The sequence below is a fragment of the Silene latifolia genome, chromosome 8 (genome assembly GCF_048544455.1).
Source record: "Silene latifolia isolate original U9 population chromosome 8, ASM4854445v1, whole genome shotgun sequence".
Taxonomy (NCBI): domain Eukaryota; kingdom Viridiplantae; phylum Streptophyta; class Magnoliopsida; order Caryophyllales; family Caryophyllaceae; genus Silene; species Silene latifolia.
This window is the reverse complement of record NC_133533.1, coordinates 82,639,960-82,712,048: the sequence shown is the minus strand read 5'-3', so window position 1 is coordinate 82,712,048 and position 72,089 is coordinate 82,639,960. Positions and strand designations below refer to the sequence as shown.

Here is a 72,089-nt window from a genome sequence, read left to right as displayed (position 1 = left end):
TCAGGCATATTTAAATTTACAGGCTTGTGGGAATTGTGGGGATTTCGGGACTGGGACGTTGATACATTCCCTTGTGATTCGAGGTCGGATGAGGTCGTCTAGGCGGATTGATAATGCTTTATTGGCTGTGTATGCAAAGTGTGGTGAATTGAGTTTAGCTGAGAAGTTGTTTGAGGAGATAAATGAAAGGGATATTGTGAGCTGGAATGTTTTGATATCTGGATATTGTCAGAGAGGTGAGAATGGCAAAGCACATATGTTGTTTAATTTGATGAGAGACGAGGGAATTGAGCCGTGCTTGATAACTTGGAACATTCTGATTGCTGGTTATAGTCAGTCTGGTGATTGTGATGTTGCCATGGAATTTATGCGAAAGATGGGTGATTCGGAATGTCTCTTGATGTATTCACCTGGACTTCATTAGTATCTGACCTTGCACAAAAGAATAGGATAGATGAAACGTTACAGTTCTTTAGGGAGATGCTTTTCGTCAATGTTCAACCGAATGGGGTTACCATGGCTAGCGCAATCTCGACATGTGCATCAACTAAATCTCTAGAAAAGGGAAAAAAGCTTCATTCAATTTTGTTACCTACCAAGGCAAATTTTCAGCTATTTAGATAAAGGACCAACAAGAAAAGATTTCAGTTTGACACTTTGACCGAATGAGCACAAGTTATGTTACAGATGTTAGCTATCTTCACTTTTCAGCTATTTAGATAAAGGCCTTAAGGGTAAGTGTTATCCAGCCCTAACTCTGCTTAATTTGTTATTCTGGATTTTGGTTTTAGGAAATTTTCAATGGCGATTAGTTTGCATGTTTGGAGACCTGAATGCAATGAAAACTAGCAGACATCATTTTGGAGACCTGAATGCAATGAAAACCAAAAGAGGTTCACAGTAGAAGACAGATGAGGTAATCAGTTCTTTTCGTCTTACCGAAATAAGTAGAAGACAGCATTGTGGAGACCTGAATGCAAACAGATGAAGACTTTTTGTCTAACAGAAACTAGCAGACAGCATTTTGGAGACCTGAATGCAATGAAAACCAAAAGATACAAGACTTTCCGTCTAACCGAAACAAATAATAGAACTGGAAAAGAGAAGGCAGGCGGGTACTTATGCTGCAAAATGGTAGAAATAGAACTGTATTTAAGTTCGTTCCTGATGCCCGTTCTACAATCACGGAGTCATATGGTAATGAATCTAGGGCAGTTCATCACATTGACAGTCAATCGCAGGTTAGGCTTTTCATTGTTGCATATCTAAAGGCTATTAGCTTAAGGTTCCTCTTATTTAATCTTTGTTATGTACTCGTATATCTTAACGGCTATTAGCTCAAATGGGAGAGCAATGTGCAAATCTTGCACAAAGGTATGAGTTCGAATCTCATATAGCCTAGTTAATTTAAGAATCTAGTGTATTAAACTTAAGTACAATAACATTGAGGATGAGTTAGCCAAATCCGTACTCAGATGTGCAAAATTGAGGATGAGTAGAAGAAGCTCAAACTTAGTTGTGCACAAACGGCGTGCATAAGCCAAAACGTCGTGCAGAGCCACTAAAGGAGCAAAGGATTACAATTTTGAGTCCTTTGTAAAGTCAATGTTAGAAATTATCTAAATTGGGTGCAATTGGGCATGACAGAAAAGGCCAAAACCCAAAAGACCACTAGAGAAATACCAATTAGGCTTTGAAGTAACCGTAGCAGTCAATAACCAACATGGGAGTCGAACCCACACCTTGTGCATTGCACAACGCTCTGCCATTTGAGCTAATTGGTTTTAAAATAATTAAATCATTCCACTAGTTTTCATCATGTGAGTTGTTCCCTTATCTTTTTCCACCTTCATGTTGAGGAACAAAATTAATTGCGGTTTTTTTGAATATGTGCTACTTTAGTTCATTCCATCTTGAAAGAATGTGAAAGAAAATCATACCACCATTTATTTTAAACACTTATGATGACCAAGTTTCACAAAATAAGGTTTGAGATTCACCAAATAAGGAAAAGAGCAAAAAACGTTATTTTAACCACTTATGATGACCAAGTTTCACAAAACAAGATCTAAGATTCACTGAATAAGGTCTGAGATTCACAAAACAAAGTATGAGATTCACTGAATAAAGAAAAGAGCAAATTAGGTGATTTTACCACTTATGATGATCAAGTTTCACAAAATAAGCCCTAAGATTCACTGAATAAAGTATGAGATTCACAAAATAAGGTCTGAGATTCACCAAATAAGGAAAAGAGCAAAAAAGGTGATTTTAAGACCAAGTTTCACAAAACAAGCTCTAAGATTCACTGAACAAGATCTGAGATTCACAAAACAAAGTCTGAGATTCACCGAATAAAGAAAAAAGCAAAAAAGGTGATTTTAACCACTTATGATGACCAAGTTTCACAAAACAAGCCCTAAGATTCACTAAATAAAGTATGAGATTCACAAAATAAGGTATGAGATTCACCAAATAAGGAAAAAAGCAAAAAAACGTGATTTTAACCACTTATGATGACCAAGTTTCACAAAACAAGCTCTAAGATTCACTGAACAAGCTCTGAGATTCACAAAACAAAGTCTGAGATTCACCTAATAAAGAAAAGAGCAAAATAAGTTATTTTAACCACTTATGATGATCAAGTTTCACAAAACAAGCCTTAAGATTCACTGAATAAGGTATGAGATTCACAAAATAAGGCTTTAGATTCACCAAATAAGGAAAAGAGCAAGAAACGTGATTTTAACCACTTATGATGACCAAGTTTCACAAAACAAGCTCTAAGATTCACTTAACAAGGTCTGAGATTCACAAAACAAAGTCTGAGATTCACCTAATAAAGAAAAGAGCAAAATAGGTGATTTTAACCACTTATAATGATCAAGTTTCACAAAACAAGCCTTAAGATTCACTGAATAAGGTATGAGATTCACAAAATAAGGTCTGAGATTCACCAAATAAGGAAAAGAGCAAAAAACGTGATTTTAACCACTTATGATGACCATGTTTCACAAAATAAGCTCTAAGATTCACCGAACAAGGTATGAGATTCACAAAACAAAGTCTGAGATTCACCTAATAAAGAAAAGGGCAAAATAGGTGATTTTTAACCACTTATGATGATCAAGTTTCACAAAACAAGTCTTGAGATTCACTGACTAAGGTATGAGATTCACAAAATAAGGAAAAGAGGAAAAAACGTGATTTTAACCACTTATGATGACCAAGTTTCACAAAACAAGTTCTAAGATTCACTGAACAAGGTCTGAGATTCACAAAACAAAGTCTGAGATTCACCTAATAAAGAAAAGAGCGAAATAGGTGATTTTAACCAATTATGATGATCAAGTTTCACAAAACAAGCCTTAAAGATTCACTGAATAAGGTATGAGATTCACAAAATAGGTATGAGATTCAAAAAAAAAAAAAAAAAAAAAAAAAAAAAACAACTTTTTCGGAAAAAAAAAATTTCGAAAAAAAAATTTGAAAAAAAAAATTCGAAAAAAAAAATTGAAAAAAAAATTCGAAAAAAAAAATTTGAAAAAAAAAATTTCGAAAAAAAAAATTCGTGATATTGTATTGTATAGTGCGTGATATTGTTTTATTGACTCATGGACTCAAATATATAGGTGGACTCTAGGATCTTGCCTCGCCATAATGAGGAATTTGGTGAGAGGCCGCCTCTCACCATAATGAGGTGCCTCACGGATCCGGCCTCTCTCTCTCTCTCTCTCTATATATATATATATATATATATATATATATATATATATATATATATATATATATATATATATATATAGAGAGAGAGAGAGAGAGGCCTGGATCCGTGAGGCACCTCATTATGGCGAGGCCGGATCCGGTGAGGCACCTCATTATGGTGAGGCGGTCGGTCTCACCAAATTCCTTCATTAGACTTAGAGCGGACTGTTAGCGCGGAGTCCTTCAAATTGGGCTGAAATTTTGGCCCAAATATTTTATAAATCTGTCCAGGATCCGTAGGCGTGATTCATTCATAGAAAAAGCTCGAGGCGATATTGACAATGGCGGAACATCACGAAGAACACAAAGCAGATTCATTCATAGAAAAGATCGCCGAGAAAGTTCACGCTCACGATTCTTCTTCTTCTTGATTCGATGACGATAAACCTTTCGCTTCTTCCCTCAAATCCAAGGTTTTCCGTCTTTTTGGCCGTGAGAAACCTGTTCATAAAGTCCTTGGTGGTGGTAAACGACGTTTTTTCCGTCTTTCGAAATGTTTCTTTACCTCATTTCTTCTATTTGTTCACAAAATGGCGAGTTTTTGAGCTTTGTCCGTTAATATGATGCTTAAATTTGGTCGAGATTTACTAAACTCGTCCCGATTTTTAGACGATCGTATGTTTTCACTCTTTCAAACGTTTCTTTTACATCAATTTTGCCTTTTTAGTTAGTGATTATCTTTTTCGTGATTTTATGGTGTATTTTCACAATTTTGTGCTTTTTGCGTTGATATGGTGCTTAATTTTGGTTCAGATTTGATAAGTTCGTTTGATTTTGAGTCGATCAAAAGTTCTTAGTTCGTTTTTTTGGGTGTATTTTCGCAAATTTGTGCTCTTCGCGTTGATGTGATGCTTAATTTTGGCTCCGATTTGATGAATTCGTCTGATTTTGAGATGATCGCACTTTTATCCTCTTATTTTGTGAATCTCAGACCTTATTCAGTGAATCTGAGAGCTTGTTTTGTGAAACTTGGTCATCATAAGTGGTTAAAATCACCTTTTTTTGCTCTTTTCCTTATTTGGTGAATCTCAGACCTTATTTTGTGAATCTCATACCTTATTCAGTGAATCTTAAGGCTTGTTTTGTGAAACTTGATCATCATTAGTGGTTAAAATCATATTTTTTGCTCTTTTCCTTATTTGGTGAATCTCAGACCTTATTTTGTGAATCTCAGACCTTGTTCAGTGAATTTTAGAGCTTGTTTTGTGAAACTTGGTCATCATAAGTGGTTAAAATCACATTTTTTGCTCTTTTCCTTATTTTGTGAATCTCAAACCTTATTTTGTGAATCTCATACCTTATTAAGTGAATCTTAAGGATTGTTTTGTGAAACTTGATCATTATAAGTGGTTAAAATCACATATTTTGCTCTTTTCTTTATTAGGTGAATCTCAGACTTTGTTTTGTGAATCTCCGACCTTGTTCAGTGAATCTTAGAGCTTGTTTTGTGAAACTTGGTCATCATAAGTGGTTAAAATCACGTTTTTCTTTGTTTTTCTTATTTGGTGAATCTCAAACCTTATTTTGTGAATCTCATACCTTATTTAGTGAATCTTAAGGCTTGTTTTGTGAAACTTGATCATCATAAGTTTTTAAAATCACCTATTTTACTCTTTTCTTTATTAGGTGAATCTCAGACTTTATTTTGTGAATCTCAAACCTTGTTCAGTGAATCTTAGAGCTTGTTTTGTGAAACTTGGTCATAAATTGGTTGAAATCACCTATTTTGCTCTTGTTCTTATTTTGTGAATCGTAGAGCCTGTTTTGTGAATCTTAGACCTTGTTTTGTGAAATTAGAAGGTAATATTGTGAAACTTGGTCATAAATTGGTTGAAATCACCTATTTTGCTCTTTTTCTTATTTTGTGAATTCTAGAGCCTGTTTTGTGAATCTTAGACCTTGTTTTGTGAATCTTAAAGCTTATATTGTGAAACTAAAAGGTAAAATTGTGAAACGTGGTCATAAATGATTGAAATTATTTATTTTGCTCTTCTTCTTCTTTTGTGAAGCCTAGACCTTGTTTTGTGAATCTTAGAGCTTATATTGTGAAACTAAAAGACAATATTGTGAAACGTGGTCATAAATGGTTGAAATTATCTATTTTGCTCTTGTTCTTATTTTGTGAAGCCTAAACCTTGTTTTGTGAATCCTACGGCTTGTTTTGTGAAATTAGAAGATAATATTGTGAAACTTGGTCATAATTGGTTGAAATCACCTATTTTGCTCTTGTTCTTATTTTGTGAATCCTAAAGCCTGTTTTGTGAATCTTAGAGCTTATATTGTGAAACTAAAAGGTAATATTGTGAAACATGGTCAATAAATCACCTAATTTATTTTGCTCTTTTCTTTATTCGGTGAATTTCAGACTTTGTTTTGTTCCTCAACATGAAGGTGGGAAAAGATCAGAAGCTATATACACAACTATACTAGTACAAAGCAAAATAACAAAGTGACAACTATTTCTTTTCTGCGTAGCAGCTAACCAAAAAACGGAAAGTTCCAAGGTAAGGACTGGAGCACACCTCGAGAATCAATTTCTTTAGTCGTTCCTCTAATGGCAGGGGGGGCAGAGATAAGGGAACAACTCACATGATGAAAACTAGTGGAATGATTTAATTATTTTAAAACCAATTAGCTCAAATGGCAGAGCGTTGTGCAATGCACAAGGTGTGGGTTCGACTCCCATGTTGGTTATTGATCATCTTGTTACTTCAAAGCCTAATTGGTATTTCTCTAGTGGACTTTTGGGATAGTGGTTAAAGAGTATGCTGTGTCGGAGGAGATGGCTATTCTAAATCTGATATGGCCTTTTCTGTCATGTCCAATTGCACCCAATTTAGATAATTTCTAACATTGACTAACTAAAGAATGCAATGACTGAGACGTGAACTCAAGGACAATCCTCTTTTCTTATTTTGTGAATCTGATACATTGTTTTGTGAATCTTAGAGCTTGTTTTGTAAAACTAGAACGTAATATTGTGAAACGTGGTCATAAATTGGTTGAAATCACCTATTTTGCTCTTGTTCTTATTTTGTGAATCCTATATTTATATTTGTTCATCTATATGAGACTCGAACTCATATCTTGCGCTATAGCACAATGCTCTACCTTTTGAGCTAATAGATGATATTAGTCAAAAAATTATTTAGATGATATTTATATTTGTTTAACCTGCAGAGAAAATCACCATGAGTTAATCAGGGTGGCATAGCACCAAGACAAACAAACAACCAAAGCATGCATCCAGAACCGAGGTAAGAACTCCGATTTTCACAAGACGGTATACGGAAAAAATAAACTAAAATTACCGGACTCGAAAAAATGCAGGACTCGAACAAATGCAGTTTATAGCAATGCAGTTTATAGCAATGCACAAGTTATACTCACTCGTCCTATCTCTTTTCTTTGTTGCTATCACCATTCATGGAGTTACAGGAGGAACAATGCTAACTCGTTAGTGAGACTGTTCTAAGGCTTAGTGCAATTGCAGACAGTCCAAGTAGAATTACCGATTAATATAAGCAGAGCCTTCAAGGCTATTCAGGATTTCAGGTGATATGGTCGAGTGCGGCTGAACAGGGCCCGGAAATTAAATTAACAGTAGAATTACTAACAGTCAAAATAGCAAAATAACTTATTTACACAAGTTACAACTAACAACAGAAGATGCTATCTCATCATCTTCAACTCCATTTCAAGTTTCAACTCTACCTAAAACCCACGGTTACACAGAAATCCATTCCTTATACCAGTTACCGCAACATTGTCGTGATACACAGACTACCAGTACCTAATTCTAATGATACACAAGCTGAACAAACTGGAAAGCAGCCAAGTCACATCTCAATCAGTCAATCATAAAAGATAGCAAAAGTTGCAGAGAAGAGGTAACGATAGCATACAGTTTAGAAACAAGAGAATGAGATAGACTGAAAACGATAAGTCATCCAAGGATACTATGCAAAAGGAACTAGAGAAAACAAGCTCGAATCGAAAACACACAAAGTCAAATAAATCAGTGAGCAAAATAGAAATAAAATCATAAAAATAAAATCAACAACTTAAATGCAACAAATTTAAACAATGTTCGATCCGTAATAAAGCAACAAAGGCATGCAAAGTTAAAATAAGTTGACACCGAAAATCAAATCAAAATCAGTAAAAATGACGAGATTTGCGAAATTAAAGCGAAGGAAGAAGAGAATCACCTGCGAATCTGAGCGAAAACAGCGGAAAATTAACAAGAAATCGAAAAATAATGCGCTATAACAACACGATTGTTAGAGAGATAATCGATCTTCCATGGAATTTTCTCGGCTTCGAGAAATCGAGTTCAATTGATTATAGGACACAACTAGTGAAAAATACGTTTGGCATCTCACAAACGGCGAATTGGTTAATGCGGGGAATTTAGGATAGATAGCTCGGAGCATTGCCATTGAATGGGGAGCTTCTGAATTTGGTCCCCAGAAAAGAAATGGTAGCCAGAGGAGCATAGTGTTACAAAATACAACCTCTTTGGGTTGAGTCGTCATCATTGAAGCCATATAAAAGAACAACAAACAAGCAAGGGAGACTATTGATTAGGCTACATAGGAATAGAAGCAGCAAAAAAGAAGGGTCAATAAGCTAAACAAACTTAAAGAGAGTCTTAAGACTCTTTATCATTGTTGTTTCCAATCTAAGAAGTAAGAACCCTATCCTTTAACCCATCAATAAAGTTTCTAACTTGTCGCCACTCTGGAACCGCATTGAGCTCATCCTTAAGCGTATCAAATAACTAGGAGCACATGTAGCGCATCATAATCCTCCCCAAAAAAACTTGGTACAGAGCGAAATTCATTCGATTCCGATTGAATAACAACCATTATAAGACTATCAAAATCTGAATTAAGATTAGCACATTCCGCCTCGATAAATCAAAATCACTCTCCGTAATCAGAAACTCACACTTACTAATAGACGCAAAATTCGAATCAACACCAAAATACGACATTTCCTAATTAAAATCAACACAAATTACTACATTCTTCGAGTACTACTTAACATCATAGATCCTCTACACATTAAGCTGAAATTAACAACACAATCGTAATCGCATCTACTACAACACAAAATATCAAACAAAATTCACAAATTATAGAAAATAAAACCCTAGATTTAGCACAAAATCCAAAAATTATGAAAAAAACAGCAAAAATGGAAACAAAATTAAACCTGAACAGCACTATGAAAGATTCCACCAAAACCAATACCATCTTTGAAGAGCTTATTAATGTTGGAAATAGTGTTGTTCATCTTTTCGGATCCACTGTTCGTCACATCATAGATATGTAGTACAACATCCGTCATCTCTTTTCCCCAAATTCTAGGGTTTATATTTTGCGGAATATCACAAAAAGCCTAAATCATGAATTTTTTTGTTTGTTTTCCGACACTTATTCTCTCTCTATGAATGTCGATTTCGGAGAAGAGAGGAGAAAAGTGACGGAGGAGAAGACGAGATGAAGAGAGAGAAAGTGAAGAGTGTGGAGTCAGTGGAGTAACTGAAGAAGTATGACGTGAATGGTGTTTGTTAGATTTGGTTTTGTACGAGACACGTGGAATTATCTAGTGTGTTATTAGTTTTTAGATCCAATGGTTTAGAAGGTGTCCAGCCGCCTCACCCTAAGATGGGTGCCTCACATGATTCAATCTCTCTCTCTCTCTCTCTCTCTCTCTCTCTCTCTCTCTCTCTCTCTCTCTCTCTATATATATATATATATATATATATATATATATATATATATATAGAGCAAAGTTTTTCTAAGTCCCTTTTTTTTTGAGTCCATAAGTCCCTCTCACAACCCTTGGATCATGCATGGTGGAAGGTTGAGATTGAAAGCAAAAAATACACTTAACACTAATTAATTCACTTCTCTATCTAGTTATAATAATACATTCACTAATTCATTATCATACACAATTAACACCATATTTTGTCTTATACTTCAAAGTTTATGAAAATTTTGTTAACATTTTTCCTGTTTCGATTTTTTTCGTTTTTTTTTTCGTGACAAGTTTTCGACATTTTAGGATTTTACGAGTGTAATTCTAACAGCAAAAAATGTAATTTTAAGGAATATTTTCGAGAATTTAGCGTTTTACAAGTTTAACTTCAATCTTTTCCGAGTGATTTTAACGAATAAAATTTTGAATTTTTGTCATTTTATCACAAGTTATTGTAATTTAGCATTTTACAAGTGTTATTTTAATGACAAAAAGTGTTATTTTAGTCCAGGTAAGTGTAATTCCAGTCCAATGAGATTGTTATTTTTAGTCAAGGAGAATGTAATTTTAGTCCATAAAAGTGTAATTTTAGTCCAGAAAAGTATAATTTCAGTCCACTGAGAATGTAATTTTAGTCCATTGAGAGTAACATTAGTCCAATGAGAATATGAGAATATGACCAAGTCCATGGAGAATGTAACATTAGTCCAATAGTAGTAAGTGTAATTCTAGCAGAAAAAGTGTAATTTTAGTAGAAAATGTTATTCTAGCGAGAAAAAAGTATAATTTTAACAAAAACAAAAAGTGTAATTTTAGCAGAAAAAGTTTTATTCTAGCATAAAAAAGTATAATTTTAACAGAAAAAAGTGTAATTTTAATGAAGAAAAGTGTAATTTTAACAGAAAAAAGTGTAATTTCGACAGAAAAAAGTGTAATTCTAACAACAAAAAGTGTAATTTTAGCTGAAAAAAGTGTTATTCTAGCAAAAAAAATTATAATTTTTACAGAAAAAGTGTAATTTTAATGAAGAAAACTGTAATTTTAACAGAAAAAAGTGTAATTCTAACAGAAAAAAGTGTAATTCTAACAACAAAAAGTGTAATTTTAGCCGAAAAAAGTGTTATTCTAGCAGAAAAAAGTATAATTTTAACAGGAAAAAAGTGTAATTCTAACAACAAAAATTGTAATTTTAGCCGAAAAAAGTGTTACTCTAGCAGAAAAAAGTATAATTTTAACAGAAAAAAGTGTAATTCTAACAAGAAAAAGTGTAATTTTAGCCTAAAATAGTGTTATTCTAGCAGAAAAAAGTGTAATTCTAACAACAAAAAGTGTAATTTTAATGGAGAAAATTGTAATTTTAACAGAAAATTGTAATTTTAACACCAATATACTCAGATTTTAGTATTTATCTTCATTTGTTGAAGATATACCAAAGAAATGATATAATTCCTCCTCCCTCATCTCGTCTTTAAAAAATTGATATTAGGAACATATTTTACAACAATAACCACCACCATCCTATTTTACAAAAATAGATAAGAAATTTCAAAAAAAAAAAAAAAAAAAAAAGAGAAGAAAAAAAAGTAGATCTGAAAAAGAAAAAAGCAAAGAAAAAGTCACAAGAAAAAAAAAACAAATGGGGCGTGAGATTAAAGAAAGAAGAAAAAAAAAACAAACAAGAACCCACCCACATCTACAACTAAAAAACAAAACAAAAATAAAACAAACTGCAAACCCACATTCACATTCACGTGAGATTGAAGAAAGAAGAAAAAAGAACAAAAAAAAAAAAAAAAAAAAAAAGCAAAACGGCGGCAGATCTGGAATAAAGAGAATGGGAGGGCGGTGGAAGGTGTGATGTTGGGGTCGTGAGTCGTCGGTGGTGGTGGTGAGGCAGGGGAGGAGAGGTGCGTGGTGATGTTGTTGTCGCGGTGGGGTGTGGTTGTGTTTGTTGTTGTTAGTTGGAGGAGGCGGTGGTTGTGGTGGTAGTTGGAGGATGGTGCATGGTGGTGAATAGGGAGGAGACAGCTTGTGGTGTTTGATGTTGGTGTTCGGTGGTGGTGGCGGCATTGGGGGAGGCTGGTGGGAGGCGCGGATCTGGGTTTGTGGCGGAGAGAAAGGAGGGTGGTTGGGGGCGCTGGATCGACTATGGCGGTGGTTATGGGGGAAGGTGAGTGGTGCGGTTGTGAGTGTCGTGGTCATTGGTGTATGTGGTGGTGGCCGGTGGGGTTGGTGGAAGGAGGGGGTTGGGGGCGCGGGATTTTTTTTGGATTTTGATTTTTTTTTATTTTGAAGTGGATTTTTTGGGTATTTGATTTAATTGGGATTTTAGAGAGATGAATGGATGAAATTGTGAGGGATGAGTGAGAAGTTATTGTGAGAAAAAATGTTATATAGTGGATTAATAATTAATTAATGTTGATTAGTAAAGTAGAGAGGGAGAGTGTTTTGTTAGACATTAATCCCCTTATTTTTGCTTTTAATCTCAGCCCTCCAATTTCTTCATCTAAAGGCTCACAATGAGACTTATGGACTCAAATGTAAGACATGGACTCACTTGATCTTTACACTATATATATATATATATATATATATATATATATATATATATATATATATATATATATATATATATATATATACACACATACATATATATAGGCAAGATCCGGTGAGTTTGCCACTTTTCGTGAGTTACCCCCGCATTTATATACCATTGGATCTAACAAGATCAAGGGCTGAGATTAGACCAAAAAAAAAATACACACACTCATTTTTTTCTCTCTCTTCCCCTCATGCTACGTTTTCCCTGCTTCTTCATTCTTCCCCTCTTTTTTTTTTATTTTCTTCATATTCTTTTTTCTTTATCCTATTTTCTTTATTCTTTCTCTCTTTTTCCTAATTCCTTCAATTTAATAACATTATTCAATCAAATCATCACAGAAACTGGAGTAATTCAAGTCGAAAACACAAATTAATTCATTATTTTCGTTCTATTTGATTTATACATGCATCAATTGTCAATTTTTGCTCGAAATTTGCAGAAACCCTAGCTCGAATCGACAAAACGAAGGTAAGAGTAGATTATATAAGTCAATATATGTTATTTTGCGAGTTATTTCAATTGCTACTCCGTTAGTATGCTTGTTTATCATACCGTTGACATTTGATTGATTTATTATCATAATGGGTTATCACCGTAAAAAGAGGGTAAATGGGTTGGGTTAAAAGGTTTGGATTAGATTCGACCCAATTCGATCCTTGGCTCAAAGTTCGGTTTCAATTAAACTCGACTCAGAAATCGTTTACGATATAAACTCGATAACTTACGACTCGAATTAAAATAAACATTACACGTAACCGCTAATAAAATACGGGGTATTACATTGGCTCTGCTCGCCTGGGTTGTGGATGTGCCCGGTCGGGTTGGCCTGGTATATGCTTCTTCCTTCAAATGCTACCCCCACAACCCGTGGGAGATGTCCCTATGTCATCGGGGATGACTTCATTTGCCTCAAAAACTTGCTATGAGTCTTCGGTTTCTGTCTCCACTTCACGCTTGGTCATTAGTACCGTCAATTACTTAATTGCACTATTTATGCGTGATTTCCGCTCATTTTGCTTCCTTTCATACAAATGGGCTAACATGTAATACTTCGTATTTTTAAGTCAAAGTCAAACTTGGCAAAGTCAAAGTCAATGTTGGTCAATGTGAGTTAGAAAATGAGAAATATGTATAGGTAATATAGTTATTTATAAAACGGTTTTAAATAAATAAATAAAAATAAAAAGTAAGAGAAGGGGGAGTATTTGGTAACTGCCTTATTATTATATTATTATTCTAGTTTCCTATTGTTTTTCCTAATTTCCTAAAAGTTTCCATTGTCATTATATATACCGAACTCAATCTTTCCACCATCATTTTTACTATTCAACATAAACTCAACAAAACACAAAACTTAGAGAGAAAAGAGGGAAAAGGGAATTGGGCAATCAATTTGGGGATTTTACACCTATTTCTGTTAGATTCAATCTTTTATTTTGTAAGTCGTCTTTAATCTTTATAAGATTCAATTGTTCATATTAAAGACTTTAATTATAGTAGGATTATGGTATTAGTCATGCTTAATTACATAAAAATAAACATGATTAGATTAAAGAAAAAAAGTTACAGCAATTTGGCAGATTCGTAGGTTGTCTTGTTTAATTTATTTCGTGGTCTTAAAATGTTTTTTTTCGAAAAGTTAATTAAGATACTAGGGTTTATTTCAAGTCTAGGTTACACATATAAAATTTCGTAGTAATATTTCATACGGTTCGTCTTGGATGATTTATTTATGAACCTGTCGCCGAAAAGTCCGCGAATCTGCTAGTGTTGTAAAGAATGATTCGAAATCCTAACTTATATGTTAAAAATATTTTGTATCTTTTTAATACATTAAATTTGAAGAGTTTAAATGATGCTAGGAATTAGAATTTCTCAAAATCATATGTTAAACTTGTTTTATGAATTGATACTTTTTATGCGACGGGATTCGTCGGTATTTATAAATCTTGTAATAAAACCTTGATAAATTTGGAATTTGAGGAAAGTCTATTTCACAATAACTTTATACATGAGTCTTATGGTTCCAACCCCATTGGTCTTTTGTCGTTTGGATTTTTATTGAATTAATTATGAATTTTTTAGTGAGACTGATTTGTGTTGTAAAACGGTAGAATTAGAGATTTAGCTTTAAAGTTGTCAAAAGGATTAGGACGTGATGGGCATAGGATAAGTCCATGATTAGTTGGTTGGTTATGTATTAATTGTATATAATTATGTTATGTAGGTTATGGATTTGTAAAAGATCAATTTTGATTGCTTGTGTGACTCGAAGATTTGCGAAAAGGTAGGATAACTACTCAAACTTGTCTTACTATTTAATTGATAAGAGTAATTATGGAATTGTGTGGTTAATTTTCATTGGATGAATATTGGATGTGGATTATATATCATTGGATTATGCGTTGTGGATTTATTCATATCATTCGCATTTGATACCTCAGACTCGTTCTGGGATGATTATTATTATTGGCATGGCATTTGCATTGGATGCCTCGGTTTTATACTGGGATGATGAATACCTCGGTTTATACTGAGATGGTGGATACCTCAGTTTTATAATGGGACTATGGATACCTCAACTTTGTGTTGGGATGATCGATACCTCAAACTTTGGTTGGGATGATGGATACCCCGGGCCAGGGATTGGCAGGATGAACTGGTGTTTCGGGTGACGAGCTCAGTTGTATTTGCATATCATATCATATTATATCATGCATTTGCATTTTTATCACCTTTTATTATTGTTGGTTATTCCTACTCAACCATTAGGTTGACAATGTATTCGTTAAACACCTGTGATGAACCAATTATTGGGGAGCAGACTGACTAACGGGTACTTGAGTTAGCTGACTTGGGAGCTCATGGGGATGCGTGAGGATTTCGGTCAATCTTGTAGGGTAATATCCGTATAAGACCCTTTAAATTTATGACTATAACGTAAATTTAACATGTGAAATATGGTCATAAACGAAATACAAAACAGAAACGACAAAGATAAAGAATCAACCTCGGGTCCTTTGTAGTGCGGCGTAAAAACGAGTAAATCAACAGAGATTTCCTCCTAATCGTTGCACCCAAGACCGTCTGAGACTATGCCCTTGTGCTAGAAATGCTTTCTAATTGACTTGCAATATTGAGAAACATCTTGTGAGGTTTTACGATGTGAGATCTGGGAATTTCAGAGAAAGTTGCACTGAAACCCTAATTGTTTTTTCACTAATGATGATTAGGTTAAGCAAGAGGAGAAGCTCTCCTTTTGTTCTCCTAATCTCGGCCAAACCGAGAGGGGCCTTGGGAAGTGGGCTTCCACTTCCTTTTTGAATTAGCTCATGGTCCGGTTCGTAAATCGCTAAAATGTATATGACGCGGTTTTGTTATAAATCGTCATCGGTTATCGGTTATTAAAGCATCAACTAATAATACGGATTAGTTGAAACATTAATACATGTCCGACAAAGACGATATTGTATAATTATATTCAATATACATTTAATTAAATATAAAACGCTTATATTCAATTTACGAATTAACTGCTTAATTCGCCTTAGCCATTATTATTTAATCCGTATTAAATAACATATCTCAACATCACATTTTGACTTATTATTAGTCAAATAACTCGGACTAACTGGTTAGTCAAAATTGGCATCAACATGAGTTTGTATTTTCATCTTGTCACATCTCTCAAACGTATCCTATAGGTGTGACTTTTAAGGACCCGATTGATCACCGCCATCCGTATGACAATAACGTCAAACTTATCTAGCAAGCCAACCGTTATTGATAAACGTGGATCAAGTGATAATAATACCAAAAGTATGCCCTTTGATCCTTTTAGAGATTTATAAGTCCTTGCACTAACTGTTAAGGACACCAGCCCCAACAAGCTCCCACTTGTCCGTACAAGTGTATGTGCAATGACGTTATCCGCACTAACTGGAGGACACAAGCTCAACAAACTCCCACTTGTCCGTACAAGTGTATGTGCGATAACCGATTCTCATATTCATTTAAAATTTCTCCCACTCAATGTAAAACAATTTGCAGATCCGGATCCGCAAAGGTCGTATTTTACAATCGATCTGTATCAAGAGTGGTTTCCCCGACTAGAGAGTAACTTAAGTGATAAAACGAATCCGTATCCGAGCATGGCCATGCATTTCGATTCTGACTCCTCGAGTGGCCCCGAGAAATATCGAGTACACGATAAAGGCTGAATATTTCCTTCAACTCGACTCCTTCCGATCTAAGCACGGCATGAAATGACCCAGAAAAAATCTACTTGGCCCCTGTTACGGATGACCGTGAGAAAGAAACCAAAGTCACCCAAAATCGGCCGTAGTCTCAAGAGACAGTCGGTAGTCAAAAGAATCGACTCTTAGGATCACCATGGAGGTCCTATCCACGACCGGGCACGGAATGTTATAAAACATTTAGGACTCCACGTCGATGTCACAACTGTGTCCTACGAAATATCCGTATAAATCGCCTCTGTGATTGGTCAGTCAACCGGTTGACTTATGGCTCGTTGAACCCACCATCAACCAACGTCACAAAATAATTGCCAGAGTTATCAGCTCATGTGGGCAATTAAGGACTAAAAATATAATGTTTGTTCAGTTCACTTTGTGGTGTTCAAAATTGTCGTACAATTCCACATGAAAAACAAAATATATAAATATCAAAACGATGATGTTGTATAGAGTACAAAAGAGAATGAATCTAATCCATAAAAGAGTACTACAACTTAGGAACACGTTTAATTCCCATGGAATTAACGTGCCCTTCATGCTTATCTTGTCGTAATGGTTTAGTGAGAGGATCTGCTATGTTATCATCTGTAGCAATCTTTTCTATCACTACTTCCTTTTGCTCGACGTAATCTCGGATTAGATGAGCTTTCCGTTGTACATGTCTAGACTTGTTGCTAGACTTTGGCTCCTTAGCTTGGAAGATGGCACCACTATTGTCGCAATAGATGGTGATCGGGTCATTCGAACTAGGCACTACGGATAGTCCATGTAAGAATTGACGCATCCATATCGCTTCCTTTGTAGACGCGGCATAGTACTCGGACTCGGTCGTAGAATCTGTTTGTAATGTGACTTGTTTGGAACTCTTCCGGTGATGCAGCGCCATTAAGAGTAAAAACGAATCCGGTCGAGATTTCGAGTCATCACGATCCGTTTGGAAGCTAGCATCTGCACAGAACTTAGGTTTGCGCATAGCTTTTGTTCGCCTCCATAAGTCAATGCCCAATCTTTAGTCCTCCGTAGGTACTTAAGAATGTTCTTGACAGCAAGCCAATGTGATTCACCCGGATCTTTGTTGGAATCGACTTGTCATACTCAATGCATATGCCACGTCCGGGCGTGTGCATATCATGGCATACATGATTGATCCTATAGCCGAGGCATAAGGAATTCGTGTCATGCGCTCTTTCTCTTCCGGTGTCTCTGGTGATTGAGACTTGCTCAAATGCACCCCTGGAGCCATAGGAAGAAACCCCTTTTTGGAGTTAGTCATCTTTGAATCTCTCTAGGACTTTGTCTATGTAAGACTCTCGATCGAGAGATAATATCCGTCGTGATCTATCTCGATAGATACGGATGCCAAGAATTCTTTGTGCCTCTCCCAGATCTTTCATCTGGAAATGGTTTTTCAACCATACTTTCACCGAAGTTAAGAGAGGTATGTCATTCCCAATCAGGAGTATGTCGTCAACATACAATATTAGGAAGACAATCTTGCTCCCACTCGACTTGATATATAGACATGGTTCCTCGACCGATCGAGTAAATCCATTTTCTTTTATCACTTGGTCGAAGCGATGATTCCAACTCCTTGATGCTTGCTTAAGTCCATAAATGGAACGCTTAAGCTTGCACACTTTCTTAGGATTTTCTGGATCAATGAAACCTTCGGGTTGTACAATGTACAACTCTTCCTCCAAAAAGCCGTTTAAGAAGGCGGTTTTCACGTCCATTTGCCAAATTTCATAGTCATGAAAAGCGGCAATCGCTAAGATAATCCGAATGGAACGCAGCATGACTACGGGTGCAAAAATCTCATCGTAGTGCAAACCTGGCACTTGGGTGAAACCTTTAGCAACTAGTCGTGCTTTGTAGATATCTTGTTGACCTTCCACAGAATGCTTTATCTTGTAAAGCCATTTGCATTGAAGGGGACGAACCTTAGCAGGTAAGTCAACAAGATCCCACGCGTTGTTCTCATACATGGAGTCTATCTCGGATTGCATGGCCTCAAGCCATAGCTTTGAGTCAGAACTAGTCATGGCACCTTTATAGGTTGCGGGTTCACTACTCGTTAAAAGTAGAACGTCATCTATGTCATGTTCCTCGACCATACCAATGTATCATGCGGAGGAATAGAGACTCTTCCCGACCTCCTAGGTTCCTCAGGAATATTCACCGCAGCCGGGATTGAAGGAATTGATTCCTCCAATGATTGCTCGGTATTTGGTTCTGGAACCTCCGACAGGTCGAAGGTTCTATCACTCTTTGCATTCTCGAGAAATTCCTTCTCCAAGAATGTCGCACTAGCCGCAACAAAAACACGTTGTTCGGTTGGCGAATAGAAGTAATGACCAAGTGTTCCTTTAGGATAACCTATAAAGTATATCTTGACCGATCGCGGGCCGAGCTTATCCTCGTGTCTCCACTTGACATAAGCCTCGCAGCCCCAAACCCGTATAAAGGACAAGTTAGGGACCGTTCCCTTCCATAGTTCATATGGAGTCTTGTCAACAGCTTTAGACGGACTTCGGTTAAGTATTAGAGCGGCTGACAAAAGAGCATAACCCCACAATGAGTCAGGAAACACGGTGTGACTCATCATGAATCGAACCATATCAAGTAGTGTTCGATTTCTCCGTTCGGACACACCATTCAATTGAGGTGTTCCAGGTGGAGTTAACTGTAAGGCAATCCCACAGTCTTTAAGGTGTTGATCAAACTCGTGAGAAAGATACTCGCCACCACGATCTGAACGTAGTGTTTTAATCTTTCTACCAGTGAGGTTCTGCACCCTATTCTGGTATTCCTTGAATTTCTCAAAGGATTCACTTTTGTGCTTCATTAAGTAGACATAGCCATATCTACTTAAATCGTCCGTGAAAGTGATGAAATACCTATAGCCTTCTCGTGCGGTGATTGACATAGGGCCACATACATCCGTGTGTATGAGTCCTAATAGGTCGTGATGCGCATTCCAACACCTTTGAAGGAAATCCGAGTCATCTTACCGATGAGACATGATTCACACGTGCCAAATGATTGAAAATCAAAGGCCGAGATAGCTCCATTTTTGATGAGCTGTTTTACGCGTTTCTCATTAATGTGTCCCATACGGCAGTGCCATAGATACGTTTGATCTTTGTCACCAACCTTTAACTTTTTTTCATTACGTGTAATATTTCGGTGGTCTGATCTAAAACATAAATTCCGTTCATGGAGACTGCCTTGCCGTAAATCATATCGTGTAATGAGAAAATGCAAGTATTATTCTCTATTACAAATGAAAAACCAAGTTTATCAAGTGCGTAAACCGAAATAATGTTTTTCGAAAGACTGGTACATAATAGCGATTATATAAAGATAACTCAAATCCGCTAGGAAGCTGGATCACATATGTTCCCCTAGAGACGGCGACCACTCGTGCTCCATTCCCGACACGCAGTCCACCTCACCCTTTACGAGGGGTTCGATGTTTCGGAGCCCCGGCACATGATTACACAGATGAGAACCACAACAAGTATCTAGTACCCAAGTTCCGTAACTTGCGTGGTTAATCTCAATCATATGAATAAAAGTAGAAGAAGAAGAAGAAATACCAACAGGTTTAACACGATTTTGCCTTTAAGTCCTCATGATAAACGGGACATGTACGCCTCCAATGCCCAGTCTTGTGGCAATGATGGCATTCCATGTTTTCATTCTTGCTCTTTGTCGCGCCCGATGAGGTGCTCGACTCACCAGGCCCACTCTTACCTGAACCCGACTTCTTGAACTTCGGTTTACCTACTGCTAGGTTTGCCTGAGCTTTGCCCTTACCTTTCCCCTTGTTTGTCACAACGAGAACATCTTGTTTCAAGCTCCCACTGAACTTCATGTCCTTCTCGGTGCGTACGAGAAGGGAGTGCGCAGTTCATGGGGACTTTCTTCAAATAATTCATATAGTAATTCGCTCTAAATTGCGAAAAACCATCGTGGAGTGAGTGAAGCATGCGATCGATCACAATGTTCTCGCTGATCTTACAATCAAAGGTCTCGACTTCTCGACATTCTCAATCAAGCTGAGAATGTGTGGGCTAACTGGTTGGCCCTTCTCGAGTCTCGCATCAAAGAAGCGAGTGGTATGCTCATAGGTCACGATTCTCGGTGCTTTCGAGAATTCCTTGGTGAGCGTGGTGAAAATCTTGTTCGCACCATGGGCTATGAAGCGTTTCTGCAAATTGGGTTCCATTGCAAAAATGAGTACGTTTTTAATCGCACCCGCTTCCATACAGAAATCATTAAACTTGGTGATTTCAGCGGCTCTAGCCGTGGGACCTGGGTTTGCCGGGATGGGCTCTAATAGATATTTGAGCTTCCGTCGCGCCAGCAGCAGCATTCCGTAATGCCGCCTCCCGGTCCGCGAAGTTTGATCCATCATTCTTGATCGAGTAGGCGATTCATCGATTCATGAAGATCCGAAGCCGGGACTCACGGTCCAAAGTGGCACTTGGCATTGGGTTATCGGTAGAACCTGACCATTTGTTATTAGCGAGTTTAAAAGTTCGTGATCTACACTGAAAAAGAAAGGAAAACAAGAACGAAATAAGCAACTCATCGAGGTGATTTAAGTCTATTTTGAAATTCATTTTAACGTGTAGACTCTCGCACTTGTATAATTGATCTCCATCAAGAATGATACAAGTGATCCCAAGACTCAATTTCTGTAAATTGATAAGCCAACTGTTTAGCTAATTCTTCCGTAAGAACTCTTGGTCGATAGATTTCCGTAAATCCTATCTATAGTCCACCATAGTCACAGGATCGTACGAGTGACCATAGTGTTGAGATAAAATAGGTCAATCGGTTCCAACTTACCCGACGTAGAAGGGGTCATATTATGCCTACCGACGAAGAAGGGACTCATTGGAGTTTGACCTATAAAGACCGTTCTCAATTTTTGTTTATACGAGGAAGATCCCATCAACTAAATTATAATTCATATTAAGTGAACGAATAACTAGCGTCTGCGTGAATGAATTAATTTGGGTGATGGCTTAAAAATCGTGTGACATGAGAATGTCAAAGAAAACTAACTCGTGACCTCTATATGTGTCAGTTTTCATGCAATAAATAGGTGGTTTGGTTTTTAGGCGCAATATGATATATATTATCGTTGCGAAAAATAAATAAAAGAATGCAATTCGTAAATAAAATTCCTAGTGTGGCCTATCCTAATAAAAAGAACATAAAACAACTTTGGAATCCACCGTTGGACCCGAGAAGCTTGTCTTGATGTTCCATCTTGATCCATGTAGCGGGAGTGAGCATCCGGTCTCCATCTTTGGTCTTCTCAAAAATTACAATTAAAATTACAAAATATAAACCTATTTACATTCTAATTAAAAACTGTAATTACAAGTGAAAAATCCAAAACGGAGATACAAGATCTCAAAATACAACCAAGACCGTGTTCCATCATTACGGTAACACGTTCTACTAAGGCCACACTAAGTTACAACTGTTTGTAAAAAGAATAAATACGTAATATAAAGCATTCACGGCATTCAAATCAACGATAAAAGAAAATGCATCAACTAAATTAAATTTATTCGTGACATAATTCCGTAATTATGTTAAATTATCCAAACCACGTTTTAATGATTAAAATTCATGTGATAAAACCGCTTCTATCAATTTAATTTTAATCTAATACAATCCGTTACTTTAAATACGCTTTAAAATAACTTAATGGTACGTGTGTGAACCGTTTCACAATCATAGCGAGTGTACAATATCCGTATAAAGTACATATTAAGGCCAAAAGAAAATTTAAAACAAAAGAAAAATTTTCAAAGCTGCCAGAACATAAATCCCTCGATCCAGGGACATAAGTGCTCAATCGAGGAATAAAAGGGCTCGATCGACTGAACTGCTAGTCGATCGAGAGGATTTGCCAAACAGAAAGTGCTCGATCGACTAAACTGGAGGTCGATCGAGTACTTTTATTAGCAAAACTGTTCGATCGAGTACGAGGAGGTCTCGATCCAGCAGTCAGGGTTTGAAAAGAGGTCGATCGAGTGCAGCAAGGACTCGATCGAGTAAAAACAAGACAGAAAAACCACTCGATTGATTAAAAACTTGCTCGATCGAGTACAAAAGTTTCTGGAAATGCAAAACCCTCGTGAAAACAGATTTTACGATACAAAACCAATTTCAATTTGATCTAAAACACATAAAATCAATTCAACAATTGACAAAACTTGACATGTTGCTATAATCTCCGTATAAAATAACAACATGTAAAAGAACAAATCGAAAAACAAACCAAAACAGCCGTGTAAAACATGTGACGGCACGGTTTTCTAGACAAAAACAATCGTTTCAAAATCGATTTATGAAAAATCACAATGAAAATTTACGTGGCCTCGCTCTGATACCACTTGTAGGGTAATATCCGTATAAGACCCTTTAAATTTATGACTATAACGTAAATTTAACATGTGAAATATGGTCATAAACGAAATACAAAACAGAAACGACAAAGATAAAGAATCAACCTCGGGTCCTTTGTAGTGCGGCGTAAAGAACAGAAATCAACAGAGATTTCCTCCTAATCGTTGCACCCAAGACCGTCTGAGACTATGCCCTTGTGCTAGAAATGCTTTCTAATTGACTTGCAATATTGAGAAAGCTCTTGTGAGGTTTTACGATGTGAGATCTGGGAATTTCAGAGAAAGTTGCACTGAAACCCTAATTGTTTTTTCACTAATGATGATTAGGTTAAGCAAGAGGAGAAGCTCTCCTTTTGTTCTCCTAATCTCGGTCAAACCGAGAGGGGCCTTGGGAAGTGGGCTTCCACTTCCTTTTTGAATTAGCTCATGGTCCGGTTCGTAAATCGCCAAAATGTATATGACGCGGTTTTGTTATAAATCGTCATCGGTTATCGGTTATTAAAGCATCAACTAATAATACGGATTAGTTGAAACATTAATACATATCCGACAAAGACGATATTGTATAATTATATTCAATATACATTTAATTAAATATAAAACGCTTATATTCAATTTACGAATTAACTGCTTAATTCGCCTTGCCATTATTATTTAATCCGTATTAAATAACATATCTCAACATCACATTTTGACTTATTATTAGTCAAATAACTCGGACTAACTGGTTAGTCAAAATTGGCATCAACATGACTGTATTTTCATACTGTCACATCTCTCAAACGTATCCTATAGGTGTGACTTTTAGGGACCAGTTGATCACCGCCATCTGTATGACAATAACGTCAAACTTATCTAGCAAGTCAACCGTTATTGATAAACGTGGATCAACTGATAATAATACCAAAAGTATGCCCTTTGATCCTTTTAGAGATTTATAAGTCCTTGCACTAACTGTTAAGGACACCAGCCCCAACAAATCTACCTAGAAGTCTAGATCACATAGTTTTAATACTGCAGTTTATTTAATTCCGCTGCGAGTTGTAGTTAATGTTAATTTAGATTTATTTAGTTTTGGTTAATTTGTAATAAAACTTGTATTCGCTAAATTTTAATCTAAAGTACTTTGGTTTGTTGTACTTTGTTATTCACTACCTCGGGCAACCGAAATGGTAACGCTCTCATTTACTTGGGAGGCCTAGCTAAAGGCTCCCAAATAAATGGGGGTGTTACAAACCTAACATGTTATAGAAAATCAAATAGGAAGCTAAAGACGCCGAAATGACCCTAATAAGTGTAATACTCCGTATTTATGAGTCTTTGGGTACTCTATCGAGTAGGCCTTACTCTGTCGAGTAAGGGTGAGTTGCGTTTTAAAATAGTTTCTGACCTGTTGGGTACTCGATCGAGTAACTAGGATACTCGATCGAGTAAGGGGGCACTCGATCGAGTACCTTAGCTACTCGATCGAGTAGCTCGGTTAGCGGGTGATAATTCGACGGGTTTTGTTAATAACACGGATCAATATATAAATCTTTCCGTCACTTTCATAATACACTTTTACAAACCTAATAACATTAAAAGGGAGATTCAAGTTACGTTCTTCGCATTCATCCGTGTTGTTGACAAATCCCGGAGCTTGAGAGGTCGGATTCCATCGTTCTTTATACCTTTGTGATCCTTGCGTCGAGGGTAAGATCTGCGTACCAATTTTATAGTATTTCGTCAAGTTTCGTTAAACCCTAATTTTAGATTTGGGGGTTTTGTGTTAGTTTTGTGATTGTTAGTAATTATGTGATTATATGTTAGGAGGAGGATTCGTAGAAAAGGATTTGTGATACAGCTGTTGAGACCGTCTGATTGTATTGGTGTTCCAGGTAGGATTTCCTACTCAGTATTAGTCCCATAATGGGATGTTTGTTGATGTGTTGAGATTGATTGTTTGATATAGTAATTGTATTGTGACGATTGTGATTGTGATTGTGGTCTATGGTCCTCGAGGCGTGTCCTCGGCTGAGTGGGGTCACTTGCGGGAGTGGCTTCATGCCCTAGTTTCGCCTTCTGTGGAACCCGCCACAGAAGGGATGTGCACATTAATGGACAGGGTTATCGCTCACTATGTGGAGCGGGGATTTGGTGGGTACGGCTGCGGTCCCCCCTTTGGCGGGCTGGTCCGGTGGACGATCGGTGATTGAGATGATTGGAATTGCGCGTCGTGTGTGTGTGTGTGTGTGTGATTAAGGTATCATTTTATCTTATTGTTGATATATAAATTGTGTGATTAGTCTTGACCCGTTTAAATGTTTAAAACTGTGGTGATCCATTCGGGGTGGTGAGCGGTATTTGAGCAGGTATGATATGACGCGTATGGGATAGCTGGGATGAGTCATCACGTGGCAGTTAGAAGTCTTCCGCTGTGTCAGGCGATGTTTTATAGCTTTGATAGTTTTAGCAGTAGACCGTCTGAGGATCTTGTATTTCTTTTTATCAGTTTGGTATTGCTATGTAATCACTTTAAACTTTATTTACTTATAAAGTTGTTTCGTTATTGTCTTATGAATATCATGCCTCGGGTAACCGAGATGGTGGCATCCTTATACCTGAGTGGTCCTGGTGAGGCACTTGGAGTATGGGGGTGTTACAATAAGTGCAAATAAGCATGCGAAACGGGGTCCAAAATGACGTCAAAAGTGAGCTAAAATGAACCACGTCGCCTATGCTATACTCGGCTTCGACCCTACACCCGTCACAAACTTGAGCCTCGCTCTATTCCATATGCTTTTGTTGGTTACTCACCCCCACAAAGCGCTTATTATTGTCTTGATCCAGTTACCTCTAAAATCTATGTGTCTCGACATGTCTAATTTTTCGAATCCCAATACCCTTACATAACACTTACCTCAACCTCCGCCTCTCCCAAACCTCCCACTACCCGTGACTAGACAACCACACTTATATATCATGTCATACCACCTCCAACACCTGCCTCTGATTTCCTCTCCACCCACCTTACCTCGGTCTCCTAACCAACCCTCTCCCTCACCTCCATCCTCCCTTGATCAGACCCCGACCTCTCCCTCTTCTCCCTCCTCTTCTGAATAGGCCCCCCATCACGACCCCTTATCAGCCTAGTCCACCACCCTCACCCCCACCTCTCCTCCACCGTCGTCTATCAAACAACATAGCCAAACCCAACCCCAAGTATGCTCACCTAGCCATTGTCTCATCCCCATCTCGCTTACCCAACATCGTTAAACAAGCCCTTATTGATCCCTTATGGTGTGTTGCGATACAATTGAAATTTGATGATCTCCAAAATAATAAAACATGGACTCTTGTCCCCCTTATTCTACATACAATGTGATTGGATGTAAATGGATTTTACGAGTCAAATAAAAAGTCAATAATACTATCGATAAATACAAAGCACGCCTTGTGGTGATAGGATTTCTCAAAAGACCGGTTAGACTACTCTGAAAACTTCAGTCCGATTGTCAAACCTGCTACAATACGCACTCTCTTATCTCTTCCTCTTATTCGTGGTTGGTGTCTTCGCCAATTGGGCATCAATAATGCCTTCCTTCAAAGCGCATTGACTGATAATGTTTATATAGCACAACTTGGGGCTTCATTAATCCCGGCAATCTGACTTTTGTTTGTAAGCTATCCAAAGCCATTTATGGCCTCAAACAATCCCCCCGTGCTTGATACACCACCCTTAAAAATTAACTGCTCTCCCCGGGCTTTGTTGGGTCCTTAGCATACCCTTTTTTATTTTATCTTCACACAAAAACTCATACCATATAACTTCTTGTTTATGCCAACGATATTGTCATCACCAGCCCAAATATTGATGACATTAACTCGTTCATTACAACATTTCCATCCGCCTTCTCTCTCAAAGACATGAGCTCCTTGTCCTTTTTTTTGGAGTTGAGGTCACTTCAAATACCTATGGTATACTTCTTACCCGAACAAAATATATATACATGATGTTTTGGATAAGTTTCACAAGCTTGATGCAAAACCGTTTTCGACACCAATGGTTGCGGCCCCTCCCCTTCACTGAAATGGTAGATGCGCAATCATAAACCTTAAGGACTACCGTGCCATTCTCGGCAGTTTACATTACTTATGGTTCACCCGTCCTGACATCGTTGTTAGCGTCAATAAACTATCTCAATTTATATGCAAACCCTGACTGATCAACATTGGATGACACTTATGCGCCTTCTACGTTACTTAAATGCAAACCCCGACCGAGCCATTTTTGGCAGATACATTTATTTCTACCAGAGTTTACATACATTACCTATCTTGGTTGAAACCCTCTTTCATGGGTGTCCAAGAAACAACGAGCCCTTGCTCATTCTTAGACCGAAGCAAAGTTTCGGGCTATTGCCGAAACCACCTCCGAGCTTCGTTTTATGGCAAGGGAAGCTCATGTGATCTATTGTGAGAATTTGAGTGCTTCTCAATACTCTTTAAATCCTGTTTTTCATTCGTGAATAAAGCACTTGGCTTTGGCGTTTCATTTTGTTCGAGAAAATATAGTTCAACAAGGCACTCTTCAAGTGTAACATATATCCGCTGATGATCAATTGGCCGATGTTTTAACTAAGCCTCTCCTCCGTCCTCGACACAGGCTTTTATTCTCAAAGATTGGTCTCCGTCCATCTTACGGGAGCCTGTTAAGAATACACCAAATTAGTCATATCTTTTCTATTATTTGGTATTTGCGTTTTATGTAAATAATGTCTTCTAGACTTACCATATTCTTGTAACTACTGTAAATTGTTTCTGTGAATTACGGCTAGCATAGGACTAGGTTTAGCTTAGCTTCTTGTTTTTCTTCTGTATAAATACTATACCTTGTATTATGAATTTTGTACCTGAAATTATAAGCATTAAATCTTTTATACTTTGAAGGGTTTTTGTTTTTCTAGAAGTCTTTTGTTTTTCTCCTTTTTTCCATCCTTTGTAAATGAGGATTTTCTTTTTTTTTTTTGCAGCCGTAAAAAAAGGTATCTTACACACTACAAACCCGACTCTCAGAGTCGAATTTTATTATTACATTATTTGAATACGAAATTAAACTAGGGATGGGGGTGATAGACAAAGAAGGCTTCTTGTAGGGGCGATCAGAGCTGGTTAAATGAGCGGAAATTTATTCTCTTCTTAACAAAATGAGCTTCAGAGGAGTACCTGCAACAAGACACACTTACGCCACGAAGACGTTGAAATTTATGAGAGAAGTATCTACATGTAGAGAAAGTAGACAAAATGTGTCTTCGAGATTCATCCTCGTTGCTATGATTCTTCTTCTTCTTGGACATGATAATTCTCCTTTTCTCTTTCATAGGATGATAAAAAGGGTACTAGCAACGCATAGACGTAGTAGGAGCGCGAGAAAGATTATGAAGCGAGGAGATCTTACATATCTTACGACAAGCTGAAAAAAGGAAAGGTTGGTGATCATTCGGGCCTTGAGCGCAAATTGGGGGGGCATTTTCATTCACCGGCGAATTAGACAAGCTTGAATAATGAGCAATAAACCTAGTGCTTCCCTGGAGTAGTTGAGTACCAAGGGAAGAGAAGTTGTCACAAATAGACGACGCAGACGAACTCACGTCAGAAGCAGCGGACGCACTTGAACTCACACCAGAAATAAGAGGCTTCACATTGATGATATCTATAGGAGTCATGTCATCGTTCATGACTGTCATCCTCTCAGAGTTCCGCTTTTTTGGACTCCTTCTCCTCTTTTTCTTTTCCTTCTTACAACATTCTCTTGTAATACCTCTTTCCATAGGTGCCTTAATATTAAGAATCCGAATTATTAAAGTTGACAAATCCTTTTTATGGTAAAAACTCAACTTTTTTACCTTTCAGCAACTTATGATAAGATTGTGTTGGGATCCTTAAACGGGAAATACCTCCACCCTTTTTGGAAAACTCAAGAACAAGCATATTAGAAGTAGGCTCATTCTTCTTTAAGCTACTCTTCAGATCTGTACTACCATTGCCTTGAACATCAGCCACCTCTAAAACCACACTCTCATTATCATTAATAATCATATCACTTTGATCACCCATCACTTCTGTGATCGCACTTTCATTATCTTTTAGAGTCACATCATCTTCCGAAACAACATGGACATGCTTTTTATTATTCGCATCCATACCAACTGGAGCAGGCACCTCCAACATTCTTTTACCATTTTCCTTTAAGAGAAGATGACCCCTAACCACATCTAATTTCCTTAAAACGTCCTTATTACTAGGTTCAACCACCAAGGCTTCAACCAAATCCAGTTCAGCTTTTGAAAACCTTTTCAACTTCATATAAGCAACCGCCCTTCGAAAAAGTGCCTTAACGTTACGAGGAAATGTGTCCAAAATCATGGAGCACATATACGACGCCGCTCTGTATTCATCAAGTTTGAGGGCACAAGCAGCGAGATTAGAATTTAAGGAGATAGCAAGGTCAGATAACGATTTGATATCTTCACCTCCAATAATTCTCAGGCTCAAGCTAAGAAGTTTACAAGGTTCATCGTAACATGCTGCGGCCCTATCAAAATAATTTTGCCTAAAAAGACCATTCCCCTTGTCTTTAAGCTCCCTTACCTCAGACAAAACCGAACCGAAGCTGACCCCTGCAAATTCATAAAACAAACTAACATCCTATCCCCATCATCTTCCATAAACTCATCGCTCACATGGGCATAAGCAAAAACTTCGAGAAACTTATGATAAATGATAGCAAAAGGCATAGATATACAGTTGCGAAGAAAAGGGTAAAACAGACCACAAAAACCATAACAACTCAGAAATACTGATAATAGACGATAGCAGACCCCTCAACACTGAACAAACACCCGGCAACTAGGCTTCAATTCAATTGAAAAATTTTACCCAGAAAAAATCAGGCTTCAATTCAATTGAAAAACATTACCTAGAAAATCAAGCTGACATACGAATATACAAACACGAAAGAAAGACGAACGGAGAAGATGATGATTTAATCAGCCACAGATTAACCAACAACAGCTAGAAACGATTGATCAACTAACGCGAAATACCAACATACAAAAGGGGATCAAACACGAACCTTAAAAAAGAGAATCGGATCAAACGGAAGGCTCACCGGATGACAAAGTGAGAACAGGAAAAAAAACGGTTGAAGAAAAAGCCTCACCCGATCTAAAGAGGTGACCAGGAGTAGTCCGGTGAGGAGGTGATCGATTTTGGGTTTTTTTTTTTTTATTTTCTCTCTTCTAGATCTATTTCTCTCTCTACGGGCCTGCCTGTTTGGATGAGTGATTCTATTTATAGAAATCGAACAACTAAAAATCTAGGTTTTTGAGTGGGCTTGGAAGTCAACTTAGTTTATTTATAGTGTGTTTGACTCACTTAGTTGGATGTAACTACTTTAATTAAATTCCATCCAAATTAATTACATACATTTTACACAAATATGTGACACATTAATATTTTAACTTCTGAATTCGATATGGCACTTAACAAATTGTTTTGTCTACAATCACTATTTCAAAGTAAGAGTGTCAACTTCATTGTTATTTTCTGTCTCAATTAAACTTTTTTTTTTTAAACAATGTCTGTCTCAAATAAGCTACTTATAAGAACAACTTATATGTAATCTTGACAGGATTTAAATTTAGATGATAAATACAAAATATTCATAATTTTATCAATTAGGCTGACCGCCATTTACTCACTTACATCTATATCACTTTCATTATGGTTGCTCTTATACAACTTGGATGCAGTAAGATAAATAAAAAAGTTAACCAAACCGAGGATCGATACCAACCAATATAGTTTATCCAACCTTCCATGGTTAATATCATTTGGTAACCAAGACGTTCTTTTCCTTACGATGTCAACAATTACAATACTTAAGTAATACCCAACAGCAAGGCGAAGAGAAGTCATCGCCGTCGAAGTAGTTCTTAAAGATTTGGGAAATTCTCGATAGTAAAATTCGACTTCACCTGGTAAATATAACGCCGATCCCGTACCCAACAAGGCCAACGGTAGAAATAGCCATATCACGGACATTGGGGACACAGCATTATGTTGATCCAATAGATTATGAGTCGTGATTAAATGTAATCTTTGGCGTTCTATAATAGCATAAGCAACCATACCCGCCATGTTAAAAAAATAACCGATTCCAACCCGTTGCAGAGGAGTTAAGGAAGAACAAAAGATTTTGTCCCATAATGGGTATAGAATGCGATCAAGTATAACTAGTAAAAATGATGTCCATATCAGCGCGAAGACATACACCGTTCCTGCTGGTATTTGGAAATGAGGTCCGACATGTCTATCCATTAATAGAGCTTGAACAGTGATTAAGTTGGAACCGACCGCGTAAATAGTGCTTTCAAGTAAACCTGCACCCCAGATTGCTAAGGGTTTCATCATTCTCTTTAGATCTTCCACTTCTTCTACACTACATAACCTCCATGATTTTTGGGGATCTACACTTGATTGAGTATCAACAATTTTTATTAAAGCGGCATTATTGAAGAATCTGCACAATATCACACCCGAATTCCATGATACACGCGACAAACTCAGAAAATACAATTTTAAAACAACTAGCAAGGCTAATACCACAATAATGTTATTCCTAGTGGTTCAAGAGCAAAGGGGGAGGGGGGTACATAGAAACAAGGGGTAGCATTCGCTAGTCGCTACCCCAAATCTCGAAAAAATAGTTAAAATGATTGATTTTTGTTACCCCAAAATATCTAAAGTACGGTTTTAGCAAAGATATTAAACTATAAGAAGAGATTTTGCTACCCCTGAATTTCGTTTCTGGCTACGCCCCTAAATTCAACAGATTCTACAAATTACGGACATGGAGATTTGACTTAAGCAGCATTCTCAGCAATATACTCAATACTACATACCTTAAGCCTGAGGTGGGAGCTCTGGACGTTGTGCTTTCGGAAAAGTATTCATGATCTTGTGTAGACAAATTTAGGTTGCGAAATGAAGCAACAACCACTCGACCAATGCTAACAAAAGGGCTTCCTCGAGGTATCAAACGTCTATAAAATGGTGAGCCAGACAAGAAGAGACCTATGGAAAAGATGTTAACAACAACAACTATCCCATAACCAATTGCCCAACTCACATTGTTTTGGACATAAACAATAAGTGTAAAGGCAATAACGAAGCCCATTTCAAATGAGAAAATAAACCAATTGAAGAACACTCTTTGATGCTCCTTTTTGTCAAATTGGTTTGCCCCTAATGACCCTAGTAAGTAACGAGTTCCGCCAAGCCCAATCACGGCTAGTGTAAGAGTCAGGTATAAGAATGCAGTTTGGGGAGAAGAAGCAGTTTTGCACAACAGGGTACTTGGATCGCACAAAGGAGGCCGCAACTGTGGAAGTGCTGCTGAAAGCGTGAACATTATCGCACCCTGTTAAACCAAAAGGGGGCTTTAATTAGTACAAGTAAAATATTACCAATGATGGGAAAAGCTTGAGCAAAAATGTTGGCTCCACCAATTTAGGTTGGGAACACATGTTTGAAAGGTATTGTGATTCGTGACACCCAAAGAAAACGGAAACATAAAATGTAAGCATAAAATGTTTTCTGACAATAAAATTATTTTAAGCATAAAATGTAAAGCTTACCAATAAGGAAATAAAAGCGGAAACAAGAATAAGCCAGTAAGATCCGAAAAAACTATCAGCAATGATGGCTGCGACAAGGGGAAAGAAGTTATAACCGCCAGCAGCGACATTATGGATTTGTGCCGAAGTGATAGGATCAATATTATACTGTTGAATGGCATATACGATTATATTTGCATACCATCCACCTGCTACTAGAGTCAATCCTGATACAGACCCTGTTACATTTTACAGAAATTTGATTTATTAGAAATTAAAAGTTCCACTAAAGTACAATTTTTTATTAAACAGGTCGGATTTGAATCGATTTCACATGTACTCGGGTTAGATATACATTCGGATGATTCTAAATATTATATCAGCAATCGCCACATAGAACAGAAGGTATTTTAGGGTACTTAGCGCATCCTATTTATTAAACAAACAACCACAATGTTGATGTGTAAGCCCGTTGTTAAAAGTGCATATTTTTATTTTTTTTATACAAGAGACCCACCCATGTTCTATCCTAATATTTCATTTAGAAAAATGAATTTGCTACGTATCATTGTTGTAAATTGTACATTATTAATTTCATTAATATTAATAACAAATATTATTGTTAAGTGAAAAATGATATAAAAAATAACATTTACTTAATAAAAACAATCAGTAAATAATCAATTTGTTAAATATCCCTTTGTTAATTTGACGGAAGAAAAAGAAAAAAAAAAGGACTTAAAATCGAAAAGGAAAAAATAGAAAATAGAACTACTACTAAAAATGATTAAAAATGAAAAAAAATAAAAAAGATACAAAAAATCTCATGGAACACAATATCAGTAAATCGGTCGTTCGATCTACGAAGTTGAGCTTATAAGTAAAACATTCACATAAATAATTTTTGAATCAGGTGCGAAATATTAAAATACTAAGATTGAGAAAATTATTAGGATTTTAGAAAGGCAAACAAACTAATTTTCTAAAAAAAATATCGAAAAAACGTGTTTATAAAATGCATACACAAAACTATTAATTGAAAATGGAGGATCGGTCATCTAGATGAGCTAGATCCATTAATATTATTATGTTTGAAATTCTTATAATCTACCCTTAACCAAATGGTTTGATTTAATTGAGGAATGAGGATGATCTTGAGTAAGGGATAAATAGGGATTAATGATTCAAAAAAAATTGAAAGAGAGAGTGAACTCATCGGTTAAAATAAATTAAGAAGAATTAAAAGTGGGGGCTAAATTGGTGGATGTTGGGTATAAATTATGAGAATCTGTAACAAGACGTTTATTTACAGTGAAAGAGTATATGTTAAATTTATATGGGGCGTGGGGCTTGGGTTTTTTAATGGTAATTATATGGGCTACATTTGTACACCAACAATATATATATGATCTCAATATTTCATGTATCCATTTTAGGTGATTTATTTAGTTACTTATTTAATTACGTGGACTAATTTGTACAAATAAGTTATACGAGGATCTTACACAATTAGATGATAATGTATATAGATCCATGTTCGGATATTGTACGTGAACCTAAAATGTATATTTTGACAAACTCATATATGGCCGGACTCAACAAAATTATACAATAAAATTTTATTTTATATTAAAAGAAACGAATTTTATAGTTATTTTATATTTTGTCTTATACAATACAAAAATATGCACCCTAGAAACATATTTAGCAATTGGTAAAAAAAATATGAGCATTTTTGTATGTATATAAAGAAAAAAAATCACATCAAATCGGCACCATAAATTACAGTAAAGTCATTAAAATGCAAAAGAAAAATAAATAATTGTACGGGTTTTAAACGATAACAAAAAGAGATAAAATATTGCTTGGTAATAATTGTATTATTTTGTGTATTAAATCATTTTAAATGTGCATGGGTTACAATTTTTATTGTCCTATTTGACTAATTAACGATAAGAAAAACGAGTTAAAATTTTTATTTAAAACGTGCAAAGGTGAAAATTTTTATTTTCTCGCTTTCATGGTTTCTACAAATGTACACGAGTTTGACAAAATGAAAAACGGGTTTAACAATTTTGGCGGGTTCAAATTGTTGTTTAATATAAGAAGTAGAGAGATGTTATTGCTTTAATGTAAAATTTTATTTGTAAAGATAATTAATTTAAAAGGAATATAGTTAGTTAATATTAAAATTCATCCTACCAAATTTATTATTTTGATATATTTTGAGCTAAATTGCAAAACTACACGGGTATATTATGTTTTGATTTATTTTGAATATAAGTTTAATTGTTAACATTACTATATCATTACTAGGTGATCAATTATGTACAAGCTCACTAAATCTAGATGAAATTATAACTCAAATTGCAAATCTTAAATATAACTTTGTTGAAAACTTCATAATTATTTGACATTAGGTGAACATAACAAAATTTAAAACAGCAACCCGTGCAATTTGCACGGGTTTAAAACTAGTTAACTACATTAGAGCACCCACAATAGACAGGTGGATTTCATCCTCTTATTTTTTCTCTTTCTTTCTATTTTTTTGACACCTCATTCTCTCTTTCATCCACCTAATTTCCCACTATCTACATCCTCTTCATTTCTACTACATCTTTTTTCCTCCACAATAGAGAGGATCCTCTTATATTATTTTTCTTATTATTATATTTATTATATTTATATTTAATATTATGGGTTACTTTATATTGTTTTAATAATTTAAAAATTAATAAAACTAATTTTAAAAAAAAGTTTGTGTTGCTAAATTTAAAAAATATATAAAATTCATAAAACAAAATACATCAAATTCATAATATAAAGTAAGATATAAAATTCATAAAACAAAATACATGAAACTTAACATTAAATTGTAATTCATATTTTTAGTCTATGTTTGAGCCTTGAAACATAGTCCATATATGTTCGAACAAATATGATGTACAATAATAATTAAAAGTATATTGAGTAATTTTTTTTCCATGATAAATAAAAATTATAAATTAAAATATTATCCATACGGCAAATAAACATTAGTTTGTGGGCACAAGGGCCTATGTCTCCTTTCCTCTACTTTCCTCTAAAAGTAGAGGAAGCACTCATCTTCCTCTATACAAGAGGACATCTAACATAGTTCCCACAATAGAGAGGATGTCCTCTTAAAGGAGAAAGAGGGTTAAGAAGAGGTTCAATCCTCTCTATTGTGGGTGCTCTTAGGACTGATACGTCGAGATCGGGTCAACTCCTTGTCATACATTGCATGACTTGTAAAAACAACTACTCCCTTGATTTCAATCAATTTTATTCATTTGTGAAATACATATAAGTTACCCCTTTCGTCCCCGTCATTTATTTATCTTTATTATTTGATAACAAGCTGATCAAATTGAAGGGATGTAAAGGATCAAATTGTTCATCAAAAGAATTTCCGAAATAGAAAGGTAACAATTAACAAAACACTCAAAATGAAATAGGTAAATAAATGACTCAGAGTGGAGGAGTATATTTTAAACAAATATATAGAAATGATTGGATGGGGGGAGTATGTTCAATGCTAAATAATTGTTATAAACAAATTTAAGTTTAAAAGCTCTTTTTTTTTGTTAAAATATGAAGCATAATAAGGTAAAGTAGACGAGGAGGAAAATTTAAAACAAAAATGGATACCTAAAATGAAGGGAAACGTAATCCATCCTCCTTTTTTCTTCGTAATATCAGTGGTGGTCGTATCACCATTGATCCTGCCTTCCTCAATTAGCATGATGCTTTCTTTCGAATAATGTTATGTGTTCATGATATACTATGTCTATACCTATATATACCCATCTTTTAATCTTAGTTCACACTTCATTGCTAGTTACCCCCGTCCTCATAAATAATTTATATTTGCTTTATTTTATAAGGGAAAAATAAATTAAATGTAAATTACTGACGAGACGAGGGAAATATATTATTATTAAGTACCCATTTGTCTCAGTTGTTAGTTTACACTTATTTTATTTCCCGCTCATAAAACAGAGCAAGTGTAAACTATTCACCGGTACAAAAAGAGTATATACATTATTTTAATTGCGATGAGGTCTCCTAAGAAGCAATGATTTATTAGGTTATGAAGAGAATTTTTATGATTTTAAGTAAAATTATTACCAAATTTAAAAATTAAAATGTTTTACTACAAAGTATTGAGAAATATGGTCATATATAATGTATGATAAAATAGGTATTATTATGTTCATCATGAAAATATGTGTTATCTTAATAACTTAATGAAAAATTGTCTCTCACAAATATTTGTGTGGTCCGTCATTAACATAACCATTATTGATTTAATAATAAGGTACTCCCATTACGTATTAGCGCAGTTGTAGGAGCATTGTATGGTAGCCCGTCGGTGGTTCATGGTTGTCTTTATAATTTAGAATGACAGGAGTTTTTGGACATTGTTTTTGTTGACTAATGATTATTTTTTTTTTATTAGGGGTAAAACCCAAAAGACCTACAGTGAGTAGGGTCCAAAAAGAACAACAAGCAACAAAGCAGTCTCAAAACAACAAACCACCATAAAGCAACAGACAACCAACACACAAATAATCAAAACTATCATAAACTATCTGCCTTTTGGCCTCCACTTCTCCTTCCACGATCTTATTGCTTTCCAATTGGTCAACCATTCTTCTAAAGAATACGGTATATTTTCCTTCCAAGCCTTGCTCCACAACCCGACTCGTAGTACCACCAAATCCCGCATACTAGACCAGGACGGGTCTTTGAGTTCGAAGACGGCCGCATTCCTTACCTCCCAAATAATAGTGACCACGGCAATGAAAAAAGTATCCCAAATTTGCTTCTCAAAACCCGCTAGATGTGCCCCATGCCAAAGTAGAAAGGCGTCATCAATTTCCAATGGACATACCCACATCATTCCCCATTCAGCACAAATCTCATTCCAAATATTCCATGAGAAACGACAATGTAGAAAAACATGATTAACAGTCTCCAAAACCTCACCACAAAATGTACACAACGACTCCTCAAATGTTAATGCCTTCCATTTGAGTACCCTATCTTTTGTCGCCACCCTTTTCCATAGTATTGCCCAAAGAAGCACTTCATATCTTGGGGGAGCAAGGTTTTTCCACACAAGGGGGAACCATTGTTTATGGTCCTCAGAGTTATATTTCATGTTATAGAATGCATCCACGAAAGACTTGGTAGTGAACATACCTGCTTTGTCAAAAGACCAAGAGTAATGGTCTTCCTTTTCTCTTACTGGCTGGAACTCCGCAATTTTGTTGACTAATGATTATAAGCATGCATTGACATTCGTCTTAACGAATGATTGACATTATTTTTTAGTATTCCCTTCGTTTTCCAAGCTATCACATTTTTGTTTTTATTCATTGACATTTGACTTGCTATTTATAAAATTGATAAATATTTTTGCCGAAATCGCACAAAGTTTTACTAAAAATGTTATAATGGTATGTATTTGTTAGTTTCAATATGTGTGAACAAATAATTGTTAAAAACACATGAATTACTTATACATTATTATTGCTTTTTTTTTGTTGAAAAATGAATGGCACTTCATGAAAGCATTTAAACTATAGAAAAAAAAGCCCTATTAGAAATGGAGAAAAGATCATTCATAAGAGCGATTGTGTTATTGATAGTTCGTTCGTTCGTGTTTGAAACAGTTACAATGATATCGCATTTATACTAGTCTAAAGATCCGAAGATAATAATCGTATCTTCTAATATTAGTAGCATAATATACTTTATTCTATAATACTATATTATTCTGATTACGGTATATTACAATATACTGTAATATCTTCAACATCCCCCCCTCAAACCCATGGTAATTTGTAAAAATTTCCATGGGTTTGCCAAACAAGGAAAGAAGAAAAAAAATCCAGTTCTTCTACCTTGAATCTTCAATCTTCGATCATCGGTGTACGGGAACGTCGTAGCTTTTCGGACCCGTCGAAATTCGAACAAAACGAGAACGTCGATTTTTTCGAACTCGTTGAAATTTCGAGATCAGGAACATCGCAATTTTTCGAACCTGATAAATTCGTCGAACTGGAAAATCATCGGTTGAAATTACTCAAAATCTTGCACACAAACCCACATCATTAAGGAATGTGCACCATAAGAAAATCCATTCCATGGACAACTCATGAATAAGAAAACGTACATCTATGACATGAATCACGTCCCATGATTCCGAGTTTCTTATTCATCAATGGAATTGAAATCGTTGTAAAAAGAATCGATTTTTTTTTTTTTTAGATGATAATAATATTGCTAGTATATCATTGGCCTACCGGCAGGCGGCAGAACGTCGTGTATTTAGGCCTCAAGAGCGGCTCTGATACCATATTAGATCGCATATGGGCCTGGGCCGCGCCCATCGAGGAGGAGGGAGTGTCCACTTTATAAGTCCAAGGAGGTTCCATCCCAAAACCAATTGTAATATACCGTAATCAGAATAATATAGTATTATAGAATAAAGTATATTATGCTACTAATATTAGAAGATACGATTATTATCTTCGGATCTTTAGACTAGTATAAATGCGATATCATTGTAACTGTTTCAAACACGAACGAACGAACTATCAATAACACAATCGCTCTTATGAATTATCTCTTCTCTAATTCTAATATGGTATCAGAGCCCAAGGTTTAGTCCTGGGTTGTGAAGGGAAGACGGGTCCGAAAAGCGACGACGTTCCCGTCCGATGAAAAATTGGGCCACTATTTAGCGGGTCCGAAAAGCGACGACGTTCCCGCCCGACGAAACAGGTTCGAAAAATTGCAGCGTTCCTGTCGATTAATCGAAAGGAGACCTTACATGTGAGGGGGCGTGTGAAGAATCACATGTAGGTCTCCCACATCGGAGAAATAGAGAAGAGTGATCCAACTTATAACCCAAGGGGCTACTCCTCCCATTGACAATTGGTTTTGGGATGGAACCTCCTTGGACTTATAAAGTGGACACTCTCTCCTCTTCGATGGGCGCGGCCCAGGCCCATATGCGATCTAATAAGCCCTTTTATGTAATGGTTATATTAAGATGTGGCAAAATTGACCGACCTGACGCCCGAATTGTGGGCCTGAGCATGACCCACAATCTGAATTGATCTCACTTAATGTTTATAGTTGTAAATTGACCATTATCTATAAAGTTAGATATTGGTTGGTGCGTGGTGACGACAGGACGGCGGTATGGTTGAAATGACAAGGGGGAATGGCGACTCGGGTGGCGGGTGTACGTGATGGTGGATGGGGAAAACATCGTTTGTAAGGGCATGTGTTTGTTGCGGTCGAGGAGATGACAAGGGGAATGGACTTGCTTGGTGGAAGGAAAGGGACGGTGGGCCGGAGGTGGACAACATGTCATTGACGAATGGAAAAGGGAGCGTGGAGGAAGAGGGTCGGGGAGCATGAAGGAAGAGGATCGGGTTTCATGAAGTGTTGCGAGGGAGGGATGTGACGGGGCAACCAAGTCGATCCGACGACTGATGGGCAACGCCAGTGGTGGGCAGTTGTTGGTGGTTGTGGGCGGATGTATGGGTGGGGTCGTACTAAGTTGTTTCAGTTTCTTTTTTTTTAATATTGTACAATAATTATTGTTGGTGGAAAAAAGAGAGTAAAATTTCCAAAAATGTACTGCTTTGGCAAAATGTGTACAAAAACGAACAATATTTCAACTTGCATCGCCATCCAGGCACCAGGTCGATATTGGGCGACCCCAAGAACAGTGAACTGTTGCGAATGTAGGCACTCGGCACCCCATTGAAAAGAGAGTAAATAATCATACAAACTCGATAAAAAGGGAATTCCAAACGAGGAGAATATTTATGCACTAATATCATATATGTCCATGTATCGTGAATTAATAGTGATATCATCGGCAGTAGTATGACTACTGTACACATACAACTTTGAAACGAGAAGGTAAATAACGAAATTGACTGCACCTATAAACGATACGAGCCAATATACCTTATCCACTCTCCCATGGTTAATTTCATTTGGCAACCACGTAGTATTATTTCGTATCACGTGAACAATAGCGCTACTTAGGTAATACCCAACAGCAAGACGAAGAGAAGTCATGGCGTTTGATGTCGTTCTAAGTGACTTTGGAAATTCTTGATAGTAAAACTCGACCTCTGCTGGGAAATAAAATGCAGTTCCAGACCCTAACAACGCCAACGGTAAAATCAACCAAAGAACCGACATAGGTGCCACAGCATTGTGCTCCATCAAACCATTCTTCTCAATTAAATCCAATCTTTTACTCTCTATCATGGCGTATGCAACCATACCAGAAACATTGAAAAAATAACCAATGCCAACACGTTGTAGCGGTGTCAATGATCGGCCAAGTACCTTTTCCGACAACGGGTATAGGAAACGATCAAGGATGGTGAGCAAGAATGATGCCCAAATTAGTGTGAAGACGAAAACACTCCCGGCTGGTATTTGGAAATGTGGGCCCAAATGCCGATCCATAACCAAAGCTTGAATTGTGATCAGACTAGAACTAACTGCATAAATGGTGCTCTCAAGTAAACCGGCTCCCCAAATGGTTAGAGCTTTCATCAATTTCTTTAAATCTTCCACCTCTTCCACCGTACATAAGCTCCATGATTTATGATGTTGAGCTTGAGCAACTTTTACTAAGGCCGCTTGGTTAAAGAAACTAAGGAAACCCATAAAAAAAACTATTAAAGACGATAATTCTAGATGACGGAGTTCATCAAAAACGATAAGGTCAAACATACCTAAGACTTGGACTAGGAGGTCTTTGTGGACTCTTCGACATGGTGCTCTCGTAGAAGTATTCATGATCTTCAGTTGACAACTTTGCCTTGCGAAGTGATGCGATAAAAACACGAGCTATACTAACAAAAGGACTACCTTGAGGCATCAAGAGACGATAGAATCGTGATCCAAACAAAAAAAGGGTTATGGCGAAAGCACTAGCAGCAACGCTAATGCCATAACCAATTGCCCAACTCACATTGTCTTCGACATAAACAATAACAGTGAAGGCAATTACCCAACTAGATTCAAAGGCCAAAACAAACCAATTGAAGTACACATTTTGATGCTCTACTCGATCGTATTGATCTGCCCCAATAGTTCCAAGCACAAATCGTGTTCCACCAAGCCCGATTATTCCGAGAACCAGGGTAATGTAGAGGAATGCATATTGGCTGCTAGAGGGTGTTGGACATACTCGAGTGCTTGTGTTGCACGGAAGAGGCCTTAAATGTGGAATTGCAGCTGAAAGGATGAACATCACTCCACCCTGCCATAAAATAACAAACCCTGATAAATGTAGAAGACTTTTTCATAGTTCAAAATTTGACTGGTACCTCGCGTATTCCATTTCAAATGGGATCAAACTGTCCAAGACTCATTATTGGATTATGATGGAATAAAGCAAAGGGTTAAGGATTCGTACATCCGACCGACCCCCTCTACCCCGCAATTTTAGGAGCCCTTGAGGCATCAGGTAAGGTGGTTGTATTGCATCCTCGCTTATTTAAACTCTCTTCTATTGTCATCTGCTATTCGAATGACTTCTTTTTTAGTGGACTTGACTTTATTTTACATTTTATATATTTGTTTATGTATTTTTATTGTAATGAATTTTAATTTTAATTTTAATTTTAATTTTAATTTTTAAAGATTATTGCTATTTGATTGTTTGTATCTAAGTTTCTTCGGAAAAAAATGTGTGCTTGTTGTTTTAAAACTTTCATCCATTTCCCTCTCTCTTTTTCCCTGTTCTTTTTCTCTCATGTTAGTTTGTGTGTGCAACCAGTCACAAATGATCTCGAACAATGATTCACGTCAGCTCACGCCAAATCATTTTGGGATTAAGGGTATGTATTGTTATCGCATCTTACAATAGTTTTAGAACTTTTGTTCATGGTCTAGGTACATAGATAGCTGCTCCAACAGAGCACATAAAAACAAAAATTTCAAAAACATGCATCAACCAAGTCTTTTATTCGTATGTTGAAAAATTTTAGGAACTAGTTTCAAAAATCAAAATTCTATCTCACATACAAAATTACTCCGGCCGGCACAATTTTACTCGTCAAGCCTCTAGTACACAATTGATGATCACTTCTACAGACAGTTTTATTGCTAATTGGCTTCAAACACAAGTCATGATACGTCCGCTCAACAATTTCAACACCTTAAGCTAACTAACATCTACCAAGCCCTCTATTTGTGCAAAAGTAATATAGTGAGTCTTACCAGTAAAGAAGCGAATGCAGCGACAAGAACAACCCAGTAAGACCCAAAGAAGGTATCAGCGAGTATCGCTCCAACAATGGGAAAGAAGTTAACGCCACCACCAACAACATTATGGATCTGCGCAGCTGAGATAGGTTGAACATTGTATTTTTGAATGGCATATACGGTGATATTTGCATACCAACCACCTGCTGCTAAAGACAGTCCCATTACTGTCCCTGTAAGTAATCATCAAATTCTCTTAGATTTTGAAATTACTGAACAAAAGGGATTAATCAATATTTACCTATTCTGTTAAAGCAGTTCCCTGAACTATAAACGTCACAAGCTTAATTATTAAAATGACAAGCTCAGATATTTACCTATGATGAAAGGGAAGGTAACCCATCCTCCTTTGCCCTTGTGATTAAGGGTGAGTAAGGCTCCAGCTTCACGATCACGAATATGCCCAAATTCTTCTCGAGTAGGTACCCGTTGAGAAGAATTCATGATCCTAACTCTGTCAATATTATTGCATTGCACTGTCATAGCATGTATACATTTAGAGACAACAGGGGAAGGAACTAACTGTATACCCCATATTGGTTGTCTTTAGAATTTAAAAACATTTTTAAGTATTAATTACACCACGTTCACACCATAGGACATGCCTAGTAATATGGTTGACTTAGTTACTGGATCTTGTTTCTAACTTTCTATCTACAGAAAGCTGCTGAGTTTTCTTTTAAGCAGGGGACAATGGCTGACATTATTCTGATGTCTTGGCTTAAAAAATAATGAAAATTAAATTACTCTTAATTTTGTATTCATATGTACCAAAGAAAAAAAAAACCGTATTCATTCATGATCTGGCCTTTCGACCTACAGTACCAGAAGTTTGTTAATGGGGTGAACCCATTATCAGTATCTTGCGGACTATCATAGGACAATCAACAAAAACAGTACCAGAAGTTTCCATTTACAGACTTCATACCTGTGCTGCACTGCCATCTTTAATCCTTCGGCTCATTAGCTACATAACAAAACAGAATCCAACTTTTCAGTTCATATACAGACTACAACCATATTACCCAATGACTTGTACTCAGCTCAGTGATCGAAACCACAAAGATTGATTCTAAGCATCAGCTCAGTGTTGGCCTTCACCTCCAAGAGCTAATATGGATTCCACTTGATAATATTTTGAGAGTATTAACCCGAGTGTTCTTGCCTTAACAGGTACTGCCTCTCTTGGAGATCATATCACAGGAACAGAGATATCTTGCCAAATTTAGGACCAACGCCGCATCCCCATGCCTAGTCAATGGTTGGACTTCTGAGACACAAGTATACGGATATTTGGTATACTACATATGATGCATAATAATCAAGTAAACCCGTTGAGGGAGAGCAATCTTCAGAAAACAGCCAACTCAATATCAGACGAGCCTCATAAGAATAGAATTAAATCTCAGTTTTGGTCGCAGTTGCAGTATCGGGTTTCACCTCAAAGTGTGGTCCAATGGTACGGTAACGTCCATAACCTTGATAATTTCATCGTGAATTGCTGTGGCAGCCAGCATTTAAAACCATACTCCCAAGTCCAAAGTCCCAACAACAAAGCCATTGTCCAAACTGAGGGATTGGCTAACATGAACCATAGTTCGGAACAATCCAAATGGAGATAAACCTTACACGTTTAGGGATTAAAGAAAAAGGGACTTGAATAATTAGACAATTGTGCCTCGGTGTCCCCACCAACAACAAGAATCAAGAATCTGCTCAACTTGCTGGAATCGAAGTGTTAAATAACAAGACGATGAAGAGAAGTTAGCATAATTGAAAACAGGGTTTGAATTATTATGAAAATAAAATAGAGAAAATATAGACCAAAAACAACAAAACTACGAGGGCAATGTGCACGAAACTGATGGATGCCTTTCATGTACCAACTGAGTATAGCACGATAAAGATTTGATAAATCAGAATTGACAAATGTTAGCAATAGGTGCAGAGGCTCCTACCATCTATCTATGTGCTAGGCAAGTCATCTTTATTCAACCATAAAAAATCCAGGCACAATTAAGTATTAACAACAGAGACACTGTTCAGAACAACACACACAGACCGGCTATACTCTCCTACCAATGGACCCCATGCCAGCAAATTTTTGGCAACAGCACCAAAACTTGAATGATCAATCAGACATCCATTTGAGTGTCTGATGCAAAGTTAACTAGTAAATCATTTAAAACCATCTTGGAATCTAGTTAGTGTGAAACATTAAAAGATTACGAAGGGGAACGAAAAAATAAGAAGGTAACACAAAGCACAGGCTGATGATCTAACAGCAGAAACATAACTGGTTGTGTGGAAGACCGCAAGAGTTACCCAGATTTTATAGACAAACTATGTTACTTACCCATGTCCAAAGTTGACCCTCAGATATGGATATGGTACACACTGAGACAATTCATATGAGGCCGAAAACATGAGGATTTCCATTAGAAAGAGCCACGACTGACGCAGCAATGTCAAATACTTCCAACAGAGACCAAATAACATAACATAATAGCACATCAGCCAATTGCCAAGGCCAGTTACTGCAATGCTCTTTTTTCAAGCTTGATGCAGCGGTGCTTTGAAGAATGACCAGAAAAACAGAAATACTGGACAGATAGGATGGACAACTGTACGACAATATGAAAATTTGTGGGTTACAAATGAAATAAATCACCTATTCTGTATAAAGAGAAGAATCTGGCACCCAAGTGCAGATGCACAAGTAAAACATTAGAACAAAAGTAGATGACACTTAACTCATGGAAGTTACAGCAAATAAGGAATGGGAAATATGAGGCAGCATCAGTATGGAAATTGCTGGTCCTACTAAATCAGCATAGTAGATAACACAGTAAAAAAAGATAAAATAAAAAAATAAAGCGCGCTTTTTTATGCATCTTTGCTGGGCAAAAATAGGCTACAAAGATCGCTCGCCTGAACAATAAGAGGGACTACTATGCAATTAAGCTCAAACTTGGGCAATGAGGGAAAACAAGATTAACTGAAAGGGTACTAGTCATATCGTTTAATGCACCATATACATGTTAACGCTCAGTTTGTCCGCAAAGGAAAGACAACACCGGCATAGACCTGAATGATCTAGACATAAGAAAGATCCCATATTGATTAGTTGGTAACAATGAATTCCTTCTTATCCTACTAAAGAAAGTACAGATCAATAAATGAAGTTACAATGAATCACCTGAAACCAATCAGACAAGTAACTGATAAGTTACTATACTACAGGTGTCAAACCTCTACTGTTGCTAATGAGAATGGCACACCAACTTCCTAACTTAAGCTGACCTTTCCTAATCCTACACACACTGATATACAACATTGGATCTGCTCAAGCAGCTAAACCTAACAATACTCCCAACCCGAGCTAACACAACGCCCAGAAATAGACCTTAAGAAGTTATTGACTGACTGTACATCACATATCAGGATCCATCATTGGTACATCTTTGCTTCTAATGCGAGCTACGAGTGATTCTGCACTACAACATAATCCTCTTTTTCCAACTAACCGCAGTCCAAACTGCTGATTTAGAATTTTTAACCTATCCGCATCACCATCCACCTTGCTTAGTTCCAGGGCTTGATACCTGGATAGCAGACCATACAAATACAGACAACCATTTTCTAGTTTCTCACTGTGGAACTCAACCCTTAATAATGAATGAGATTCAGGATCATCTGATCCTGGATCAAACAATACAGAGACATTCCCAAATCGTAAGTCGGGTTTCGAAAATAGATTATCCAAATCTTCACTGCCCTCTGAACTATCTTTAACTCCTGCATCATCATCAGCAAGATTTGGTGACCTCCTCTTGGCGGCACGTAGTATATTGGCAGCTTCCCTCATACCGCTTAGAAAAGCGCCATGCATGGTGGCAGGATACTGCCGGTTAGTAGCCTCTCCGGCAAAGAAGACCCTCCCGCTCCCAATGGGTTCGGCTAGGATATCGTAATCATCCCCAGACGCCCCAATTGCTACATAAGAGTAGGAGCCATACGTGAACCGGTCTTGTCCCCACCGGGTGCAGACTGCCTGAACCGGGTCAGGAACATCCACACCCTTTGGGTGAAATATCCCCCTCAAGATGTCCATAACCCTCTCCACGGAATCCACTGGAGACTTCTTCTCAAACTCAATGGCAGCCTCCCCAGCTACAAGGGCCACCAGCAAGGGCCCACCGGACACAGAGGAGTAGCTATAGAACAAAAAGAATTCACCCCTACTAGCAGGATCTTCGGACAAATGCCCAAACGTGTCGATATCTCCACCCCAAAAGTTGTATGGAAATAACATGGCAACCTTATTCAGCAATCCAAACCCTAACCTTTCAATAGCATCCCTCTTCTTCTGAGGCAAAGGAGGCACAAACTCAATATCATCCCTTTTTAAAACCCCTAAAGGCACGGTACAAAGCACCATGTCAGCCCTAAACTCCTGCCCACCAGCACAAACCAACACCCCATCAACCCCATACCTAATAGTCTCCACAGTCCTATCATAAAAGATAGGCAAATCCTCGGCCAACGCTCGAATAAACCTCTCATTCCCACCGGGAATAAAACAATGATCCCCACCCATCTCATACGGATCATCTTGATCCCAAAACGCCATAGACAAACTGTTCAATAACGAAGCATTAGCATACTCCAAATTGGCCAAATGCCAATTAAACAACATCCTCTCAACGACATCACTACTCCCAACACTAAAAACCTTCCTAAACGCCTCCAAAGCAGTCCCTAACGAAACATCGACACACTTAATCTCCTCCATCATAACCTGCCTAAGCTTACAAACCCTATCTAACAACTTATTAAACACAGTCTCAATCCTAGAATCAACCTCGCTATCAACAGCGCTACCATCAGGCAAATAAAGAGGGCAAATATCCCTAACCTTATGCAACGGAAACCCCAATTGCCTAGCCAAAACCCCGAGCGGGTTCCCATTAATCCCCGTCAAGACACTCCCCCCTAAATCAGCCGCACCCACGACCCCTCCCCCTTCCATCTTCCTTGTCCTAACCCGTCCCCCAGGGCGCCCCCTCCCTTCCAAAACCACGACCTTAAACCCCATCGCCCTCAGCTGACGTGCCGCACACAATCCCGCCAGTCCCGCCCCAACCACCACGACATTAACATCAGCATTGCCAATGTTAGTAGAAAGAGTAGCGTTCTTGATATCCGGGGCAAGGCCGAAATTGACGAAGCCGTGGGAGACGAGGAAGTCGAAAGCGGGATCGACAACTGGGAGAAGGTGTGGGGCGACGGAGGGGAGGATGTGGGAGGGGGTTAAGAGGGTTTGCACATCGGAACGCCAGGAGGAGAGAATGAGGTTGCGGACGGAGATGTAGTGAGATTGAAGCGGCGAAGAGAGGGTTGGGATGACGGAGGCGTGGATTTCGTCGTCGGTAAGGGAGTCAACTGGGAATCCGACGGATAGAGCGATGAGAGCGTGGAGGTCGAGAGGAGTTGGTGCGTCGGTTGTTGTGGTGGTGGGTGCGGTGGTGGTGTTGCGGCGACGACGTCGGCGAGGGAGAGTGAGATGGTGATGATATGAGGAGGAAGAATGAGGGCGGAGGACCATGGAGATTGTGCCACCGGGGTAATGTTTGCGTTTACGGCGGCGTTTAGATATTTCGGAGGTGGTGGTGGTGGTGGTGTCGTCGTCTGGGGGAGGTGGAGTGGGTGGGTAAAGGGGGTTTGATGGGGTTGAGACGTCGTCTGAGGTGACGTTTGCGGCGTCATTGGCAGTGGTGGTGTTGGCTTCGGCTTCGGCGGAGGCATCGTTCGGTTTGTTGTCGAAGGTGTCAGGGATGGGAGGAGGCGGAGATACGGGAGAGGGCGGTGTTTGGGTGGACGGGTCCATGGGAAGTGCGGTGAATTGGAGGGGCGGACACTAGACAGTGATTATAATTAGGTTTGTGTATAAGACTTTATTATTGCATTAATGCACATGAGATGGGTTCAATTTGAATTCTCTCGAGTCTAGACTAACTCAATTTGGTACTTTTTTATTACCTTTAAGCATGTATTATATAACTGGTTGTATATACAACTTAATTAATGGAATTGAGTGTTGTTATAAAGTTGTCGAGCTCTATTAACAAAATTTTCGAGTTATGATACAAAGTTATTGAGTTTAACAGAATAATTATTAAGTTCAATAATTTCGCAAAATAAATTCAATATAATCAGTAAAAAAGGCTTTCAACAACTTTGCGTAAGAGCTCAACAATTTTGAAGCAGTTGTATAATGTTTATTATACAACTGGTTGTAGGATAATATTTGTGTTTAGAGCATGTGCATCGGTTGTTTTTTGGTACCCTAAATATTGCCTCTCTTTTTTAATGGGGAGACCCATGAATGTGAGTAGTGTCCCAATAAATGGGGATGTCCATGATGGGCCAAGAAAAAATAGGGAAATTGGCAAGAAGTAATTGTGAAATGAAAAGGGTAGATAAAATAGTTAGTGGAAAGTGATGTTGGAAACAAAAACAAAAAAGATTTGGGGCACCCCATGAATGCATATGCTCTTAAAGCTTTAACCCAACTTTTCTTGTGTGACGGTCGGTAGAAAGTGACTACTATTTTTATAAATACCGACCATTTTTGGTTAAATATTCATATTCATATATGATTGGTTCATAATCAATGAGGGCATATCATAAATCGAGTAAATCCGCCTTCACCAAGGTTACACTATTTATAGGGAACAGACCCCACCTACAATGATCGACAAACTCAGGACTGATATGAGCAAATTCATGTGCAACCGTATTCAAGTTTCTACGACAAATAAAAAAGAAACAAACTCAAAATGATTACCTAATGCTGAAATATCCTCGTAAACAAGAAAGATGTCACTGGGACCCACCTTATGTGTTCCTCAAATCTTCCATAACCAACGCATAGCCCCCCTCGATAACAATCCTTTTAATGCCACCTTTCAGTGTTTCTGGTAGCCCGTTTAGAACCGCCACCTGCTCTGGCGTGGTAGGATGCATCACCTTTTTGCTTGAATCATCACTCCTCACTCCATCGATCCTTCATCATCTTTAATCATCATCCTCAAGCTCATTCTCACTCTCACTCCCGCTCCCACTCCCACTTCTTCCACAACCCCGCATCAACATTAATATTTTTTGTTTCCATCCCCGGTTTCAACCATCTCGCCGCAATATTCTCACTCACACTTAAGTGTCGCCTCCATCAGCTTCGTCAATATGGTCGGTCCTCTTCGCCGGCGAGCACTCCATACACCACCTCATACAAGATCTTGTGGTTTTATCCACACGAAAATCCTCGTCTTTAACCATGTCATGACAACTTTTAGGGCCGCATCCCTCTCAACCACGGACTTCCTCTCCTAGAACAAAAGATCCTGGAACGACTCTCTCGCCCTCTCAATTGGGGCACCACGGAGGCCGTGATTGACTCCTCTGAGGCCGCAGGGCACCTATCTTCCAACACCCCACTTTTCTTTGAAGTCGACATGAGATACCCCCGGACTTGATGCTTGGAGCGAGCAGAAAAGCAAAGTAAAATGCTACGAGCCAAAAGATGGATAACAAAGGCCACTCCACCTCATTATATAGACAATGCAAGAGGTAGGTGGTCATAGAGAAGGATTAAGTGTCGTGTCCACATTTAAAAGGCCATGAGTTCCAAAAGGAGTTATAAATAGGGTTGTTGTCTCGTAGTGTAATACTCCGTATTAATAATTATATAACAATAATATTTTATTATATTTAGCGAGTTATGTTGAGACGTAATAATATAATAATATAATAATAATACGATACATGTATGTATATATTTATACCATACTAGCTACCCACATACATATACCCTTCACCCTACCTTATCCACCCAACCCTATCCATTTGTAATCCACCATAATCCACAAAAGATAAGGGAGAAGAGAGAAAGAGAGGAAAAAGGAGATTCTGTCACCTCGCCTCAAGATCGTAAGGTAAACTGTCTTATACTAGCCTTTACGTTATTGTTTTCATACCGTCGACTCACCCGCGACTTAGACCCGCTGTGTGACCACCGTGACTGACCGGCAACCACCGTTGACCACCATATGGGCGTTTGACCGAGGGGTTTTGGGGGTTTGTTGTCACGGGTTAGGGCTCCGAGTTTGAAGGGCTTGCGTGCTGGTTTGGGTCTGGGTGTTAGAAATCTTTATCTCTATACTCAACATATTCATAATGTTATATTTTAATTTAGTCATAAAATTAAAAGGTGATCTTATGCATGCAAACAATAAGTAAAATAAAGAAGAAATTTTCATTCTTACATTGATTTTCGGATCAAGGGCACAAGAGAGTTCTCCTACTCTCTTGTTCTTGAGCTTTCCTTAATTGGATGAACAAGGATTCAAGAAGAGAATCCCTCCCAAGGTTTTATACCCAAGATAACAACTTAATAAAACTAATATTATTATTACTAGAATAATACTAATTTTTGTATAAAAATTGACCCAAAAATATTATTTGGTCTCTCTATGTTTCGGTTAAGAGAGAGGGAGGAGGAGGAAGATTTTATCTTTCTAAAAATCTAATTTTTGATGAATGAATGAATGATAATACACACACATTTTAATGTAGTGTATAAGATAAAATATATAGCAAAAACCCTTGGCTTTGCTCCATGAAAAACCGGGTAAGGGGGGAAGAGAAGGGACCAATGCATGCACTAAGAGGTCTTCACAAAAGCAAGTAGTGTTGCATGGCTATGTTTAGTAGGAAGTGATTATGTTTACCACTAACATAATCAACACAATATATGCCTAATCCTCCCCTTAATTTCGGTACATATAGATAAAATGGACTCCATTTTATTTTTGTCAATTTGTCACATGTCACATGTCACATGTCACATAAAATTGTTATGTATTTTTAACATATTAAAAATCAACGTATTAATAAAAATACGTCATATACAAAAATCGACTTAGTAATTCACAATTACTTGTACCAAAATATTTTACCAATTATAAATCACAACGTCTTGTATTTATAATAATTTATTCATTCAAATGCAATTGTTACCTTAAACAATAATTTCATCTAAGTAATGAAACAATTCGATTACTTAGACCGTATCTTATTTAATCAAATTTCAATAAGACATGTAAATATATCTTCCAAAGTCGTCCGTCAATTTTAAGTAATTTAATTGACCTGTATCGTCATACGATCAATTAAATGATCAATTAAGAGTGTTACCCTTTAGGTATGACCTAAGGGGATCAACTGGTCACCACCGTCTCACGCCAGTAATGTCAAACTCTAGTCAGCCAATCATTACCGATATGTGTGGACCGGTTTGACAAGAAAATATTACTTCCCAATTGTATTCTTTATAATGAGACTTAAACATGTGATCATCATGATCACGATCGTGATCGCATTATTGTCGGAGGACACATATTCCAACAATATCCCACTTGTCCTCGACAAGTGTGCGTCACCAATTCTCTTGTCCTATTACTATCTCCCACTCAATGCAAGGTGTCTTTCAGGTCGTACTTGCAAGTGATCATATCGAGAGTGGTTTCCTCGATCTGGAGAATAACTGATTGACCAAATTTATCCACCATGGATACATTCCGAGCGTGGCCACGCATTTCCAGTTCATTACTCCTCGAGTGGCCCTGAGATATTGTTATAACCCTGACTAGGGGTGGACAATTCCTATCGCACTCATTCCCTTCGACTAGCCACAACCATCATAACCCAAAATATGCCCATTTGACCCCATTTACGAAGGTCGTAGTAACACAAATCAAAGTTAATCTGAAACTGTGCCATCTTAGGCGAATATTCTTTAGTCAAAAGAATCGACTCATTTGAATACTATAATAGCTCTCGCCATGACCAGGCTTTATAAATTTGCCAGAACTCTATAAGCGGTTATAAGGCCCGACAAAATGTTCTTAACAGTCTGCCTATGTGATCGACTAGTCATTCTCATATGACTCTATGGCACTTGAACTGGCCATCAATCGCATCACACTCTAGTCACTTCGAGACGTCACCTCATGTAAGTAACTATGGGCAAATACAATGCTAATCTGTGTTCACTTTAACGGGGTTCAATTGTCTCTACAACCCGTTTGAATGTAACAAAGTATAAGGTGAGTTAATAATAACTCAAACGACAAATGTCAACATCACATTCAGGTGGTCAATACGTATTACAACCTTGTGATGCATATTGTAAGTGTATTAACACTAGGTGATTGCAATAGAAGTTTAACATACCATGTGTCCATGTGTTTAAAACTTCTTAATCGCATTTTCCTTTACATTCATGTTATCTTCTCATAGCATGAACCTTACCAAGTACACATCTAGGTTCAATTCACAACCTCGGTTTCGGTTCTTTATCTTGAAAGAACTTCCTTGTCGATTATCACATAACGAACGAATTTGTGGTGAATGATATAACTTATACTGGTCAAGTACTCCACCCACATACAATGCACTAGGTATATGTTTTGTAGAGTCTTGCAACAATTGTCAAGATGATTAGCCTAGTACTTCTCACAAGTCCTGGCATAACAGGAAAAATTAGTTTTGAGTAACTTCTCATTCAACTAAGTATCTTTCCAAAACTTTTATTTCTCTTTTTAGCTTGAAAGGCTTAGGATTCTCATAAATCCTTACATGTGTTCGAACTGCAATATGTGCAACCTCTTGACACACAACAGAGTCTTCTGTCAAACATTGAAATCGCTCATCGGATTCTCCTCGAGAATTCATGACGTTTCTTCTATGGCTTCCCAATCATCCATCATGCTCTTATGCATATGATTTATTTGGACATGTGCACGATTATTCTAATGGCGGAAATATTAGTAACCTTTAATCATGTCATCAACTATTCTTAGGTTCAAGGAATGACCATGACTGCTAATGACAATTCCATTTTCATTTACATGAATAACCTACGTTTCTTGTTGATTCGATGTGTATTTCTCAATACTTATCCTACATCACATAATGTGATTGGATTCATTATAGTCCATTTTCATCCAGAATTGAAAACTCAAATACTTCTTTGTGAAAGAATAGTATTAGCTTGTCATTCCCAATGAGTAATGAGTTATAAACTTTTACAAGATGATTGCTCTCACTAAATTCCATGTCTTCACATGATAATTTCCAACTCCCACTTAATTCCACATGATTCGCAATTGACTACTCAATTGAGACATTTCAAGAATTGAAATTTATTGCTTTGTTTAAGTTATTGAGATAAAACCATATATGTTCCCATCATATCCTTTCAAAATACCTATTTGAAATGGTCTCATCTTAACCTTATGGAAAGAGATTTTAATCTCTAACTCATTCATATCATAATGATGCGTAGCAATGTCATTATTTAAATATAAATAATATCTAATACACGTCCTTCAAAATACCCTTTTCGGAAGGAGGTTTAACCATTTCATTTTCATAATGAGGTTAAGTAATGACATTTGTGTGGTTAATACTTAACTTAGCTATTGAGGATATCGGTATATCAACGCTTGCAACCTCTAGTCATAAATCTTGTTTATTTTCTAGGATGTTACTTTGATTCATTTAGGCTCTTAAGTAAATATCAAGTTTGAAACTATTGGTCAAAATTTATCATAAACTAGTCAAAACTCTTGTTGAGACTTTACATTAGTCATTTTTCTTCCAAAACTTTCTTTTGGTCTCCTCGTGTAGTTATCTTGAGAAAATATTCTTTTGATTACTTCACTTGGTCTCTTTTGTCATGTAGATCTATTCGAGACCATAGATCTCATCTATTGGGTATACTATATAAATAGATATACCTTTATTCAAATCATTCTCCCTTGCGTAGATCTCATTTTCACAAGTACACAAATTTATCTTGGTGTTGTGTCCTCATTTTTCTCCCACTCTATCTTTAGAATAAATACACTAGAGATTCAAAGATAGCATATGAGACACAAATAATTATTTTTGAAGTATAAGGAGAACTATCTCATAGTTTGACTAATTGTTTTAGATTTTGTAAGTGTACTTGGTGATTAACCATCCTTTAAGAGAGTTCATTAACTCAATATCACTTGTAAATGATCATACACAAGTCTTTTGCTTGTGGTCATATAATGAATCCCATCATTATAGTTGTCTATTAGATCACTTTAAGTGAATAATCATATGTTTCTATGAGCAAGCGGATAAAGACGAATTTTAGAACAAGGATAAAAACGATAAAATGGGTGACTTGGGTTGCAAACCAAGCCACCATTATCCAAAACACATTTCCATGTCGAACACGGAAATCAAAAGGTTCTAAAATCCGAAACATAATTAAAATAAGACAATAAAAAGCGAAACTTCATGGAAGCTATTCTTAGCTTCTCTATGGTTTCTCAAGCTTGCTTTTCTTTTCCCTTGTCCTTGCTTGGTGGAGGCCCTATTTACAATAAAAAGGTGATACATTATCACAACTTTGTATCACAATACCATAGTTGAAATAGAAACATAAAAGAAAGGATAGTCATTTATCTACTGGAGTGATCTTTCTAGCCTTAATATCACCAAGGTATTTGGAACAATTTCTTTTCCAATGTCCAACACCATTACAATAATGATATTTATCAAGAGGACCCTTCTTGATCTTGGAGGTGCTAGCTTCATAAGTCTTAGCTTTGGTGAAAGTGGGAGCTTGCTTCTTACCCTTCTTCCCATTCCTTTTGAACTTCCCCTTGCTTTTGGTGCTTATGTTAAGCACATCCTTAGGTGGGTTGACATTTAACCCCATGTCTCTTTCGGCTTGCACAAGTAACTTGTGCAATTCTTCAAGAGACACGTCCTTGTCTTGCATGTTAAAATTCACCCGGAATTGAACATACGCCTTGACCTTGGATAAGGAGTGTAGAATCCTATCTACAACAAGTTCTTTGGGGATTTCAACTTTTTGAATCTTCAAGGTCTCGACTAGCTCCATTAATTTGAGCACATGAGGGCTAACCTTTTGGCCCTCTTTGAAGTCGAGATCAAAGAATGCCGCGGCCACCTCATATTGGACGATCCGCGGAGTTTGTGAAAACATTGTCACAAGCTTGGAGTAGATTTCATTAGCGGTGCCCATCTTAAAGGCTCTCCTTTGGAGATCCGCCTCCATCGCAAAGATCAACACATTTTTCATTGCGGCGGACTCCTTGTGGTAAGCCTCATATGCTTCCCTAGTGGCGGCGGTCGACCTAGTGTTAGGTTCGGGTGGAGAGGCCTCGGTAAGGTAACGAAGCTTGTCGTCACCTTGGGCGGCTAATTTGAGTTGGGCATCCCAATCGGAGAAATTTGACCCATTCTTTTCAAGTTTACATCGATCCATGAAGGATCGGAGCCATGAAGTATTAGTGAGAGGTGTGGCGTTGGTGTTTGGATTTGCCATTTGTTATGAGAAATAAGAGCGGTCTACAAAACAAAATAGAAGGAGTAAAACAAATGTCGTTTTAATAATAATACTCGTAAAAATTTATAATTTAAACAAGTTTTATGCATTTTTCTAGTGACCTCTACCCAACTAGATAAATGATTCCAAGACCCAAATTCATATTAACTTGGGCACGGTGTGGCCGATGAAACCCTTATCAATATAACTCGGTGGATTAACTTTTTAATCGATTCTACTTTTAGAACTCTTGGTCGATAAAATTACATTAATATTTTATCTTTAGCCCAAAACACATCCGACAAGGGCACGGTGTGGCCGATAAAACCCTTATCAAAAACTTTTGTTGAGTTCAATCCAAATTTCGAATAAATGTGTCCATGATCCAAACCCATATTAACTTTGGCACGGTGTGGCCGATGAAACCCTCATCAACATGAATTCAGTGGATAGACATTTATCACCCACTTCCCCTATGTAACAAGGTTTGTACCCCGGTGTGGCCGAGTGCACTCCCTCACGAAATAGGTTTTCATGGTTTCTACTCTTTGGTAAGGCTAAGTCTCAATTGATTATTTTAGCGAGAGGTCATGTCAATTTATTATCTATCACGTTTTAAGTGAACTAAAGCGGTGAACTACGATAATTGTAATTGACACGGTCGAAAAAACTCGATAAAATGACAATGCATGTTTTAGTTATGGCGATTTAGCGATGCATGCGACATATAAATAAAATGCAAAACATAAAATAAATCCTAGTATGGCCTTCCTAAAATAGAAAATCTAATTAACTATTACATATTCGGAAACCAACTCCATTGGTCCCTTGAACTTCGGTTATGGCACGCATCTTGAGGTAACACCGTCTTTATGTATCGCCTTCTTGAATGAATCCGTCTTTATGGAACTCCGGAATAAATAAATTACATAACAAATTACATAATTTCCTATTATACATTTGTAATTAAAATAAAATAAATCTATTAAATTACAAAACGGTGATACGAGATCACAATAAATTACAACCGAATCGATATTCCCATACATTTCGGGTAATACCGATTAAAAACTAAGGCCATACTAAGTAAAATTTACATAATTCAAAAATTACATAAAATAAAATTATGACAATCATAAATAAAAATGCAGCATTATTATATGTATGAACATGCCCAATTTTATGCTAAATCGCCTTTAAGTAGCCCATATCGTATATTTAACGGTTTTTACGGATTTGCGTGATTCAACGTTTTAAAATCACAATAAAATACATAAATTCATATTTATGCACAAGTTAATTACCCTAACCTCTTAGGACTCAAAATTAGTCTTCACTAACTATTTGACTATAATTAACTTATATTACTTAAAATTGTTCATTAATGGACTTCAAATTATAATAAAATGCTATAAACTTCAAATAAATCACAAAAATTTCAAATAAATTCAACATTTGAAATTTAAACTTATGAATATTCTGGAAAAATACCATGACACTCATAATGTTCAAAAACTTAGGTTAAAATTTCGTAAAATTATCGGAAAAACTATGTTGCGGTTTGTCGGATTTATCAATAAAAATCATAAAAACATGAGAAAAAAATATATTCATCAACTTTTCAATTTTAGATCTGAAAAAGATAATAAAATGCAACATGTGACGTTTTTCCTTAGTCATGGAGTATGTTTTAGGAATTATTCACTAATTAAGTCACTATTTATGCTATTTTTCATCAAAAATTCATAAATCATGCATAAAGACTTCAATATAGCCTATTATTTTACACACATCTTGTAAAATTGCATGTGACAATATACTAAATTGCTATGACCAGATTCGAAATTTATCTCATATTAACCTATTTTTCTTTTAAATCCGATTTTAAACATGAAAAATCCATATTTCGAGCATAAGAACTCCAAAAATTCTAAAAAATTACAGGTCATCTCAAAATATAACATGTGATAACATATCCAAAAATCACTGGAAAATTCAAAGTTTAGCTAATTTAGTCCGAAAATGACATTTTAATCATAAAATCATATTTTTAATGCCATTATTATATAAGATGAACAATAAAAATCCATAAATTAACCAAAAATCCTAAAAACATTTTAGGACCAGAAACTTTAACATGCATAAATTTATTTCGTGATATATCATAATAACACAAATTTACAAGTTTTATATGTTAATCGTATAACTCGGAAAAACTATAACCGATTTGCATGCAAACAACCAAGACTCTGATACCGCTTGTTAGAAATCTTTATCTCTATACTCAACATATTCATAATGTTATATTTTAATTTAGTCATAAAATTAAAAGGTGATCTTATGCATGCAAACAATAAGTAAAATAAAGAAGAAATTTTCATTCTTACATTGATTTTCGGATCAAGGGCACAAGAGAGTTCTCCTACTCTCTTGTTTTTTATCTTTCCTTAATTGGATGAACAAGGATTCAAGAAGAGAATACCTCCCAAGGTTTTATACCCAAGATAACAACTTAATAAAACTAATATTATTATTACTAGAATAATACTAATTTTTGTATAAAAATTGACCCAAAAATATTATTTGGTCTCTCTATGTTTCGGTTAAGAGAGAGGGAGGAGGAGAAAGATTTTATCTTTCTAAAAATCTAATTTTTGATGAATGAATGAATGATGATACACACACATTTTAATGTAGTGTATAAGATAAAATATATAGCAAAAGCCCTTGGCTTTGCTCCATGAAAAACCGGGTAAGGGGGGAAGAGAAGGGACCAATGCATGCACTAAGAGGTCTTCACAAAAGCAAGTAGTGTTGCATGGCTATGTTTAGTAGGAAATGATTATGTTTACCACTAACATAATCAACACAATATATGCCTAATCCTCCCCTTAATTTCGGTACATATAGATAAAATGGACTCCATTTTATTTTTGTCAATTTGTCACATGTCACGTGTCACATGTCACATAAAATTGTTATGTATTTTTAACATATTAAAAATCAACGTATTAATAAAAATACGTCATGTACAAAAATCGACTTAGTAATTCACAATTACTTGTACCAAAATATTTTACCAATTATAAATCACAACATCTTGTATTTATAATAATTTATTCATTCAAATGCAATTGTTACCTTAAACAATAATTTCATCTAAGTAATGAAACAATTGACATTTAGACCGTATCTTATTTAATCAAATTTCAATAAGACACGTAAATATATCTTCCAAAGTCGTCCGTCAATTTTAAGTAATTTAATTGACCCGTATCGTCATACGATCAATTAAATGATCAATTAAGAGTGTTACCCTTTAGGTATGACCTAAGGGGATCAATCGTCACCACCGTCTCACGTAAAGAATGTCAAACTCTAGTCACCAATCATTACCGATATGTGTGGACCAGTTGACAGTAAAATATTACTTCCCAATTGTTTTCTTTATAATGAGACTTAAACATGTGATCATCATGATCAACAGTTGTGATCACATTATTGTCGGAGGACACATATTCCAACAATCTCCCACTTGTCCTCGACAAGTGTGCGTCACCAATTCTCTTGTCCTATTACTATCTCCCACTCAATGCAAGGTGTCTTTGTGTCGTACTTGCAAGTGATCATATCGAGAGTGGTTTCCTCGATCTGGAGAATAACTGATTGACCAAATTTATCCACCATGGATACATTCCGAGCGTGGCCACGCATTTCCAGTTCATTACTCCTCGAGTGGCCCTGAGATATTGTTATAACCCTGACTAGGGGTGGACAATTCCTATCGCACTCATTCCCTTCGACTAGCCACAGCCATCATAACCCAAAATATGCCCATTTGACCCCATTTACGAAGGTCGTAGTAACACAAATCAAAGTTAATCTGTTTGTTCCTGCTTCCTTTCTTCTTCCTTCGTTTTTTGTTAATTTGTTTGTTTTTCTTTTGTTTTCAATTGTTTGTTGTTTCTTTGATATAACAACTTAAGCATAATAATCTGACATATCATCAATCTTCATTAATATTTAATTCATTAATAATATCCCGACTTAAATCCCAAGTAATTCATATTTGCGGGTTTTCGTCATTAAAATCAAATTCGGGTTTTAGAGGTTCGATTCATCAATATTGAGTCTCTCGAATTCGTCATTGATATATTTTTCACCTTTTGTTTATCGTCACCATCATTAATTCATCATTAATAACTTGTTTAAACTAATTAATTTGTTTAGTTTATTAATTTGTATTAATTAGTCTTAATTAATCTTGTAAATACTCGTTTCAATTAGTTTTCATCCATGTTTATTGTTTTTATGACCCCCAATCGCATGTAAATAATATGTTAATCACTTTCATCCGAGTCAAATATTATTAATCGAGCATTAAATTCACCAACGAATATTAACGATTTGCAATTCCGGCTTCGCAGCCAGAACTGAGCCAAGGAACGGACGCAGCAAGTGCTGCGCCTCTTCCAAGGGGACGCACTCGCTACTGCGTTTCTGGTTGATTTCTGTCCCTGAACTCCCGTGTTGCTTTGACCTAGTTATTAATTACGTATTAATTAACTACTAATCGTGTTATTATCGCCTAATTCCTGTTCGTTAATTTATTTATTTATTCTTTCTCAAATTATCCGTTTTAAATGTATTTTCGACATAAATCAATTAAACCCAATGTAATTATTGTAATTTTCCTTATTGTATTTTTATTATTGCATTGTTTGTATGCTTTCACATGTAATCGATCCTAAATTTCCACTTTGACATTAATTGTATGTTAAATTACGTGTCTACCGACTTAGTCTAAATTCACATGCTAGGATTAATTCTATGGATGTTGCATTGCATGCATATAACCGACAACATATCGAGTATAGACAATTTCTCTAATCATTAGTAGAGGCCGCTATCGAGGCGGGCGGGATTAGGTGTTCGACCAAAAGAGCTTCCTAATACGTACCCTCACCCCTTACTCCAGATCTCTGTGAACATCCGTGTTCATTGGCATCCACGAGAGTCATTCTAGACATAGAATGCTAAGGGTAACGAGTGCTTAGTGTTCATGTCATTACTTTGTGTCTTGACATGACACGGGGTATTCGAACGGTTTCCAATTTTCCACAATAAATTGGTGGCGACTCCACAAATGCAAACAAACAAAGAGGAAAAGCTTGCTTCGCTTTTCGCCCCCGTGGGCCCGCGTCCACAGTTTGGCGACTCCACTGGTGATCATACACTTACGTGTAGCCAAAAGGGTGAAACTTGAACAAGGTTAGGGAATAGTTTGTACAAGACAATTGTCGGTTTTCAGAACTCGGTCTTCCTAGATCGTTTATTCGGCCTTCCTAGGCCCAACCCAACCAATTCGACCAATCGTCCCGTCTAAACGGTCCTAATTCTTATTTGGGCCTAAGGATGGATAGCGATTGACGTCATCCATACCATGGTACTTACTCTTGTTTGTATCAAGGACTTTCACTACTTGAGGAAATGAACTAGGAATCGGCCTTACTCTTGTTTGGTACGAGCCTCTCCACAGACTTCGGGTTTGATTGTTCGGTATGGCAACCCACCCTTTAAACCAAAACCCTTTTAAATGCACTCAGCATCCCGTTATAATGCTTGTATAATGTTTGTACCATATGTGATCACCATTTCTAAAACAAACCATGACGATTTTTTTTGTAAAATCAAAATCCTTCTTCAAAAGTAAAAATTTCGAAACTTGGGCCTAATATTAGCGCAAAATCAGTCGAAACTCTGTCCAATTGTCGAGTCAAAATCCGGGCTTTAAAACCCATTTCAAAACCCATTTCAAAACCTCACTTCGAGTCCACTCCTATAACTAAACTGAAGTTGACTATGACCAACATTTTTCAAACTTTGTCATTTTCCTCAAAACTCACTTGACACAAGTGGCGCACTCCCACTTCACAAGTCAAAACATTTCTCTTCGAGTAAGTGTACTAGAATGGTCGATCGTGTTTTGATTCGTCGTCGATCTCTTATTCAGTTTCCAAGATGCCTGAAACAAGCGACGTGAACTTCAACCAACTCCAGAATGGTAATGATCAAATCCTAGCCGCGCTAGCTCGTATCCAAGTTACTCAAGACCAAGTGTATGATCACCTTGACACAATTGAGGGCCGAATATATGCCGTGGAAACAAGGATGCCTCCTCGAGAAAGTGAAGTCTTTGATGAATTTGTGAACAACTTCGGGGACGAAAACCCTCCCATAGGTATGACTGCAGCTGAGAAACGACTCCAATACTTGGAGGAGCAATTGATGTATCTCAAAGGGGATGACATTTATAGGGAGAACAATCGCAAATATGAGGCCGTGAGTTCCAAGTTGCCAACCAACTTCAACATGACAGATATCCCTAAATTCAAGGGGCATGAAAACCCTTTGAACCATATCCGTGCTTTCAAGGATTACATGTCTATCAAAGGCATTAAACCCGAGATGTTCTTAAGGGTCTTTCCTTCATCTCTTGACACCATCCCAAAACAATGGTTCTATTCGCTAGAGCATAAGAAAATCGCTACCTGGGATGATGCCGCAATCGAGTTTGCTAAACAATATGCGGATAATGTTGAAATCCAAGTCAACATGCGCACTTTAGAGGTTCTTACCCAAAATGACAAAGAAGGTTTCACCGACTTCCTAAGTCGGTGGAGGAAGACTAGTACTCAACTTGTGGAACGTCCGGATGAAGCTACCCTCGTGGAGAAATTCGTGGACAACCTAAAGCCCATCTATGCAAATCATTTGAGGTATCAAAACATTAAGAATTTCAAATATTTAACCGTATTAGGGACAAGGATCGAAGATGACATCCGTAAAGGGATCTTGTCCAAAACGGTAGGTCGTGGATATCAAGGCTCAACAAGTCGTTCTTACGGCTCTACTAGCAAAACTGATGAAGTCAACCTTCTAGAGCCATCTAAGAAGAGTACCCCTCCAAGGAAATTCACAAATCTAGGGGACACATATTCCAACGCTCTGAAAAGGTTGATGAAGCTGGGTAAACTTCAACCAATAGACCCTACACCCGAACCAGAAAAGAAATCCAAATTCTGGGATGAGAATTCGTACTGCGAATACCATAGAGGTAAGGGACATGATACAGAAAAATGCTACAAACTGAAAAATGTGCTTCAAGATATGATTGAAGACGGTCGCCTACCAATACCACCTGGAGGTAAGCCTAACAACACTCAGAATCCTCTTGGAATTCTAGTGATTACAAGTGAAGAATCTACCATAGATTATTCACACCTCATTTCTCCAGTTGAAGATGAAATTCGTGCAATAGAAAATGAAGGGAACTACTCTACCATTTCTCCAACCATCACTGATTTCATTGCATGGGCAAAAAGTGTGAATAGGCAAGTCATGGAACTAGAGAGTGCAGTGGCAACCTTACGTGATCCCAACGCAACACCTAAAGAACGTGCACCACTAATCTTCCCTCAAAACACTACAATGCAAGAAGTAGTAGCCATGGTTAATGAACTAGTCGACCAAATTATCCAATTGGAAGCCGAAATCATGAGAATGAGAGAACTTGCTGCCATCATGGAATATGGGCCGATAATGATGAAGACGAGTATCTCACTGAACACTACCTAGTCAAAATCAGTGAAGAAATAGTCCAAAATGGTGAAGATCAAGATGTAGACCACCTTACTCGTTCGGGACGCCCATACCAAAGCACTTCTCAAAATGGTCCCATAGCGAACGGTCCAACCAATGTGGTCATACCAAATGATAATGAAGAAGGCTCTACTGACCATTTACTAAAGCAACTATAGAAGACAAAGGCTGATCTTTCAGTCTGGCAACTAGTGGCAAGCTCATTCCCACATCGCCAAGCTTTACTGCAAGCCTTGGCCAAACTAAATGTGGCACATAACTCTACACCCGACGACGTGGTCAACTTGGTCTTCCAAGAATCACCAAAGCTAAGTAATCCTATTACTTTCTCGGATGAAGATTTGCCACCCTTCGGTGCTAGTCATAACTTGGCTCTTTATATCACTGTCATTTGCTTAAAGAAGAATGTGCCAATGACTTTGGTAGATGATGGCTCCGCAGTCAACGTTATACCCTTGAAAACGGCATACAAATTGGGCATGAAAGAGTCGGATTGGACCCCTACCAACCAAGGTGTTCACGCATATGATGGTACACGACGAAAGGTAGTAGGACTCGTTAACCTAACCATAGCCACAAGGCCGATTAAGCGAAAGGTCAACTTCCAAATAGTGGACATTGAGGCATCCTTTAACATACTTCTGGGAAGACCCTGGATTCACGCTTCCAAAGCGGTAACATCCACATTCCACCAGAAAATCAAAATCCCACTAAATGGTAAGGTGGTGACGATCACTTCGTCGCCCATCAAGGTAGTAATCGAAAAGAAGTCAAGCAATCAAGTCCTTGTAGATCCAGTACATTAACTTGGGGGCTTCCATATCATAAATGTCATAGAAAGTGAGTTGGCACCCTTATACTTCAATCCCTACTCTAACTTAGTGGTCAACCACATACTCAAAACCCAGGGATACTTCCCGGGAATGCCTTTGAATCCTATCCGAAGAAACACCTTTGCGCCCTACAAAGAGGATAACTCACAAAAAATACCCCTTGGACTAGGGTACAGACCCACTAAAGAGGAATTTCTCAAGATGCTCGCTCAAGTTCAAAACCGTAAGAACATGGGAATCCAAATGCAACCCTACCTCCCTACCCTAAATGGATACTTCGTTAGGGAAGGAAGTCAAGATATCTTTCACGGATTTCCCGAGCCTTGGCACTATCTCGAAAGGAAGCTAGCCGAAATCGAGATCTTTCACGATTGCTACTTCATTCCTCCAGGAACGGTTCCTACCCTCAAGACTCGTCAAGCACCTTGCTTAGACGAACAAGTTGTGAGTCTACTATTTGGGGAAGATCGATTTATTAGAGCCGCGCAGGATGAGATCATTACCATGATACTTCAAGACGATCACGTAAACCCTACCGCGTTAATCACAGAAACCAACACCAATCAGCAGAAAGGATGGAGAAAATCTATCAAGTGGACAAACAATCAAGGAAGACTCTTCAAGCTCACCACTGGAGAAGGAGAGATGTTCAAAGGAGAACCAGAAGACGATGAATTCGAGTCAGAGTCGGAGTTAGAGTCGGAGTCTAGAGAAGTTCCTAGAGAGTCTCCTCCTGTCATCATTCCCACTCCCCTCGTATCTCCTAGCTTAGTGTTAAATAGCAACAGTAGTTCGGGAAATGTCCCAACGGCTGTCCCTTTACCGCCACTGACTACAGATCAGATGGCTTCTTTGTTTCAACTTTTCTCAAATCTTAATATGAATAAATCAGGTTCTGCTTACTCTTCGTGTTATCTTGAATGCAATTCTGTTTACGATGATAATGAGAATGACCCAGACCCAGACTCAATCGAAATACCTCCCTACATAGCCAAAGAAATACTACAAGAGGGGGAAGGGGACCAGTGATAAAGAACACCGAACCCATCAACGTAGGAACCGAACTAGAACCACAAGAACTTAGGATAGGGACAACCTTAAGTCCTACCGAAAGGGCTAGTTTCATAGGCCTCCTGCACGAGTTTAAAGACGTCTTTGCTTGGTCCTACAAAGACATGCCAGGGATCGACAGGGACATCGCAGAGCATAGAATCCCAATCAAACCAGGTTTCAAACCCGTGAAACAGAAGCTTCGTCGAATGAGGACAGAATGGGCTCTCAGAATCAAAGAAGAAGTCGATAAACAATTCAAAGCCGGGTTCATCAAAGTTTCCGAGTACTCAGACTGGGTAGCTAACATAGTACCCGTACCCAAAAAGGATGGGAGAATCCGTGTTTGTGTTGATTTTAGAGACTTAAACAAAGCGAGTCCTAAGGATAACTTTCCTCTACCACATATCGACATATTAGTGGATAATACAGCGGATCACGCGTTACTATCCTTCATGGACGGATACGCAGGATATAACAAGATCAAAATGGCCATAGAAGACATGCATAAGACCGCCTTCGTCACTCAATGGGGAACCTATTGCTACACGGTTATGTCGTTTGGGTTAATCAACGCCGGAGCTACATACCAACACACCGCAACTACGCTCTTACATGACATGATGCATAAAGAAGTTGAGGTATACGTCGATGACATGATTGTCAAGTCCAAAGAAAGAGAGGGAAACATTGCGAACCTTCGCAAATTCTTCTCAAGGCTACGGAAGTACAACATGAGGCTCAATCCTCAGAAGTGCGCATTCGGAGTAACATCTGGTAAACTCCTGGGATACGTCGTTAGCCAACGAGGTATAGAAATAGACCCTTCCAAGATCAAAGCTCTAATAGAAATGCCGCAACCTCAAACAGAGAAAGAAGTTAGAGGATTCCTAGGCAAGGTGCAATACATAAGTCGATTCATATTGAAGCTCACCATGATTTGCAAACCTATCTTCAAGAAGTTAAAGAAAACAGATCACACCATGTGGGATGATGACTGTCAGAAGGCTTTCGACTGAATAAAGGAAATACTAGCCAAACCACCAGTGCTCATGCCACCTCAACGAGATCAACCTCTTGGTTTATATCTCACGGTAAATGAAACAGCCATGGGCGCTATGCTAGCTCAAACTGTAGGAAAAGAAGAAAGAGCAATCTACTACCTTAGTAAGAAGTTCTTGGAGTACGAGTGCAAATACACACCACTCGAGAAGACATGCCTCGCTCTTGTGTGGGCAACGAAGAAGCTACGCCATTATATGTTTAGCTAATCCGTCAAAATATTCTCCAAAATGGATCCTGTCAAATACCTCTTCGAGAAACCCATTCTCAATGGACGTTTAGCAAGATGGACTTTGATGCTCTCAGAGTTCGACCTCAAGTATGTACCTTTGAAAGTTATAAAGGGGCGCGCCGTTGCCGAATTCTTCGCAGAAAATCCCATCAATGATACACAAACGATAGACACCTGGTCGTTTCCAGATGAGGATATACTCCAAACGGATGTAGACTCCTGGGGCCTCTATTTTGATGGGGCATCAAATTTAAGAGGATTTGGAATAGGAGTGTTGCTCATTTCTCCTGAAGGCGAGCATACACCAATATCTGTCAAACTCGACTTCGAGGTGACAAATAACGCTGCAGAATACGAAGCTTGTCTCATTGGATTGCAAGCGGCAGTAATTTTAGACATCAAGAATCTTCGAGTACATGGGGATTCATCTTTTATCATCAATCAAATCACGGGATCTTGGAAAATCCGAAGCGAAAGTTTAGCACCTTATCAAGCCAGAATAGACCAAGTAGCCCAATTCTTCGATCAATTGACCTACCTACATCTACCTCGAGAAGAAAATCAATTTGCAGATGCTCTTGCAAAACTTGCATCTTTGATTAATATGCCGGATAGCATGGTAGAAATGCCTTTATGCATCGAACGACGATCAGAGCCAGCTTATGTGCACCAAATCACCGATGAAGAGGAAATGGAGGAGGAACCTTGGTTCCAAGCAATCCTAAACTTCAAGCTCAATGGCACCTATCCACCAGAAATGGACAAAAGGGGACAACGCGTTATCCGCTTTCTAGCTTCCCAATACGTTCTCATGCAAGGAGAGCTATACAAAAGAACACCTCTTGGTGTAATCCTACGTTGTCTTGATCATTCACAAGCACGGAAAGTGATGGAAGAAGTCCATGATGGAGAATGTGGCCCTCACATGAGTGGACCCATGATGGCAAAGAAAATCACACGTTTAGGGTATTATTGGACCACGATGAAATCTGATTGCATCAAATTTGTAAGACATTGCCATAATTGCCAAATCTTCGGGAATGTGCAACATGTCCCTCCTTCATTGCTTTACACCATGACATCTCCCTGGCCATTTTCCGCTTGGGGAATTGAAATCATCGGCAAGATTACTCTAGCCGGAACAGGAGGTCATTGTTTCATCCTAGTAGCAATTGATTATTTCACCAAGTGGGTAGAAGCGGCTTCCTACACCAGTCTTACGGCCAAGAACGTGGCTAAGTTCATACAAACCAACATCATCTGTCGATATGGTTGCCCACATGAGATCATCAGTGACAATGGATCACATTTCCAAGCTGAGACCGAGCAATTGCTAGCCAAGTACAAAATTAAGCATCACCACTCCTCGCCATATAGACCACAAACTAATGGCGCGGTAGAGGCGGCAAACAAAAATGTTGTCACGATTCTCATGAAAATGATTGACAATTATAGAGATTGGCCAAGCAAGATACCCTTTGCTTTATAGGGATACCGCACATCCGTTAGGACGCCCACTGGGGCTACTCCTTTCTATTTGACCTACGGCATGGAAGTCGTACAACCAGTCGAGCTAGAAATACCATCCTTGCGTATTTTACTCGAAAGTCAAATCCCAGAAGCCGAGTGGAAGAGGGCTAGATATGAAGAACTCATCCTCCTGGATGAACGAAGGTTACGTGCATTACACAATGTGCAAACATATCAGGCGCGTATCAAACGAGCCTTCAACAAAAGGGTTAAGCCAAGGAACATTAAGAAAGGAGACTTGGTCCTCAAATCAATTAGAGCTCTTTTGTCTGTCGATCCACGAGGAAAATTCAAGCCCAATTGGGCCGGGCCATTTCTAGTCAAGTCCATACTTCCAGAGGGTGCGGTTAGGATCACAGACCTAGATGGGAACGAATTGCCAACCCAACAAACCTTGACCAACTGAAACGTTACTATGCCTAGAATAGGAGTAAAAAACGCGCCTCGCGTAACCTCACGTGTCGCTCTTGTGGCACGAAATAAACGGCCCCTGGCCAAGCTAGATTAAGCTAATGTCATCTTGCTCTTGCATTTTGACAATCTGCCATTCTCATATCATCAAATAAACTAAATTGCATTTTAGGAGTAAGTAAAGCTCATGCTTATTTTCTAAGTTCGCTACAAGCTCTTGCTTAGAACAATTATTCTTTTACATTTACTCGAACTACGCGCAAGGGTTTGATTTCATTTTTTTAAATGAATACTTAGGCAATCCCTCATGGGATACAACCCATTGAATTATTTTAAATGTAAATAGAAGGACATTTGCGAATGCATTTGAAATTCGACAAGAATAATGAAAAGAAAATCACAACGGTTTCATAACCAATTAACCTTTTTATTTCATTTCTAATAATAGTACGTTACATAATAAAATAATGCTAAAAATAATGGCTAGGATTCTAAAAACCTCACCTTCTTATTACAATAATAATAATAATAGATAATAATAAATACTTAGGCTACTCTTCCATCTTCCCCTTGCCTTTGTCATTTCTATCATATTTCTTGTCCCGACCTCGAGCCGGACGCTCTTGCGCCACTTCCGACCTAATCACCAATGGTCTCTCTCGTGGTCTTGCTTTGCCATTCTTGTCAACTACCATCTCGACGGCAGGAGAAGTCTTCGGTCTCTTCGAAGGATGAACCACTCGAAATCCGGCTTCTTCCTCTCTCTCAGTCAGATGCTTCTCCTTCTCCTTTTCCACCTCGCGAACCTTGTAGTCAACAGGCTCGCGCTTCCTCAGTTTCTCGCGCTCCTCCGGAGTAGTAGCTTTCCTCCATCGCAGATAGGAATCTGACACCCATAGTGCACTGACAGAAGAACTCAAGAACCATACATTTCTTTGAGCCCATTTGATGGCCCATTCCCTTCGACTCTCAGTAGTAAGCGCCACGGCAGTCTGCGGGACATTGTCAAGCTTCGGGATCATCTGCTTCAATCCGACCCCATGCCCGCCTCATCAACCTCTCCGGGAAGATGCATATCATAAACTCCAAGCTGGGAATGCGAACAGATCGGGTTGGATCCAAAGAAGATACTCCAGTGACAGATTTGAGATGCCACCATGGTACGATCCATCTAATTAAGGGGCCATCTTCACTCTTCAATTTGTTTTCCCAGTAGTTGCAAACTCGAGTGAAGTCCACCATGTAGAGCCTAGTCCTCATTGCAATTGAGCGAGCATGATAAGAAGGAACATTAACTGGGGGCTCGATCAATCGAAGACGCTCCATAAGCCAGACCTAACAAAAGCGGGTATTAGAAAAAAAAAACGAAAACAAGAGAAAACGAAAAAAAAAAACGAAAAAGAAAAAAAAAAGAAAAAAAATTCTATTACCTGCAATATAATGGGACTTCCCAAATAAGGAAGGTCGCGATTGGCTTTCCTGTTATCTAAACCCAAAAGGATTTCTCCTAAACACAGACAAGCTGGGCTCCTACGCAGCTCCATTTGCTCAATCAAACTCAAGTAACGAGGGTCGCCTCTCAAATCCTCATCAACATGCCCTTGAAGGACATATACATGTAATAGGCAAAACCCGAATGCCCTTCGCCTCGCAACATAAGAGATGGTGGGATCTGCCATATTGATGAATCGATCAATGAAGTCCAACATTCGCACCCCTTTAGAGGTCACAAGACGGTCAACATCAGCTCTTGCCAACCCAAGCAAGTCTCTAAACTTGTTCATATACCCTTGAGAAGTGGAGGGAATAGCAGGCGAGTGTTCCGGGTCCCAACCACCAATCGCAGCAATTTCCTCGGGAAATGGGCAAATGTCGCCTCCAGGGAAGGCAAATACGCGATAATTCGGGTCCCAATAATCAAGACAAGCATCTAGAAATGGTTTGACTACCTTGATCAGCTTCAAGCTCAAAAGCGATCCAAAATTATAAGCACCCATATCGTGTTTCTCCACATTAGAGAACTCATTTGTCCATTCTTTTAGACGAATTTCAAGAGTATTCATGATGTATGCTTATTTTGGGAGCTTTGTGTAATAAGACGAAGAAAGACGGAATAATTATGTGAATAAAACCTCCCTCGACGTCTCTATTTATACTAAAAGCTGTTTCCTAAAATCCGTCAGGACGGATGCATGCAGGGGAAAAAGCGCAAAGACTCTTTGCGCCTCTTCGAAGGGACGCAGCTCTTGCTGCGCCTCTTCCTCAGCCTTCTTTCTGTGATTTTCCGCGTTGGATCTTTCCTAAATTCCTCAACAAATAATTTCCTATTCATACGGGTTATTATTTTGGTAAATACGTCAAGTTGCCATATTTCGTGTTTCCTAATTTCACAGACACGCATTTCGAGACAATATCGACATTTTCGTCATTTTAGCACACTTATACATCTCTTTTTATTTTTTTATTTTTTTGAGGAATCATTTCATCAATTTAATTTAATTTATTCATTTTCAAATTTATACTTTTCCTTTTAAATTTCTTATTCATTTTCAAAATTATACATTTCTTTTTAAATTTTCTTTTTGGGGAATCATTTCACTCTCCTTCCACATTACATTTCAAACTTATATGTTTTTATTTTTTCTTTTTTTAGGGGGTAACTAATTTTTTTTTTTTATTATTATTATTTTTTTTTAAAGAAAGATTACAACTTTTTATTGAATGAAAATGAGGGAGGAAATATTAGGGTTCTACAATATTGAGAGAGAATAATGGACTAACTAGTCTAATTTCTAATCTAATTCTAATCTAAAAATGGTGTGTAATGTCTAATGTGTGTTAGGTATCTATTCTAATGTGGTAGTGTTCCTTTTATACTAGGCTAATTGATACTACTAATAATAAACTAATAATAAGAATAAAAATACTATTAAACTACTACTACTAATAATAATAATAATAATAATAATAATAATAATCAATAATAATAATCCTAATAACTAATACTACTGCTACACCAAA

General features: G+C 37.6%; 4 protein-coding genes across 6 annotated transcripts; all 4 read right to left on the bottom strand.

Annotated features, from left to right (window-relative positions):
* Positions 1–30,532: 30,532 nt before the first annotated feature.
* LOC141594438 (protein NRT1/ PTR FAMILY 2.7-like) lies at positions 30,533–36,263 on the bottom strand. The gene is made up of 4 exons (XM_074414466.1): positions 36,164–36,263; positions 32,513–32,730; positions 31,778–32,295; positions 30,533–31,395 (listed from the first exon to the last, which is right to left on the bottom strand). Exons 1-4 carry the CDS (start codon positions 36,255–36,257, stop codon positions 30,567–30,569), a joined length of 1,659 nt encoding a protein of 552 aa, XP_074270567.1. The 5' UTR covers positions 36,258–36,263; the 3' UTR covers positions 30,533–30,566.
* An 840-nt stretch (positions 36,264–37,103) lies between these two features.
* On the bottom strand, positions 37,104–37,679 carry LOC141595433 (uncharacterized). Its single transcript, XM_074415399.1, has one exon. It carries the CDS (start codon positions 37,677–37,679, stop codon positions 37,104–37,106), a length of 576 nt encoding a protein of 191 aa, XP_074271500.1.
* Positions 37,680–40,335: 2,656 nt separating this feature from the next.
* Positions 40,336–45,950, bottom strand: LOC141597016 (protein NRT1/ PTR FAMILY 2.7-like). 3 transcript variants are annotated; one of them, XM_074417318.1, is made up of 6 exons: positions 43,934–45,950; positions 43,761–43,842; positions 43,150–43,286; positions 42,788–43,005; positions 41,296–41,825; positions 40,336–41,213 (listed from the first exon to the last, which is right to left on the bottom strand). In XM_074417318.1, exons 2-6 carry the CDS (start codon positions 43,775–43,777, stop codon positions 40,364–40,366), a joined length of 1,752 nt encoding a protein of 583 aa, XP_074273419.1. In that variant the 5' UTR covers positions 43,778–43,842; positions 43,934–45,950; the 3' UTR covers positions 40,336–40,363. The 3 variants fall into 3 exon arrangements, with proteins under 3 accessions (XP_074273419.1, XP_074273420.1, XP_074273418.1); XM_074417319.1 differs by having other exon boundaries at positions 43,761–43,799; positions 43,998–45,950; XM_074417317.1 differs by lacking the exons at positions 43,761–43,842; positions 43,934–45,950 and having other exon boundaries at positions 43,150–43,379.
* On the bottom strand, positions 45,932–48,819 carry LOC141597015 (lysine-specific histone demethylase 1 homolog 1). Its single transcript, XM_074417316.1, has one exon. The coding sequence runs from the start codon at positions 48,720–48,722 to the stop codon at positions 46,266–46,268; it is 2,457 nt and encodes an 818-aa protein (XP_074273417.1). The 5' UTR covers positions 48,723–48,819; the 3' UTR covers positions 45,932–46,265.
* Between the last annotated feature and the right edge of the window lie 23,270 nt (positions 48,820–72,089).

Bases quoted from the DNA above. Each gene is read 5' to 3' on its own strand.
- LOC141595433 (XM_074415399.1), bottom strand. From the start codon at position 37,679: ATGAAATATAACTCTGAGGACCATAAACAATGGTTCCCCCTTGTGTGG.
- LOC141597015 (XM_074417316.1), bottom strand. From the start codon at position 48,722: ATGGACCCGTCCACCCAAACACCGCCCTCTCCCGTATCTCCGCCTCCT.
- LOC141594438 (XM_074414466.1), bottom strand. From the start codon at position 36,257: ATGCTAATTGAGGAAGGCAGGATCAATGGTGATACGACCACCACTGAT. The intron at 32,731-36,163 runs GTATCCATTTTT...AAAATGTAACAG, and splicing joins TACGTTTCCCTTCATTTTAG to GGTCTGTATCAGGATTGACT. The intron at 31,396-31,777 runs GTATGTAGTATT...GATATTGTGCAG, and splicing joins GCTCCCACCTCAGGCTTAAG to ATTCTTCAATAATGCCGCTT.
- LOC141597016 (XM_074417317.1), bottom strand. From the start codon at position 43,315: ATGACAGTGCAATGCAATAATATTGACAGAGTTAGGATCATGAATTCT. The intron at 41,826-42,787 runs GTAAGACTCACT...ATTTTATGGCAG, and splicing joins CTGCATTCGCTTCTTTACTG to GGTGGAGTGATGTTCATCCT. The intron at 41,214-41,295 runs GTATGTTTGACC...GGGTTTCCTTAG, and splicing joins CCTCCTAGTCCAAGTCTTAG to TTTCTTTAACCAAGCGGCCT.